This window comes from Schistocerca nitens, chromosome 6, assembly GCF_023898315.1.
Source record: "Schistocerca nitens isolate TAMUIC-IGC-003100 chromosome 6, iqSchNite1.1, whole genome shotgun sequence".
NCBI lineage: Eukaryota > Metazoa > Arthropoda > Insecta > Orthoptera > Acrididae > Schistocerca > Schistocerca nitens.
Window position 1 is genome coordinate 385,958,688 of NC_064619.1, and position 72,089 is coordinate 386,030,776.

The window sequence follows — 72,089 nt, forward strand, 5'->3', positions numbered from 1 at the left end:
TTCAGTATGGTGTTGGCCCACCCTTAGCCTTGATTACAGCTTCCACTCTCACAGGCATACGTTCAATCAGGTGCTGGAAGGTTACTTGGTGAATGGCAGCCTTTTCTTCACGGAGTGCTGCACTGCCCAGAGGAGAGGTATCGATGTCGGTCGGTGAGGCCTGGCACGTAGTCTGCGTTCCCAAACACCCCAAAGGTGGTCTGTAGGATTCAGGTCAGGACTATGTGCAGGCCAGTCCTTTACAGCGATGTTATTATCGTGTAACCACTCTGCCACAGGGCGTGCATTACGAACTGGTGCTCGATCGTGTTGAAAGGTGCAATCGCCATTCCCGAATTGTTCTTCAACAGTGGGAAGCAAGAAGGTGCTTTAAAACATCAATGTAGGCCTGTCCTGTGCCACGCAAAACAACAAGGAGTGCAAGCCCCCTCCATGAAAAACACGACCACACCGTAACACCAACGCCTCCGAATTTTACTGTTGGCACTACACACGCTGGCAGATGGCGTTCACTGGGCATTCGCCATACCCACACCCTGCCATCGGATCGTCACATTGTGTACCGTGATTCGTCATACCACACAACGTTTTTGCACTGTTCAATCGTCCAATGTTTACGATCCTTACACCAAGCGAGGCGTTGTGTGGCATTTACTGGTGTGATGTGTGGCTTATGAGCAGACGCTCGACCATGATATCCAAGTTTTCTCACGTCTTGCCTGAATGTCATAGTACTTGCAGTGGATCGTGATGCAGTTCGTAATTCCTGTGTGATGGTCTGCCTATTACACATTGCAACCCTCTTCAACAGTCGGCCGTCTCTGTCAGTCAAGAGACGAGGTCGGCATGTACGCTTTTGTGCTGTACGCGCCCCTCCACGTTTCCACTTCACTACCACATCAGAAACAGTGAAACAGGGATATTTAGAATGTGGAAGACTCGTGTACAGACGTATGACACAAGCGACACACAATCAGCTGACCATGTTCGAAGTCTGTGAGCGCCGTGGAGTGCTCCATTCGGCTCTTTCACGATGTCTAATGATTACTGAGGTCGCTAATATGGAGTACCTGGCAGTAGGTGGCAGCAAAATGTACCTAATATGAAAAACGTATGTTTTTGGGGGTGTCCGGATACTTTTCATCACATAGTGTATGTCCAAGGAAAGCTACAGAACTGTTGTACGACATAAAAATATGAATGTTCCACAATGATACTCTGTTTAGTTAACCCCTTTTTGGGCTTACAAGGTCATCAGCAGAATTGTCATGTTTGTCTCAACAGCTAAAGAATTTACAAACGAAGATATTTCTGTACCTGCCTTTATTGGAAAGCTGTTTAAAAAGGGAAGGTGAAAGAATTAGTTGCTACTTTATATATTTTTGCTGTAGAAGTCCATTTGGCGGATCAAATAACCGATTGAATGGTCTTTACGATAAGACACTAATGGATTCAGAATAAATTTAGGAGCTCTTACCTGCCTGTCGAAACGCATTAAACTTTTATTTTCTTCCGGAAGGGCTATGAAGGCTATCAGATTGACGTAGGATACGGTGTGGAATGGGTAGTGACAATACTCAAGACAGATAATCGCATATGACGTCAATTATTACAATGGACAAATGAATCCTCTCGATGCCATAGTTACGTAGTAATTTCATTGAGCGATCATGCGGATCATTGTACTCAAGGATAAACTCTTAAATCTCACCGAATGCATAACTTATTAATCGCTGAATTTATAATGATTGAGTTAACGCTCAGTTATTACCGTGCATGTATTCGCAAAAATGTTATGCAACAGACTCAGAAAACAAACAACAAGGAAACACGTGTATGTAACAGGGTCTCTGACTTCAATCACACGCTTCAACTATAAGGGGCAAATGCCTTTAGCATTAGAAATTAATTAATGGCGTTTTCGACGAATCTTAAATTGTTAGCGACTGTGTGGAAACAAATAACACCATTTCAAGATCATTTCTGAAAAATGAAATTTTATACACAGTTCAGCAACTGCAAAAAAAGAAAAGAAAAAGCATACATTTAGTTCAACGAACCACAGGAAATGAATGACGTAATTTTGGAAGGTAGCAAACAGAAGGTCACAAAATTCATTGGAAACTTATCTGCGTCTGCAGGTCATCTCGTTGCTATAGCTCTAACGACAAGGGTGGTCGGACATCACTGCACTACGCTCCACTACGTTACCAGCATTTTCAGCAGATGATGCCAGTGTGTGACTGACTACCTCTGGGAACAGCCGACTGATGCATGTTAACTGCAATCCTACTCACATCACGTGCCACGAATACTTTACAGCCCACGTCCGAGGTTCATGTTACTTGCAATACTATGATCAAAATAAACAAAATGACATTAGGATTGTTACGAACTGTTGAGAGCCACAGGCACTCTGCCAACAAGGACATCTGGTCGTCGAGCAGACGTCAGTCAGGAGATAACGGCACATGAGTCGGCAGCTGCACACCCATCCCATGGCATTCGCATGTCGGGCCTGCCAAGTACTCAGAGGTTGGAGAGACTCTCACCAAGAAGTCCACTGGTCAAGTCGAGGGCAAACATACATCAGACTGAATCTTCTCATGCAACAGATACGTCGGCTTCTGTCGCTGCGCAGTCAGCATACTGGTCACTTCGACAGTCATCCAGAGAGCGCTGCCGCTGTGACCCATAACAGACCGAGCTTATCTGTGGCTTCAGGTTGACCAAAGCCTGATGCTCACTTGGGCCCACTCACGCCGTCGGCAGTGGCGCACTGTTACACAAGCATGTACACCTTGGACGTATTGTTCTAACGGCAATTTCAAACTGATACAAACACTTCTCCACTTTACCCGAAATGAAACAAGGACTTTGTTGACCATATACTTTGAATTTCTCACGAGAAATGTAGATTCATTCGAAAACAGAAGAAATCGGGGCATACACGCTTTTTCAAATCCCTAAAGTATCGTTACTGATTGTGAAAATCCTGTAACGGTATGGCATAGCCCATATTTCCTCTATGCATTGTCTCATCAGGTAAAACAGTCTGTTTGAACCAGCTTAATATTTATTATATCCGGCATCGCTGGACTAGAATATTAAACTCAAATTCAGAAGCATAACACCAATAATTTATTATAATAGGTGATGGTCTATGAATATCGCCCTCTACATCTCCTGATCTCTTTGATTGAATTCCTGTGATCGCTACATTAGAAATACAACAGTTAAATGATGCCAGAGACTTCACTGACAGCACAGTCTCCCTCACTCCCTCTCTCTCTCTCCCTCTCTGTCTATCTCCTCGCTATTTTTGTAACATCCAACGGAGTAAAACTACGAACTATAATAACTTCACTAATGTCACCTGGTAAAGAAATCGATTAGGTATTACCGTGTCTGTCTCTTCTGATATATCGAAAACAGATACTGTCTGCATGTTGACAGAAAAAGAGCAAAGTTCCTCTAGTGTTGACAGGCTGTACTACATTTACATCTCCATTTTAGAATATGTGGCGAGAAGTGATGTCATGAGCAGATGAATAGAAGAGACATAAACTCAGTAAACGTACAAAGTTGACGGCAAATACGCATAAACTGAGGGAAAAACGGTGAGGAATTGAAGGAGAGTGAGGGACTACTTATGTGTCTCCCTAGTGTACGAAAATTCGCGTACATGGGAACGGGTATGTGACAGCTAGAGGAATATGACTTGATATGAAAGCATCGTGCACCATGGAAACATTCATTCTTCGTGGGCAGCGACAAGATGGTTGGAATAGATTGTTTAACATGTATGACCATCAAGCATAGAGTAATAAATTTGTATGTGATGGATCACAAGCCTAGGTAAGACCCCAAAGTTACTGGCAACCAACTTATACATTTTTATAAAACTTCCTTCGCTAAAGAGCATTTTATTACCAGCTTGGGGGCTAGGAGTGGAATAGACAGCTACAGAATGGATCGTATGTTTGACCCTGTGAAAAACTATATACGTGATTTAAGCCCTAACAAACAGTATTTACAATATGCTTCTCTGTATTCTCTACCAATCACAAGCATGTGGTGTCAGGTAACAGATATCTTATAGAACAGTGCTGCATGATTTTTAACAACATTGTGCCGTACGTCTATTGAGGTAGTAACGATACATACAAGATGACTGCTGCTTTTAATGCTTTCCTAGAAAAGAGAACCATCTGCCTCAAAATTGACATGGATCTGTGTTAAATGATGATAGAAAGTAGATGGAGTAATCGGTTGAGAAAGGCTGTAACTAAGTATTTTTTAATGGTAGAGTGATGATGCATTCTAGAGGTCGTTTATCACAAATTTAAACCAACTTTTTCACATTGATGTCTCGGCGTCTGTCAGTTGTTTGGTATATCATGCATTCGACTCACATACTGTTGCATGTTCTATGTCTGACTTAGAGCACTGTCTACCTGCGATCGTTAGTTGCAAACCTCTCCATACCACAGTAAGGAGAGAACTTCCAATGCATGTGTGATGAATCATGTCTAACAACTGATGGAAAGTCTATGTGAAGTACTTTGTTCCCTGCCGCATTTTGGACATAAATCGAGTATTTGTTTCATAACTGCAGTGATTGCAATTAGTGACTGGGGTCTGTGTTCAGTTCATGGAGCTAGAGCAGCTTGGGGCATAATTTCACATGTGAAACACCATTGCTATGCATTTGTCTATCTCCTCATAAAATGTCGTTTCGAGGATTTTATTTTGCATAGCGCAATTTCTGAACCATAACTGGATGCAAACAGGTGGCGCTTTATACCTCTGGAAAGCTATATAGTGCATGGATCACAAAGAATTTTATTTCTTTCCATTCGTGTAGAAGGCAGTATTTTTATCATCCTAAAGTTTCTCACCATAGTGTGCGGGATAGAAAACTTGCCAGGTGAATGTATGTCATGTGCTGCAAGTACATTTTCTGTTTTGGTGTATTAACAATGTTTCATTCCATGTGACTAACATATCAGAGACCACACTGCTTTAACATTACAACAACATGCTTAAGTGCAGAACTGCGTAGCCTTAAAGGAGTGTGTTTATGTTCTATGATCATTTGTCTCTTTGCAGTACCTTCTTGGTATGGAATCTAAACACTATAACACTTCTGCAGAACCGATGTCACAAGAGATTTACATAAGGTGTTTCAAACTCCTATCTGGAGCTCCACTGAGCATGAATCATACTTATGTTCTTCTTAATCGTCTGTTACATCGGCACAATACTCACAAACTTATCACACTCATATCTACTATACACCAATAAGGAACGCTAAACTCCTCAGTATTGAAACACCTAGAGAGATTGTTTAATTGGATGGGTGATGTAAGATTGGTATGGAACAGTCTTCACAGAACGGTACGTACAGTACTGGAATGGGAATACTGGCCTATATCACTAATGTCAGTCAGTACAAGTTTGGAACATGTTTTATATTCCTTGCAAAAGCAAACTGTGGCCGTGTATTAATTACGTGGAAGACATTTCGTTTTGTTCCTTCAAGAGATATCGAACGTAGTGGGTATAGTACCCTCCTACTTATGGTGAGTTCCAAATTAAATCAGAGACAATATTGTGGGGAGGGTTGGTTAGAGAAAGAGTTACGAGATGCCTAGAGAGAGCCATCTAGAATTTTGGTTAGGGCCCTTATCTGATACATTCAGTGAAGGGGTAGCTCCTTTTGAAATACAGGACTGCATCTCCTACTTTATCGTATTAATGTGGGAATAGTATGTGACTCCTATTTACACAGAGGGAGACGCAAATTGTAATAAAATCATACTGAATTTACAAAGTGTTTTGAATAAGGAACAGAGTTATGGTAACTTCTCTCTGCTGATGGCTATATCCTACACTAAGAAACAGTACTTGTGTCAGGTGATGCAGGCAGTGTAAAAGGGTTTGCAATATGTATATGACCCTCACAAAGTATTGGAGGGAGTGGAATAGCAATGACACAGAAACTGGGAACCACGCTGCATTGTCAATGGCTGATACACTCATGAGATTGACACGATGAGATGTTTTGTTGAAGTGATGGGAAATATGAAACTTGAAAATAATATGAGAAAAATGTGAATGGATGATGGTACTTACATGCTCGCCTGCAAGTATGAAAATTATTCCATTTCTCCACCGGTGGAATTGACAACTGATGTATACTATTCATACTCAATGGGTTTAAGTCCTGCAGAATACTCCCTTGTTCCACAAGTGGTTATGCACTGCAAGTCAAAAACATGAAAGTAGCGGTGTCCAAAGATTTGTGGTCAGGATGATTACCACCTAGGACAATGAAACAGCGACCACATATCTGGGTGCAATATGCACCACCAATATGAGATATCAATACTCTGGGTCTCTTTGAAAAGAGAACACCAAGCCCTCAGCTATCCTGTCACTGTGGAAGGTAAGATTATGGTAAAGGTAGAGGTCATCACCTTTGGATAGATGTTTGGAAGTGCTCAATACTACTGCACCCTCTTCCAGTTTCCATGCATGGAGATGTCTTCCACATTGTTGTCAGTAAGAAACACTATCCTGTGTCCTTTTTTTTTTCAACCATCCCATGTGTTGTGGGAGCAGCATAGTTTACACCATATGATGTCATGTTTTCTGTGAGCGCAGATGGATCAAAACATAATAAGGTCAGTTCACCAGTTCACTCAGACCTCAGAGTCGTGGTATAAAAACTAAACTCATGGCACTGAACAAAGCTGTACTCATACACTGCTTGGATTTGTTGCAGCAGAAAAACAATGTATCAAACTGATTGTGAAAGAACAACACAGGAATATTATCATTCCTTTACACAGGTCTGTGTAAGCGCTTTCAGTCACAGGCCACCTGCTCGAATGGACTGACAATTGTATATTTAACATGCTCGAGCTGCAGGAGATATCTGTTTTTCGATATATCCAAAGAGAGAGACACAATAATATCTTTTCGAGTTCTCTACCAGCTGACGCTGCCCAAGTTTCTATAGTTCGTAGTTTCACTTCATTCGCTGTTATAAAAATAACAAGGACAGAGAAATAGAGACACTATGCTGTGAACAAAGCCTCTAGCACCGTTACACTGTCGTATTTCTAATGTATTAGTCATAGGAATATGATAAAGGAGATCATGACATGTAGAGACTGATATTTATAAGCCATCATATGATACAGATTAATTGTAAATGTTATGCTTCTAAATTTCTTTAAGCAGTCAGTGTATACTGTGCACAGTTGGGAAATTCCTCTTATGTGTTAGCGTGCATTTTCCTCTTTGTGTTAGCCCTCTAACTAGTCAGTGACTGGTTGAGGACTAGATAGCCTTCTAACTCATGTCACAACCTCATGGGCCGGCGGGTGTGGCCGAGCGATTCTAGGCGCTTCAGTCTGGAACCGCGGGACCGCTACGGTCGCAGGTTCGAAACTTGCCTCGGGCATGGATGTATGTGATGTCCTTAGATTAGCTAGGTTTAAGTAGTTCTAAGTTCTAGGGGACTGATGACCTCAGATGTTAAGTCCCATAGTGCTCAGAGCCATTTTTCTTAACCTCATGGGACTTAACAGAATTAGCAGAGCTCTGTGATGTGCTGGGGGTGGGACCTGTCATGCTCGTGGTAGTCATGTGGATTTAAATGCGACATATCAAAAACTGGAAGATTCGTGAGAATATAGAAGCTAAGCAATACTCTGCTGAAAGGGGAGTTGAGAGGTTGTCGGCAAACATATTACAACCTCTCACATTCATCTCACAAAGCGACTGCATTGAGAAAACTAGGAGGTAATACGAAGAATTTTAGCAAGATACATACATTCAGTAGCAGAAGTACGATCTATTGTTTTCTTGATAAATAAGAGGCAGCATTCTCCCATGATTTTTATGCACCTATAAATAGATCGATTGAATCTTAACAGGAAGACTATATTTACATTTAAAGTATATACATACAGGGCAAGCCATCATGTGGTTTGTGGGAGAGGGTATTTTGTACCACTACTAGTCATTTTCTTTCCTGTTTCACTCACAAATAGATCATGGGAAGAAGACTGCCTACATGCTTCCTCATGATTGCTAATTTCTTGTATCTTATATCGATGGTCCTTACAGAAAATGTGTGTTGCAGTCAGTTTCAAATGTCAGGTCTCAATAGCGTTCCTTGGAATGAACAACATCTTCTCTGCAGGGATTTGCATTTGAGCTACCTAGCGAGTGTATTCCAACAGCTGGAAAAAAAATTACCCGCTAATAAAAGGTCAATTTAAATAATTAGGCTATCAATTTTATGTTAACGATGTGCCGCCATGTGGGTGGAAGCAAGGGTTATAGTACTACAGATGTGATTTGGAAGTAGCAGCAGTAATCAGGCGTTATTCCATTGCCATGACATGTTTTAACGAAATTTCAATCTCCGATCTACACAAGGAGAAATGGCTATCGTAACAAAATCTTCAATATTGGAGAATTTATGAAGTGATATGTAGTGTAATCCTGATATTTACAGCTTCTTCGTGCTGTTACTTTAAGAAACTTCATATGTGACAAGGCATGTGGTTATTTTACGAGAGTTCAAAAGTGAGAAAGCACCCTGTGAGAGAGGTAGAGTATGCTCTTCACACTCTGTCATGAGTCAAAAATGACTTTATCATTCTAGTTCTGTAACGGTGGATGTAACTGATACTAAGCTGATTAGAACACGTTGTTTTACCTCATGAGAAATGTATGCTATGCAATTTTGTTACAGAACATCCACAACAAGTAACGACAATTTAGCGATTTGAAAACGGTTTATGCCCCCATTTCTTCTGTCTTCGAAAATAACTCGTATAAAAAAAAGGAATCTGCATTTATTGTAAGTGAATTTTTTAACTTCTGGAAGTGTGACAAGATTCAGTATGACAGGTATTTGCCCCGGACGATTATTGCATGTGCGGTTCTTTTCTCACCAGCGCCTGCATAACGACGTGACGTCCTGTTTGCCATCGGAGTCGCAGCTCTCGGTAGTCAGCAGATAGTGGACTGTATACAGTTATGAGTGTGTATGATTGGTAGTATTGTTTTGCCAGGTATATCTAGTGGAAACGTTTTGGTGGAGGAGAATGGTTCAAATGGCTCTGAGCACTATGGGACTCAACTGCTGTGGTTATCAGTCCCCTAGAACTTAGAACTACTTAAACCTAACTAACCTAAGGACATCACACACATCCATGCCCGAGGCAGGATTCGAACCTGCGACCGTAGCAGTCGCACGGTTCCGGACTGCGCGCCTAGAACCGCGAGACCACCGCGGCCGGCAGGAGGAGAATGCTTGTGTTGTCAAGTTTAGGTGTACACAAGACCTCTGATATATTTGGGACTACGATATATTTGTGTCGTAAATTTAATTACTTGATTTGCAATATTTTTGTGTGAGATCCTCAAACAATGAAATAGGTTTTTGTTACAAAGAAGTATCATTTTAAGGTGACGGTGAGTATTTTAAGTGATCTCTCTGTAAATTGTTAAGCTATCAATTTGATAGCGTTGTGCAAGTGAACTATATCAATTTTTGATATCTAAATGGCGTCAGCCCTACCTATTTCCCCAGCATTAGCCAATAGGGACACAGTACTCCGAGGAGAAATGGAAACCTCCATCTGCGAATTTGGAGATGATGGTTCACGCACAAATATGAAGTAAACTCTTGAGAGAGACAGAGACAGGAAACGAGTCTGCCGCCACTTTTGGTTCTTTTGTCAGAGGAAGTTGATTTCCAGTCCATGTTCAGCGCTATTTAGTGTTGTGTTCTGTAATTAGTATATTGGGCTGATTTTGAACTCCGTGGCGGCGCCAGGACGACGGACACATGTAGGGGAGACCAAAAACTGTGGCTGCTATGCCGCACTTCATTCCATTAATCGGTGCTTACAGTTATTACGTCATGGAAAGCTGGAGTGAGGGTTCGAGATATGAGCTCAAGCCAAATGGGGGCTCCCTGTCTCCTGATTAAATTAAAAATCTCCACCAACATTCTCTAGTGGTGGCATTGTACACAAGCTCAGTTGATCCTTTCATGTCAAGGTGAGCACACACATGTAAATCTTCTAACAAGGTAACACCCCCAATCTGCAGTGGTGTAATTACCTAATTAGGACATGTAATTGCTGGACAGGGTAATACTAGCACCTTCCAGACCAACAGCTCTGGAGAGACTGAGCGATTTTTCCACCAATGTTTTTTTCTGTGTTGGTAGGGGGAAAGTTGGGGAGTAAAGGAGACAGCTGGGGGAATTCACGGGAGATGGAGGGATTAATTAGTTGATATATTTAGTTAATTAGTCAATTTATTTGGTATCAAAAGTTTGCTTTTATTGGGGAGGTGGAGGGGCTGGGGATTTCCCAGTGGGTTGGGTGAGGTGGATTGGGTGTGGGGGATAGTCAGAAATACAGATTATCCCCAGAGGATCATAAATCAACCTCATCGTGTCATAAATCAATTAACGGTTCAATAGGTTTAGTGGAGGGGCGAGAGTTTTATCAGTGTGGTCTGCCATCTTCAATACGTTTGGCAACAATACAGAGTGGTGCAGAACAGACATTACCCCAATAGTGCTGTGACTGGACCAGTCAGTACACAAAACATTAAAACATAAACGTAATTATTCCTATGGCTTCTTACACACAGTAACTTTGGATATTAACGCTAACACCACACGGTGACGAGATGATTACAAATACAAGCTCCAATGTCTAACTAGCTACGTGAGTAGTGGCCACTGACAAATTCACGGTGCCACCTGTGAAATCTGTATCAATAGCTTGTTTAACTTAAACGCACAGTTCGGAAACGAACTACAACTAGCAATTAGTGAATTGACCAACTGGGGAAGAGCAGTACTCGACTACAACTCAGGTCACAGAAGAAACGAACAGCTAAATTTAATATGCCTTGTACTGCCGTGGTTCTATAAGGAAACACCCGCAAGTGTGCGGGACCCATATCTGATAAAACGATCAGCAAATACTCAAAATATACAGAGAAGGAAGCAGCAATGATCCCATGTTTTTAAGATCCACTAGAGAGCTGCACAGGAATGCAGAAAAACTTGAGGTGGCTGATGCTTGAAGATAAACACAAACTATCTTGCGAAAGACTGCCTAAAATGTCTCAACTACCAGTACCAAGTGAGAAAACAAGGAATCAATTACATATCGGTCTTGCAGGGTGCGCGAAGACAAGACTGATGGGGTGGACCACTTAGAACTTTTTGACCCTCATCCTTTTACTGGCTTAAACTGTTTCTTGGATGTTCTGTTTTTAAGGTTCATTCATTTTAGGTGTGTCATAAATGTCAAAACAGATTACAGCCACGATTTATCGTATGGGTGTCTGGCGCAACGAGCGCTCTAATACAGCCAACGTAATACTAGGATAGTTACTGACGAAACAGGGGTCCTGTAAGTTTCAGGTAGTATGAAAGGGGACACTAGTATTAACTAAAATACAATTCACAACAAGATATCTCTTCTTAACACGGATCGTTTATAGTACAGTCTGAAAGCACGTCCTTGTCTTGCGTCTACTTAACTTGTCATTTCGCTTGTCCTTTATGCGAAGTAAACACTTATATGGAGAGAAAAGAATCGATAAGTAATTCAAATTGTACAAAAAATGCTTTATTTGTAAGCAGAAGTCGGTTAATTGATACCATTTCATCAAAGATGGAGTATTTCGGTGTCGGCGAGAAATAGGTCAACTGTGTATTGCCGATTAAAGGTTTCTACAGTTTCAATATTAAAATGAACATGTTGAAATTTAAAACGCTTGTTTTTGGAAATAAAAAACCATTTTTCCGATTGGTGGTAGCTATAACTTATGAAATATATACGCCACTACAGTATAAGTTTTGGAACTTGTGAGTAAACGTTCCCTCTACTGTAGTAGGTAAGATTTTTCCGATATAATTCAATTTTAATTTCGATTTGTTTCCGAGTGCCGCCATTTTGTTGAAAACCATTTTGAAAAATATCCCTACATACACCTATAGACAGTATCATCAGTTTCAGAACATTTTTTGTTGCGGTGTTGTTTTAGATTTAAAATTGTGGCGTTCATCGCTCCCAACACCGGTCCTTGCTTCCGTGACGGCCTTTCGTCGATGACTTGTAGTGCCCCCCCCCCACCCCACCCTCCCAAACGCAAATCTTTTACTTAAAAAATACGTAACAACGTCTTAAGAGTGTACAATAAAGGTCCAAAGTCAGTTCATTTGTTTGTTATTTTACTGAAAGTGTAATCACGAATATAGGTTCCAAAATCGAGCGTCACCGAGGTCTACCTCCTGAAATATTTTACAACTTATACAGGAGCATCTAAGTAGTTAATTTTTACGTGTTCCGTATGTTAATGGAACGGGATGAAATCTTAATAAGTGATAAAATGGGAGGTACCTTCCGCCGTGCTCTTCACAGTGGTTTCCGGCGTGCGGGTGTAGATGGAGATGTAGTTGTATGGTTAACAAGAAACCGCCTAAATGAGGACCTGTTGACTAAACAATGGCGCTGCAGGAGAGACGTTGAAACTGCCAATAACGACTCGGGCTTCAGCATGAGCGGCGATGTCCGCAGCTGTATACAGAAACTACTTTGACATTCCCACCTGGCGAGCCTCGCAGCAAACAAAAGTGCGAGCTGTAAAACTGCAGGCAACGGTCAGTGGCTGGATTCGTCTTGGACAGGCCTTGCTGTCGAAGTGCGAGCAGCAAACTAGCAGTTTAAGACGCCCCTTTAGGCTGTCTAAAGGGACTCATACCATCTTCCTTCCTTCTCCTCCTTCTTCTTCAGCCTCTAGATATCAACTGCTGGACATAGGCTTCTTCCAAAGATTCAAATGTCCGTCTCGCTGGGCTGTCTGAATCCAGTTGTTTACCACAACGTTGAATGTGATGTCTTCATCTTTCCAGAGGACGTCCGATACATCTCTTTGACTTCTTTGGAAGTCACTACAGCATAGTTTTAATCCACCTGAATTTTTTCCTGGATATGTGTCCTGCCCATCGGCGCTTACAAGGGAACATTCTCAAATGATTTTGATAGGACGTTGCGGAAATGCAAACGGAGAAAAACAATGCGATACGTATTTTTATTTTTGTGCTCAGTTTCACTTTTAAAGGGTAAAAAAAAAAACGAAAGTTAATTTGAAGAAAATTTAATCGAAATGATTATTTATAAAAAGTATTTCTCATATAAAAGTTACTTGTAATTAATGTTCTTGAAAACTGTATAATCGAATTAGGTAATAATTCTGGATTTTGCAAAATACCCCATCATTCTGAATTAATTTTCAAAAATGAAAAATTTTGCTACAATATAAAGCTACCAATTTTTCAAACTTCATATACATGTATGTATTAAAGCTGGTTTTTGTTATACCATTTTCGGAAAATAAACCGTACACAATTTGATGTAAGGCTATTTTCAACATAGTAACCTCCAATGTAGTTACTTACTTTAATAGTACTTGTTTTACGTTTTAAATGGCTACACTACTGGCCATTAAATTTGCTACACCAAAAAGAAATGAAGATGATAAAGGGGTATTCATTTGACAAATATATTATGCTAGGACTGACATGTGATTACGTTTTCAAGCAATTTGGGTGCATAGATCCTGAGAAATCGGTACCCTGAACAACCACCTCTGGCCGTAATAACGGCCTTGATACGCCTGGGCATTCAGTTCAAATGGTTCAAATGGCTCTGAGCACTATTGTACTTAGCTGCTGAGATCGTCAGTCCACTTGAACTTAGAACTACTTAAACCTAACTAACCTAAGGACGTCACACACATCCATGCCCGAGGCAGGATTCGAACCTGTGACCGTAGCGCCTAGAACCACAAGGCCACTCCGGCAGTCAAACAGAGCTTGGATGGCGTGGCATGTACAGGTACAGCTGCCCATGACGCTTCAACACTATATCACAGTTCATCAAGAGTAGTGACCGGCGTATTGTGGCGAGCCAGATGCTCGGCCACCATTGACCAGACGTTTTCAGTTGGTGAGAGATCTGGGGAATGTGCTGGCCAGGGCAGCAGTCGAACATTTTCTGTATCCAGAATGGCCCGTACAGGACCTGCAACATGCCGTCGTCCATTATCCTGCTGAAATGTAGGGTTTCGCAGGGATCAAATGAAGGGTAGAGCCACAGGTCGTAACACATTTGAAATGTAACGTCCACTGTTCAGAGTGCCGTCATTGCGAACAAGAGGTGACCGAGACGTGTAACCAATGGCACACCATTCCATGGGGGCGGGTGATACGCCAGTATGGTGATGACGAATACACGCTTCCAATGTGCGTTCACCGACATGTCGCCAAACACGGATGCGACCATCATGATGCAGTAAACAGAACCTGGACTCATCCGAAAAAATGACGTTTTGCCATTAGTGCACACAGGTTCGTTGCTGAGTACACCATCGCAGGCGTTCCTGTCTGTGATGCAGCGTCAAGGGTAACCGCAGCCATGGTCTTCGAGCTGATAGTCCATGCTGCTGCAAACGTCGTCGAACTGTTCATGCAGATGGTTGTTGTCTTGCAAACGTCCCCACCTGTTGACTCACAATCGAGACGTGGCTGCACGATCCGTTACAGCCATGCGGATAAGATGCCTGTCATCTCGACTGCTAATGATACGAGGGCGTTGGGATCCAGACGGCGTTCCGTATTACCGTTCTCAACCCACCGATTCCATATTCTGCTAACAGTCATTGGATCTCGACCAACGCGAGCACCAATGTCGAGATACGATAAATCACTATCGCGATAGGCTACAATCCGACCGTCAGCAAATTCGGGAACGTGATGATACGCATTTTTCCTCCTTACACGAGGCATCACAACAACGTTTCACCGGGCAACGCCGGTCAACTGCTGTTTTTGTGTGAGAAATCGGTTGGAAACTTTCCTCATGTCAGCACGTTGTAGGTGTCGCCACTGGCGCCAGCCTTGTGTGAATGCTCTGAAAAGCTAATCATTTGCATATCACAGGATCTCCTTCCTGTCGGTAAAATTTCGGGTCTGTAGCACGTCATCTTCGTTGTGTAGCAATTTTAATGGCAAGTAGTGTATTTTACGTTTTGCATTCATCTTCGTTGTTGGTTATTTTTTATTTTTTATTTTTGTGAACTAATTCCCTGTTTCCCATAAATATGTTTTGTTACTTGAAAATAATCAGTAACTCATTATTGTTATACAATATGATTACAGTAATGATAATCTGCATGTTGTTGTTGTTGTGGTCGTCAGTCTAAAGACTCCTTTGATGCAGCTGTCCACACAACTCTGTCTCTACAGCAGAGCTGCATGCCCTCGGGAAAAATAACGACTGTGGTTTTCCCTTGCTTTCAGCCGTTTGCAGTACCAACGCAGGAAGGTCGTTTTGGTTGATGTCACAAGGCCAGTTAATCATCCACACTGTTGCCCCTGCAACTACTGAAAACGCTGCTGCCACTCTTCAGGATCCGCACGTTTGTCTGGCCTCTCACCAGACACCCCTCCGTTGTGGTTGCACCTACGGCACGGCTATCTGTATCGCTGAGGCACACAAGACTCCCCATCAAACGGCAAGATCGGTGGTTCATGCGGGAGGAATTTGTACGCAAATGCTTGAAAAGTAACGTTTCCTTGCACCATGTGCATAAAATGAAAGAAATTTCTGCACATCATATACATGATAGAGGATTCAAGTAGATAGGAAATGTATGTTCTACCCCAATTACCAAAATCAGCTATTTAAACCCTATTTTATGCTATTTTTAGACCATTTTACATCGAAATCAGCTATTGTTCATATTTTTACAATGATACAACCACAAAATTAGGGAAATGCATAAAGTGTCTCTTTTAGATAATACTATATAAATTATAGATGGTGTTGAATAATCTAAATATATACATATATATAATTACAAATAATTATGTTTACATAATATATACAATGAATGATGATGAAACAATAATCTAAATATATAGAATACATACATTAATAAATATAATATATACAACATATATACATACATACAATTATAGATGGTGTTGGTTATTCTAATTATTTACTTATATACAATTACTAATAATGATGTTTATATAATATATACATATATACAATGAATGATGATGAAACAATAATATACAATATATTTTCATATATAAAACATAGACAACAAATAGTGGACAACAAATACTTACATTTTTTTATATAATAAATGGACAACATATCAAAGAAGTGTACCAAATGTGATGTGGTAAAAGATATATCTGCATATGGACTTAAATTAGGTAAACCAAGGTCAATATGTAAGAAATGTATAAATCAAGATAGAAAAAACAGATATCAGCCAAAGAAAACCAGTAACATTCAAAATGAAACAGTACAAAAATGTACTAAATGTGAGATGATAAAAGATATATCAGAATATGGAATGAAATTAGGTAAACCAAGATCTATATCTAAGAAATGTATAAATCAAGATAGAAAAAATAGATATTATTCAAAGAACACTAGTAACATTCAAAATGAAATACAAAATGATGATAGTAGACTAGTTCAACAATTCGAAAAAGCAGTTCAAATTGATATACCTGATGATATACATTATCCATCTGAATATTATGCACCTGAATATTGTCAAAATTGTTCACAATGGAATATTGTTGGTACAAGATGTTATATCTGTAATCCTGATAAAGTAAGTGTTCATAATAATAAAAAATATAGATTTAAATATTTTAATAAACATTTAATGAACTTACGTGTAACTATAGAAAATGGTGCAATAGTGGACATGTTTACTGGTAATGAAAAGGATCGTATTATAGAATTATTTGAGATGTTTAATCACTTTTACAAAGGTAAGGCATTACCATACAAATATATAATTGCAAAAATAGCTGAACTATTAAATATTGAACATCAAATAAAAATACAAAACACAAAACGTAATATTAGTATATGGGAACAATTTTTAAATGAGAAAAAGAAACATGAAGAAAATGAGTATAAGAAACAAGAAGATGAAGATGAAGATATTGATATATGGGATTAAAAGTTCTCTGTCAGTATTCTGTGTTGTGCATCATAAGTGAGATTTTTCTTTCCATACATGACTATGTAGGCTAGTGTATTATCAGGTATTTTATCCTTAAAAGTAGCACATAACTTCATAGTTGTTTTTTGTGTAACAACTGTATTTTTTCTATGTGCCATATTGATTACATAAATAGGATAATTTGTTATATAATTATATGGATTAACATCAACATTTCCATCTCCATTTTGTTTTAACCTTTTAAAATCACGAAATGAATCATAAGCTTTCAAATAATCGTATGGTGGATCTAAATTCCACATTTCTTGAGGAAATAATTCATTTCTCCCATTTTTCAGATATAGGTTTTGTAACATAACATGATCATATAATGATGAATCAAGCAATTGATTATTTTTACGATTAGTTTGAAATACAACAAATATAAAGTAAGGCATATCAAATTCCATTGAGTTATAATAATTTGTGATGTCTAATTCGAATTTTTCCTTACCATTTAATCCAGCTACTTCTACAGTTTGTAATTCATAAAATGATATTGGTATTTTTGGATTTTTAAGTATATTTTCTCGTAGTTCAAGTTCATAATTAGGTTCAAATTTAACAACGGGTACACGAATTTCCATATTCTCAACTATGATTTTACCTTCACTTGGAAGTGTATCTTTAATTTCAACTCCAGCATTATTATAATCAGCCCATCTCAAAATACAATCATTTGCACTTGATGACCATGTGAAACATACAGTAAGATCACCTTCAAACATCATTTCTTGGTAATCATTAAAAAATCCACCTAACATTTCCAATGGATATAATACTTCATTTTTCTTCTTTCTTAATTTTCCATTGTTAACTATATGTCCTTCCATACTTATTTTATCAGTAACACATGATGTTAAATGTAACAAAACTGATGATGAAATAAATGGATGTTCAATTCTAGATAAAACATGATTACCCTTTCTTATGGTTATAAAGTCAAATAGTTTTGCTACATAGTTATCAATTAGCATCTTATTGGATTTTCCATCATATGTTGGATAATTAGTTCCATCAGTTTTAATAATACTAAAATTCATGTACAATTGAGCCATATTAGGATGCAACCATGCATCACCAACATGTATATTAATTTCTGTATCCTTATTGGGAATATTTAGGTTATTTTTTGTTTTTTCATTCACTGGAAATGATTGAAATTGATAGCTTTCAATCTTCTTCATTTATTAAGAAGAAAAATGTGTCATTTCATTTCCAATATAACTGTTATTTGTGCCCCATTGAAATCAATTAAATTATCATTGTCATCAGTTATAGTTACTTCTAAATCATATATTTTATCATGAATAGGAACAAATAATGGATGAGATGGTTCATATATTATTGGTGCACCAAATTCAACATTTGGTTTAAAAGAAGCAATAATATTAGTTTCTCTATGAAAATGATCATTATGCTTTATATACATACCATCAGCTAAATTAAAATTAATATTAATTAATTCAAATGGTATAATTTTAGGTACATTATTAGCAACAGTTCTTTGTTTTGGATTAATTGTTTGATTACTAAAACCTAACAGAGGTCCTATATTATCTTCTTTTTGTATATCCATATATATTTTTTTATCACTCTCAATAACAACCCTATTTAAAATTTCATCTGCTTTAATATTTATATTAGGGGTTTTTGTATGAATAAATTTTTCTATATTTTTTAAATTATATTGACCAACAGGAAATACAATTGTTTCACCATCACAATATAATTTATTATTTTTAGATGTTATATTAGGAGTTAAAAATGTAGTATAAAATCCAACTAATGCTACACTATTAAAGTTATCTCTAATAGGCACATTTAATCTTTTTTTAAGTACTGATGAATTACCACTCAATTGAAATAATCTACTCATTTATTATTAATTAAATGAACAAAATTGATTGGGAACCAAAAATTAGAATACCAGAGAAAAAGGTAAAAAATAAGCATGGGAAACTGTTACCTAATTCAATTAGATGTGCAATTATAGGACCAAGTGGATGTGGTAAAACAACATTAATGATTGATAACTATTTATTAGCACCAGGTTGGTTAAATTGGGATAAAATAAACCATGTATATATTTATTCGAAAAGCTTAGATCAATCAAAATATCAACAACTAATTAAAAAATGTAATAAAATTGAAGATATAACAGGTGATTCATTAGCATCATTTATAGTAGCAATGATGACATTGTACCATTAGATGATTGTGATGATAATTCAATTGTAATATTTGATGATTTTATCCTAGAAAATCAAGATATAGTAAGAGAATATTTTACTAGAGGTAGACATAAAGGAATTGAATGTTTTTATTTAGCTCAAACATACTCAAAAATACCTAAACAGTTAGTCAGAGATAATCTGAATTTCTTAAATATATTTAGACAGGATGATACAAATCTACATCATGTTTATAATGAATTTGTTGGTGGTGATTTAAAATTTAACGAATTTAAAGAAATATGTAGTAAATGTTGGAATGATGAATTTGGTTTTATAACAATAGATATTACAAGGAAATGTAATGATGGAAAATATAGAAATAAAATACAACATTTCATAAGAACATAAACGTAAACATAAACATAAACATAAATGTTAACATAAACATAAATGTTAAACATAAACATAAACGTTAACATAAACGTTAAACGTCAACTCAAACATCAACATAAACACATTTTCATTCTAAATAAATGTTTACAAAATATGATTCAGCTATAGTTAAACAAGCTAAACGTAATAGAAAAAAAGTAGAAAAATTAAAAGAACAATTTAAAACATGGAAAAAACAACCAAGAACAGAATATGAAAAATATAAAAAAGAGGATCAACCTGTTATTGATGCTATAGAACAATTAAAACAAGGGTTTGAAGAAATAGGTGATAATGTTCTGAAAGCTATTGAAGAAAATAGAGAGGTAGAAAAACAAATAATTCCATATCATCACCATCATGACATAGCACCAATTAATGATTTTACATTAAGTGTATCTGAAATACGAGATGTTTTAACTCAATATGATGAAGAAATAAAAAATAAAAAAATGCTTAATAAAAATGATGATAGCAAAGGTAAAATTATAAATATAAGTGAAAGAATGTTAAAATATATCAATAACAGTGAGGATCCAGTTTTTGGATTAAGACCTGTTGGAATGTTTAAGTACATTGGTAAATTACCTGTAGAATTCAAAGGGGATAAACTAATCATTGGTGGACATGAATATGATGGTACAGATGGATTAATGAACCTTTTAACTAAAAAACATATTTCTATGGATGATTTGAATGATGAATTTTATCCTGTCGATCTATCAAATTATGCGGATATATTATACAAATCAGATGCGTTATATTCTGATAAAAATCCAAATAAAATAAAATCAAGTAAAAGTGTTAAATACAATAATTTGATAAAAGAAATTGTTGATATTTATTTCCCCCAAAAAAGAAAACAAACTATAGATTCATCAGATTATTCAGATGTGTCCCCAACCAAATCAGGTACAGGATTTGTTAAAAAATATAGTGAATATATATGGATGAATGATGTTAGACAACTAATTGATAGATTAATGGTAATTCATGGTGAGGAAATGGCTGGTAATAATAATTATTACAATGAAAAGGTAGGAATAACTAAAATGTTAACAAATAAATTTAATGACTTTATAATTAATGATCCAAAAGGTATTCCATATTTAATTAGGTTCTTGAATAATATACCACATACATTTTGGAAGAATGAAAAATATGGTAAAGGCTTGATAAATACATTAATTAATAAATTACCATTTGAAATGCATCTACCTGGTTATAATTATTGTGGACCAGGTACAAAATTAGATGAAAGGTTATCTAGAGGTGATAAAGGTATAAATCCATTAGATGAAGCATGTAAACAGCATGATATTGCATATAGGGATAATAAAGATATAGAAAAAAGACATATAGCTGATAAAATATTACAAAATGTAGCAAAAGAGAGAATGTATAGTTCAGATGCATCATTAGGTAAAAAATTAGCTTCTACTGCTGTTAGAGGTATAATGTATACTAAAAGAAAATTAGGAATGGGACTATATCTTGATGAGATAGATGGGATTTTTAATCTATATAAATGAATACATTCAGTATTGACTATACTTTACTACCTAGTGGAAAAATTAAACCAAAAGCACTTAAAATTAAAGCCAATAATGATCAACTAAATAGTATTGATCAGTTTTTAACTAATGCTCAAAAAAGAAAAAGAGATAAAAAAATTGGTGGTAATTTACTTATTACACTAGGTATTCCAGTTGTGAAAAAGATTATTGAATATTTACAGAAAAAGAAAGAAGGTAGTGGATTAACACAACATGAAGGTGGTTTTCTACCTTTACTATTTGCAGCATTAGGAGCATTGGGATCTTTAGCGGGTGGTGCTGCAGCTGTTGCTAGTTCAGTTATGAATAAAAAGAAAAATGATGCTAAATTAGCTGAATTAAAGAGGCATAATATGGAAATGGAGAAAAAAGGTACAGGGTTAAAAAAACGATGCAAAAAATAATGAAAATGTATCCACAAGCATTGAGTAATTTTGATTTAGAAAATATAGCTAAAAAACTAAAAATTAAACATTTTAAAGGTGTTTTTATGATAGATGAGTTATCTAATAAACCTAAAAATAATGAATGTGGAATAGTAAATTTAGACACATCTGATCATGTTGGTACACATTGGATATGTTATTATAAGAATAATGATGGTAAATTTGTGTTTGATTCATTTGGTGGCAATATACCATATCAACTAGTTAAATATTTAGGTGAAAATGAATTATACTATAATGCAATGAGAATACAAAATTATGATATGTGGACATTTATGTATATTTGTGTTAAAGCTATTATCAGATGGTTATAAATTCAGTGATATTTTGAATCTAATAAATGGACATTTTTGGAAATAAAATAAAATCAGAAAATATAAAAAACAAACAAATTAATAAACTAAACTCAATATTGGATTCAAAAATTCAAAATGTAATTAATGAATTTGAAAAAGAACTGATTGAGATTTTTGAGGTTACCAAAAAATATATTAGTTTTAAAGGTAAACGGTTAGTAAATATAAATGACCCAGTTAATGACTATGATGCTGTTACAAAAGGATACTTAGAAAAAGAATATGTTACCAAACCTGAATACATGTCTATTTTAACACAATTTAATAACTATGTTACCAATACAAAATTTAATGAAAAAATTAATCAGATTCATCAAGATAACTACAACACTTTTAAGAATTTCTTCACAAAAAAGGAGATTGCAAAGGCTTTTTCAGATTATTTCTCAAAGTCAGATTTATCACCATACATAAATAAAATAAATAATCTTGAAAATAAAATCTGTGATAAACAAACAATTGAATTTACCTTTCTGACTGGAAATGAACAAAAAATGCACAACTTTGAATATGATTTCAGACTTAAAAGAATTGTTGTTGTTGGTAAGAATATAAACAAAGATTTGAAATTTGATGACTTTGATATTGCAGTAAGTGTAGCTGATAAATTATATGAAGTAAATAATGGTAATCAATCAATAATTGTACACAAATCAAATTTTCTAACTGTTACATTAAATGATGCAGTTAAAACTGTTCCAGTTGATGTTAAGTTAATTATATTTGGTGAATTAATAGATGAAGAAGAATTTTAAGCCTTATAAATGAATGATAAAATATATTGTTTGAAGTGTAAAACATTTACAGATACACATGATCTACATAGATCAATAACTAAAAATGGACGTAATAGAATTGAAGGCATATGTTCAGTATTTAAAACAAAAAAGAGTAAGTTTTTAAAAAAAATTTAATTGTAAGTAGAGAAAATATAATAAATGAACTACATAAACCAATGAGTAAAAATTATAATAGAAGAAAAGTAGAATCATTTGGAATAGATGATTTATGGCAGGCTGATTTAGTTGAAATGGATTCAGGTAATTTAAAAGGTATATCAAAAATTAATAAAGGATATAAATATATGTTAACTATTATTGATGTATATTCTAAATATGCATGGGCTATTCCAATTAAGGATAAATCAGGTGAAAATGTAGCAAATGCATTTGATAATATATTTAAAAGTAGATCACCAAAACATTTACAAACAGATAATGGAAAAGAATTTTATAATAAATATTTTAATAAACTAATGAAAATATATAATGTTAATCACTATTCTACATTTACTGAAATTAAAGCATCAGTTGTAGAACGATTTAATAGAACACTAAAAGAGAAATTGTGGAAACAATTTGATATTCAAGGTAACTATAAATGGGTTGATATATTACAAAAACTAGTAAATGACTATAATAATACTAAACATAGTACAATAAATATGAAACCAATAGATGTTAATGATAAAAATTATAAACCAAATGCTACTGTAATATATCCATATAAAGCTAAATATTCTATTGGTGATCAAGTTAGAATAAGTAAATTAAAAGGAATATTTGAAAAAGGATATACAGCTAATTGGTCAACAGAATTATTTGAAATTGAAGATGTTATTTATTCAGATCCAATTACATATAAATTAAAAGATATTAAAGGTAATTTCAATGAACATGAGTTACAGAAAACAAAATATCCAGATGTATATCTTATTGAAAAGGTGTTAAGAACAAAAGGTGATAAAGTATATGTTAAATGGTTAGGATTTGATAATTCACATAATAGTTGGGTTAGTAAGGACAACATAATTATGTGAATAATTTTTATATATATAAATGAAGAAGTTTGCACTTCTGTTTTTTCTATCTGTCTGTTATCCTGATGATGATGTATCTATATTCATTAATCAGTTAAATGACGAATCTTTGAATTATGTATATGATCTGAATGGTGAGGAAATATGTGTTGTTTATGAATATTTTAAGAAACAAATTGTTTATTTTTTATATAATAAATGAGGCTGATAGAAGTCATATCTAAACTTGAACAATTCAACATTGATTTTTATTTACATAATAATCTTAGAATTGGTTATATTAAATATGAAAAAATGTTGTATACGACTTATAGAATTATTATTCATAATTATGATGAAAAGGTATTTCTAAATTTTAAAGAATCAATTACATCATCTGATTGGGAATTTTCTTCAACTATAGATAACCATATTATTGATTTATATTTTAGTGATAAGAATGAGAATATTAAGTCTGTATAAATGAAAACAATAATACTCTTATTGTTGTTTAAAATTATATATGCCAATGATAAGAGTAAAGCAATAAAGTATTTAAGTGATTATGGATATTTAGATATTACAAATGTTAATGATAATACTCATGTTAGTGATGATACATTTAGAGAAGCATTAATGTTATTTCAGTTAACATATAATCTTGAAATAAGTGGTGAATTAAGTGATGATACTTTAAATTTTATGAACATGCCTAGATGTGGTGTAAAAGATGAATTTGGTAGCTATAGAACTAGTTTGTATAAATGGAATAAGCAACATATCAAATGGCATTATAAAGGTGCTACTAAGAAAGTATTACAATTAACTGATGCAGCATTTAAAATATGGCAAGATAAAATAGATATTCAGTTTAAACAAGATAGCAATAATCCTGATATCTTAATTACAAATAAAAGACGTAAACATAAATTTGAAATTGATAAAAGTATACATTGTTCAAAGGATTTAGATGGTAAAGGTAATGTTTTAGGTCATGCATTTTTTCCAGATATGAATAATAATCCTGTAGAAATACATATGGATGATGATGAAATATGGTATTTAGAGATGAATACTAATACACCAAAAGGACAAACAAATCTATTTGAAGTATTAATACATGAGATTGGTCATTCATTAGGTCTACGACATTCAGATGATTATGGTTCAATAATGTATGCATACTATAATGGATCGCATTTAGAATTATCTCAAGATGATATTGATGCTATTCAAAGTTTATATGGTAAACAATCAACACAACCAACACAAGTACCAATTAAACCAATTTCACCACCTATACAATCAGAACCTATATCATTATGTCAAACTAAACATATTCATCACATATTATTTATGAATGGGATTTTATATGTTTTTTATCAGAAATGGGTGTGGATAATTCAAAATACAATACCACAATCACAATTAATAACTGATTGGTTAACATTTTTACCAAATGATGTAAACCGTATAGATGGTATATATCAGAGACCTAGTGGTGAACTTGTTATATTTTCCAATAATATGGTATATATGATACATTTACATACATTACAATTGATATCAGGATATCCAAAACCACTATCTAGTACAGGTTTACGCAATAATTTCAAATTAAATGGCATAGTGAACACTTATTCTGGTAGAACATTTATTTTCTTTAATGACTTTTTCTATGCTGAAATAGATGAATGTAATTTAAAATATAAAGTACGTGGTATTATAAGTAGAGAATATTCTGAATTACCAACTGGTATAAATTCAGTATTTAGGTACATTAATGGTATGTTGTACTTTTTTAGAGATGATGCCTTTTATGAATATAATGAATTCACCAAAAAAGTAGTAAAGTATGGTATATTTGATTTATCACTATTTGGTATAGATTGTATTAAATCATCTTCGTTAATATCAGAACTAATAATTGTACTAAACAATACAATCCAACAATTAAAACATTTTTCTTCTATATAAATGGAACTATTAACTAGACTTAATAGTGTTAATAAAAATACACCATTGGTGAAATTATGTGACATTGAAGTGGATAAAGTGTATCATATTACAAATGTAGAAATCAAAAATACTAAATTAGGTTTTAAAACATTTATTGAACTTAATAATGAATTTAATATAATACTACCAGATAGATATGCAAAAATGATTGGTTGGGATGATTGTACAGCTATAATTGGTTGTAATATTGTATATAAAGGAATGATGGATAGATCAGATAAAAAGGTACATGTATTAGAATTTAGACAACAATAAATTAGAGTTTTTAAGTGTAATAAATGGATACAACTAAGAAATGTTGTAGATGTAAAGAAGATAAAAATATTAATGAATTTCATTTTGATAAATTTGTAAAAGATGGACACCGTAGAGTATGTAACCAGTGTGCATGTTATTATACTAAAAGATATTATGAAGCAAACAAAGATAAATTATTTGAAAAGGTAGCATGTGAATGTGGTAGAATTGTAGCTAGATGTAAACTTAAACAGCATGAAAAATCATTAATTCATTCTGATCTTATAAAAGAAAAAGAATCTATAAATATCTACTAATTCTTATAATATATTTTTTATCAAATTATATAACCATATGTTGTATAGAGTATAATATTCTGAATAATTATTATGTAAGTAAATAGATACATCTAACTGTATCTAGTTATCAAAATAAGGCTAATAAATATCAGTTATGTAATATAAAAAAACACAAAAGAGACAACACATACAGACAACAATTAGTTTACTTTTTATCCCTAATAAATAGATATATCTGTATCTATTTGTAAAAATACAGTTACCAAATATTCTGAATAATAATTACATAAGTAAATAGACAACAAATACAGACAACAAAAATAATAGTTTTCTTCCTTAATAAATAGAGCTATCATAATGGAGATGACGATGAATGAACTTAGAGCAATAGCTAAAAGCATAAAGATTAAAGGTTACTCTAAAATGCGTAAAAGTGAATTAATGGATTTATTATTTCCACATACAATTGATATTGCTAAGGAATCTAATAAAAGAAAAAGAACACCTAAAAATGAATCTATTGCTAATATAGAAGATAAAGATCCATCAAAAATGAATGTTAATGAACTTAAAACATTAGCTAAACATTTAAATCTTAGTGGATATTCTAAATTATGTAAAAGTGATTTGTTACAGTTGATTCAAGATACTCAAACACTATTTCCATTTGCTACAGATATATTTGAACATCCTAATGAACGAAAAATTCATGTTTATCATTCAATTGAAAAAGCATTTCAAAATAGATTACAAACATACAATATTGAAAACAACTTAAAAATTAAAGATCCACAACACATTATGACATCAGCAAAACCTATTGTATGTCAGTTAATAAAAGATAATCTTAAAATATACAATGGATTAAAAGTTAATCTAATATTGTACTGTGAATTCAAATTGAATACTACTAATGAAATAAAAGAATTTAGATTCTCAACATACAACTATACAATCACAAATGAAAAAGATCTAAATAAATTTTATACAAAAGGTAAACAACAAATATTAACACACATGCAAAATTTTCAAGATAGAGGATCAGGCTGGATGTTAAATAGTGTAATTGGTTTACAATTAGGAATTAACAAATATACACCACTTAATGGTTCATCATATATTGAACTACCAAAAACAATAAAAGATAAAAAAGCATGTATAAATGTTAAGAATAATGACGAAAAATGTTTCTTGTGGTCAATAGCATCAGCATTAAATCCAGTTGACCCTACAAAATGTAAAAACCCATACAGAACTAGTAACTATATAGAATGTGTCAAACAATTAGAAACTAAAATTGGTCAAATTGAATATCCAGTTAAAATTGATAATATACCTAAATATGAATGTAAACTTAATATATCGATTAATGTGTATGCATATGATGAGAAATATGAAATATATCCATTAAAGATAACTAAAGATGAAAAATCAACACATATTGATTTATTATACATGAAAAATAATAATAATTCACATTATTGTTGGATTAAAAATCTATCTCGATTAATTAGATCTCAGTGTACAAAACATACTGAAAATATTCATGTATGTAAAATGTGTCTACAACACTTTAATTCAGAAAGTAAACTAAATGTACATAAAGAAGATTGTTCTAAAAATGAATCAGTTAAAATTAGAGTACCAAATGAAGGTGAATACATAACATTTAAGAATTATAAACATACAATGCCTGTTCCATTTGTTATATATGCTGATTTTGAAAGCTTATTATTGAAAATGGACACATGTGAACCAAATCCAAATGAATCGTACACAATGAAATATCAAAAACATGAACCATCTGGATTTTGTTACTATGTGAAATACATTCATAATCGTTATAAAGATCCTGTTGTTTATAGAGGACCAAATGCTAAAACTAAATTTATTGAGATGATTAAAAATGAAGTTGAACAAATAGGACATATATATTCACAAATAGAACCAATGAAACAGTTAACACATGAACAAATAAAAATACATAACCAATCTAAAAGATGTACATTATGTGAATCACCATATACACCAAATATATAAAAAAGTACATCATCATGATCATTTAACTGGTAATTATATAGCACCATTATGTAATGAATGTAATCTTAAACTTCAACAACCAACATTTGTGCCTATATTCTTACACAATCTAACTGGTTATGATTCACATTTGTTTATTAAAGAACTTGGTTATGATGAAAAAGAAATTGAATTGATTCCAAATAATGAAGAAAAATATATAAGTTTTGGTAAGCAAACAAATAACTTAAAAATGAGATTTATTGATACATTTAGATTCATGGCATCATCATTAGATAAACTATCATCTAATTTATCAAAAGATAAAATGAAAAATATTGAATTATTCTTTCAAAAAGATAAAGTTGATCTAGTTATTAGAAAAGGTGTGTACCCATATGATTATATGGATAATTGGAATAGATTTAATGAAACACAATTACCACCTAAAAATGAATTCTATAGTAAGATCAATGAATGTAATTTAAGTGATGATGATTATGAGCATGCACAATTAGTATGGAATAAATTTAATATAAAAAATATGGGTGAATACCATGATTTATATTTGAAAACAGATGTGTTATTATTAGCTGATGTATTTGAGAACTTTAGAGACACATGTATGAAGTCATATGATTTAGATCCAGCATGGTATTATACAGCACCTGGTTTATCTTGGGATGCAATGTTAAAAATGACTAAACAACCACTTGAATTATTACATGATTATGATATGATATTAATGGTTGAAAAAGGCATTAGAGGTGGTATAGCACAATGTTGTAAAAGATATGTTAAAGCAAATAATAAATACATGAAAGATTACAATAAAAATAAAGAATCAAATTATTTAATGTATTTAGATGCTAATAATTTATATGGATATGCAATGTCACAATATTTACCATATGGTGGATTTGAATGGGAAAATAATTTAAATATTGATGTAATGAACATTCCAGATAAATCTGAATATGGATATATATTAGAAGTTGATTTACAATATCCAATTGAATTACATGATAAACATAAAGATTTACCATTAGCACCAGAAAATGGACATAAATATTAACAACATTAAACAATAAATATAAATATGTTGTACATTATAGAAACCTAAAACAATGTATAAAATTAGGATTGAAATTAACAAAAATACATCGTGCACTAAAATTCAGACAAAGTGATTGGTTGAAAAAGTACATTGACTTAAATACAGAAATGAGAACAAAAGCTAAAAATGATTTTGAAAAAGATTTCTTTAAACTGATGAATAATAGTGTGTTTGGAAAAACAATGGAAAATATAAGAAACAGAGTTAATATAAAATTAGTATCAGATGGTAAAAAATGTGATAAATTAATAGCTAAACCAAATTTCAAACATAGAACAATATTTAATGAAAATCTGGTAGCTATTCATATGAATAAAACTGAAATTAAATTTAATAAACCAATTTATGTTGGAATGAGTATATTAGATTTATCAAAAGAATTAATGTATAGTTTTCATTATGATGTAATGAAACCTAAATATGGTACAAATATTGAGTTATGTTATCAAGATACCGATAGTTATATATACAATATAAAAACAGATGACTTTTATAAAGATATGAAAAATATGATTGAACATTTTGATACAAGTGATTATGCAACAAATAATGTGTACAATATACCACAAATGAACAAAAAGGTATTAGGTAAAATGAAAGATGAATGTAATGGTAAAATAATGACTGAATTTGTTGGTTTGAGAGCTAATATGTATGCATATTGTGTTGGTGAAAAAGAAAATAAAAAATCTAAAGGTGTTAAGAAATCAGTAGTAATGAATAAAATATCAATGGATGACTATAAAGACTGCTTATTCAATAATAGTGAATTATATAGATCAATGAATTTAATTAGAAGCTATAAACATGAAATATATACAGTAAAATTAAATAAAATAGCACTAAGTGCAAATGATGATAAAAGACACATTCTGAATGATGGAATAAATACATTACCACTTGGACATTATAGTTTATTGTAAATATTGTATATATTATGTATATATTATGTAAACATATTTATTTGTAATTGTATATATGTATATATTTAGAATAACCAACACCATCTATAATCGTATATATTTTTCTTATTCAACACCATCTATAATTTATATAGTACTATCTAAAAGAGACACTTTATGCATTTCCCTAATTTTGTGGTTGTATCATTGTAAAAATATGAACAATAGCTGATTTCGATGTAAAATGGTCTAAAAATAGCATAAAATAGGGTTTAAATAGCTGATTTTGGTAATTGGGGTAGAACATACATTTCCTATCTACTGATTCAAAACTGTCGCCGGTGACCCTCTACACATTCTGAACTGTATAAGGCATATTTCAGAAGCCTTGAAATTGATTTTATATTAGTGACTGCAGCTTAATTATACAGTTTCTGAAGTGGAGTTGACATCACATTTATTCAACACAACTACATATGAAAATCTTCTCACAAAGTTCTTCCAGCCGTGAAAGCCGTATACCGTACATCTCACGACCGTACGTGTGCCTTCGAGCCCTTTGTGATAATTAGATGAACAAGCTTCTTCCCCTCAGGTATGTGGTCCAAAAAAGATTTTTCACACTGACAACCCCCTTTTCATAATTTTAAAGTAAACCAATGGTAACTTTGGATCTAAAATTCGAGAATATCTTTCTCAAAAGGCAATTGTCCTTGTTACAGCGTCGAAATGTTGTAAACAAACGCCCCACCAGGTCAGGATGTATTTGAAAGACGTTTTCTTTCCCAGTGAGGGAGAAAGGTTTATATTATTGTTAGGTTCTTGAGGTGTCAGTAAGCTCTGTGTATTGCCTTTTGGCAGACACGGTGTCTATTTGCGCTGCTTATTGTAAGTGTCATTATTTCGAGCGCTTATTTTTTTAGTAGCGTGATAGATGTATCATTAACCTCCCTCTTTTAAATTATTTATATATGAGGTTTGTAGAGAATGAAACAAAGCTTCAAAAAAGCCATCCAAGTGAGATATATTCACCGGCTTATCTCTGCTGTCTCTTTATCTTTTCCAAAGCTGTGTTTTATGCCGTAGGTGACTGTATATTTACGTTGTGTATTGCTTCCCCACACAATGGTAAGGTTCAAATGGCTCTGAGCACTATGGGACTTAACATCTGAGGTCATCAGTCGCCTAGAACTTAGAACTACTTAAATCTAACATAAGGACATCACACACATCCATGCCCGAGGCTGGATTCGAACCTGCGACCGTAGCGGTCGCTCGGTTTCAGACTGTAGCGCCTAGAACCGCACGGCCACTCCGGCCGGCTCAACGGTAAGAAGAAGTCGGCTACAGAGTGGTGCAGCGGTTGTTGTAAGGAAGCTGTAGAGGAGCAAAAATTATTGTCGACCACGTAAATACAGTAAAGTTATACTTAACTGTGCCGTGTGGCTGCCGCCGGTCATGGCACAGAGGGCGCTCGTAGCCAGAGCCACTGAATGAGTGGCTCAGCTGCGTCGCGTCATTGAATTCGCTGGCACCTTGCGCGTTCGCTTTCAGCGTCTGACGGCAATGCGAATTTACGTTGCCAACTGTGAGACGCTGGCGAGGGTAGCATCGATCTGTGATACCACAAATTACTACTTGCAGAGCACGGCTTTCGTTGGAGGCCGAAATATTGACCGGTGTCATGGCTTTGCTCTTTTGAAGACTGATTTTGAGGCATACACCTCGGGAAGCATCACTGACCTCATTTCGTTTCTGTCACTCCTGTACACCACGATACCGTCTGCAAGGCAATAACTTTTTGTCGCTAGGGTAGACACTTGAGCAGAACATCCAACTTCAGTGTGAAAAACAGGCGAGATTATGTTTCCTTGTGTGACTCCTCGCAGGAACCTTACCAAAGAGTATCCTGGATGAACATGATTGCTCAATGCTACGCCCAAAGCGGTAAGTTACGCTGCCGCTGAATTTCCCGCCTCGTCGGATGAGCTCGGATCGCGCAACCCGCTGCTGGCATCAGCGGCGCTGCGCGACAAATGAAGTCGCCGCGTGAGACACGGCCAGAGGCACACGTCGGTCCCCCGCCCCCGGCCTGCTGTGCCGCTGTCTGGGCCGCCTGATCGATCCCAGAGGGCGGCCGCCGCTGCACGGCCAACTTTGGTGTCCACTTCCTTCCCGCGAGATGGCCAAGTTCCGGCGGACAGTCGTGAACCGGTCGTTACCGCAGCCTCCGTCCACCGTCACCCCGCTGAATCCCCGGACGGCGACAAGTCCGACGCAGTTTCTGGAAATGTTACAGAACACTTATGATGTCACTACTTCATCTAGTGAACTGCACCACACACAACGTGCAAACAGTAGCTGTTTCCAGAACATAGATTACTCAGTATTTATTTAAATTAATGGAGTGAAATCACAATGCAATCTGTTGTCATTAGAAGTGCCTGCCTTTACAGTTAATTTTTCTTTTTAGAGCTACATGGAATCAGTCTGCAAATATACATTGCATTCGGAAATACCCGTTGCAAACTTTTAGTCTTATAGAGATGAGTGATTACACAATATTCTACATCAACATCTACATCCATACTCCGCAAGCCAACTGACGGTGTGTGGCGGAGGGTACCTTGAGTACCTCTATCGGTTCTCCCTTCTATTACAGTCTCGTATTGTTCCTGGAAAGAAGGATTGTCGGTATGCTTCTGTGTGGGCTCTAATCTCTCTGATTTTATCCTCATGGTCTCTTCGCAAGATATACCCTGGTAGGAGGGACCAATATACTGCTTGACTCCTCGGTGAAGGTATGTTCTCGAAACTTCTACAAAAGCCCGTACCGAGCTACTGAGCGTCTCTCCTGCAGAGTCTTCCACTGGAGTTTATCTATCATCTCCGTAACGCTTTCGCGATTACTAAATGATCCTGTAACGAAGCGCGCTGCTCTCCGTTGGATCTTCTCTACCTCTTCTATCAAGCTAATCCGGTTCGGATCCCACACTGCTGAGCAGTATTCAAGCAGTGGGCGAACAAGGGTACTGTAACCTACTTCCTTTGTTTTCGGATTGCATTTCCTTAGGATTCTTCCAATGAATCTCAGTGTGGCATTTGCTTTACCGACGATCAAGTTTATATGATCATTCCATTTTGAACCACTCTAAATGCGTACTCCCAGATAATTTATGGAATTAACTCCTTCCGGTTGCTGACCTGCTATTTTGTAGCTAAATGATAAGGGATCTTTCTTACTATGTATTCGCAGCACATTACGCTTGTCTACATTGAGATTCAATTGCCATTCCCTGCACCATGCGTCAATTCGCTGCAGATCCTCCTGCATTTCAGTACAATTTTCCATTGTTACGACCTCTCGATATACCACAGCATCATCCGCAAAAAGCCTCAGTGAACTTCCGATGTCATCCACAAAGTCGTTTATGTATATTGTGAGTAGCAACGGTCCTACGGCACTCCCCTGCGGCACACCTGAAATCAGTCTTCCTTCGGGAGACTTTTCTCCATTGAGAACGTCATGCTGCGTTCTGTTATCTAGGAACTCTTCAATTCAATCACACAATTGGTCTGATAGTCCATATGCCCCTACTTTGTTCATTAAACGATTGTGGGTAACTGTATCGAACGCCTTGCAGAAGTCAAGAAACACGGCATCTACCTGGGAACCCGTGTCTATGGCCCTCTGATTCTCTTGGACGAATAGCGCGAGCTGGGTTTCACACATTCGTCTTTTTCGAAACCCATGCTGATTCCTACAGAGTAGATTTCTAGTTTCCATAATAGTCATTATACTCGAACATAATACGTGTTCCAAAATCCTACAACTGATCGACATTATAGATATATGTCTATAGTTCTGCACATCTGTTCGACGTCCCTTCTTGAAAACGGTGATGACCAGTGCTCTTTTCCAATCCTTTGGAACGATACGCTCTTCTAGAGACCTACGGTACACCGCTGCAAGTAGGGGGGCAAGTTCCTTCGCGTACCCTGTGTAAAATCGAATTGGTATCCCCTCAGGTCCAGCGGCCTTTCCTCTTTTGAGCGATTTTAATTGTTTCTCTATCCCTCTGTCGTCTATTTCGACATCTACCATTTTGTCATCTGTCATTCTGAGTAGGAACAAACGTCCGGAAGCTTTCATTCTATGACGGTTTCAGTTCAGATGGGTAAGGCGTCCACGAATGTTGAGGGAAACAGAAAAGTCTCAGAGCTTGTCCTGATATACGCAGGGTGCACAAGATGACGTGTACTGCGTCAGACGGTCACTTGATGTCACTTGACGTATGCAAAGTTATTTACATGACTCTTGTAGAGTCAAAGGAAAATCTTCTGCCACGAGTTCTGGCTTCTGCACTAGTAACTGAAGAGACAGCAGGTGCAATGTAGAATGTGTATCAGAACATACTTCTTAGGTACAGTGTGTGTAACCACAATTGTGGTCGCCACATCGAGCTGCTGTTGTATTGCAGGAGTACTGTTCTGTACGTACAGTACGCTGGGTTCCTTTTTTGTTATGAATAATGTAAACACGTAATGTTTAATGCTAATACAAACAAATCTGTTTGAGTGCTAAAGCGATGTTTCATTTTGTTCGCTTTAGAACTGTTACGTAATAATTGTACCGTGTCATGCCTAAATCACTTCCTCTGGCAGAAGTGCATGAGTTTAACATATGTATTGAAACCGCCGTAGGGCGGTGCACCCCGGAACATGGGTTCCAATTCAAAACACTCTTCACTCATTCCCCTCTACAAGCCCTAGAAGTTTGTAACGCGACTTTCGGAACACCCTAGTATTTTACCGAAAGAATTACAGAATTTCTTCTTCAGTACAATATTACTTCTAACGCATTCCTTGTATTTTCTGAAGTATATCATTGTTATCTCTCTGTTTCATAGCGGTTACCCCGTCGTACAGGATCCGCTGTTCCCGTTACCCGACAATTTAATTTTTACTTCGTGGCTGGACATCCTTCCTTATGTCACATCTGTGCCCTGTGTCATCGTGTAAACTTTGTTCTAAGGAAATACGTAGGTCTCTGCAGGAGGTGTCAAACTTATTAAAATTGTTGTAATTGTGCAGCCACGTCATCTTACAAAATATTTATATACTACAAAACGAAAACCTACGTTTCGGCTGTGTTGCAGCGGTCTTTCGCATGGTACAGACAAACTAATTGTGTTGTGGGTGCTTCAACAAGCCGCTATTCCAACGGTGTCACCACGCCACGGACTTCGGCCACAAAATAAAATATTGGTTGATATTAGGAGAGAGGGTGAGGCGTGTGGCAGTCCTCTGCTGGTTTACAAGACCTACTGGCCATTGCCACTCTAATACAAATTAGCTACACGTTCTGGGACAGTTTCTTCCTACTGTTGATTGCGGCGGAACGACAACAGCTGTGCATGCGCTGTATGAAGCAACATCTCTGTGGCTAATTAGTCTTTGCCTTAAGGAAGGCCGCTACAACATGGCCGAAGCGTTTTTTATTTTGGTATTTTGAATATTCCATATGATGATGAAGCAGAAAATCCATTAGAATTTCAGTGAGTTTGTTCTGTTATCGAGTTTTAAACATTAGTGTACTATATTTTCTGAAACAGAGGTTGTGGACTCGTCTCCAGGTATGTGGCAATTTACCTAAATACAATGGTTGGCCAGTGTATCGGACCGTTGGTAGTTAATCCCATGCGTGTCTGAATGACCACCGGTGAGGATATGAGATCTGTCTGCATATTACTAAGGACCGTTCGCTGCTGAGCAGCAAGCAGTCACCTGCGTTCTACCGTTGTCAAACATTTAAATTATTGAAACTGTGTTCTATGACGACATATTACTTAATTTACAGATTTGTGTTCCGGATGATTAAGGAGACCAGTAACCAGAGTTTCATGCTCTCTTGCGAGCAATGGGCCGCGAATTGTTACTTTTTCAACGATGTTTAACTGAAATTCATTTCCGCTGTAGATTAAAATAGTTATCCTCAAAAATTGTACGAGTTTTTAACTACAAATTATATTCATGGAGAGTAGGAATACCAAGTTCGTTCGTGCTACAAACTGACCTTTGAGCTGCCCATACGTCAGAAGCAATAGTATGAAGTCGTCCCTTGCCGTTGATTTCAACCTCATGCTAGACCTTGAACGTCATCATACTCTCTTCCCCTACACTCGCCTCCCAGCAGTCGCCACCATTCAGTACCTAACATTTTACCTGCCATCAGACGAATCACAGTCTAGTATTTTAGCAGCCACTACAATGAAACAGACAATCAGAATCTACCCCAGAGCAGCAATTATCGTTGTGCTCAGAAGTATCAGAATTATATGAAGGGTTTTTTGCATTATGAGCAAAATTATTCAAGCAAATAAAATTACAGACACGGTTTAGCTTGTTGTGGGTGCACATCTAAGACACGTCAGCAGAACACAGACACACACACAGACACACACACTTACACAAACACTCATCTGTTCGTTTTTGTACGTAAAATAATATACTCGTTAAACATGTGCTGCTAGTTGCGGATGGCTTAGAGAGAGAGACCTAGGGGTTAGTGTGTGTGAAGCAGCTAACAAAAATGTGTGTGACTTCCTAAGGGACCAAATTGCAAAGGTCATCGGTCCCTAGACTTACACACTACTTAAACTAACTTACGCTAAGGACAACACACACACCCGTGCCCAAGGGAGGACTCGAACCTTCAGCGGGAGGGGTCACGCAATTCGTGACATGGCGCCTCTAACCGCGCGGTCGCTCCGCGCGGCCAGCAGCTAAGAGAGACGACACATATTTGCTTCACTGACGTTATGTCGATTTCTCTCTCTATGTCTTTCTCTCTTTGTAATTTTTACTGGCATGAAACACTAAGTAAATATTAGGTAGGGAATGGAAGGAAAAATATTGTAGAGTATTATCTAGCACAAATATTTTGAAGTTTTCATACAACAAGTCACAAGCGTTTAAGCTGTACAATATTTTTACAATCAATGTGTTTACGTGTTTCATATTCAAAGTTCCTACATTTCCAGCCAATAAACTGCAATAAGTTAATTTGTAAAAAGCTTTTATGTTTCTTAAATTCTTAAATATTCTGTCTGTCTGTCTCTCTCTCTCTCTCTGTGTGTGTGTGTGTGTGTGTGTGTGTGTGTGTGTGTGAGAGAGAGAGAGAGAGAGAGAGAGAAATTGAGAGAGGGAGGGGGATTAAATATTTTACGTTACAAGATAATTACTTTCTCTAGGGTTTCCCATTCCTTAAAATGCTAATCAGTCATCTTCATACTCATTCTTCAGTTGGCAGTGACCCTGAGCTAATGTATCCACCTTATCTGGGACTCGGAAATGCTTATCAGCTATAGGCAAAAGTACTAATTTGAGTAGTTTTAAAGTCGAGCCTATATCCATCTTCGAATGAATTATATACTTCACTGTCGGTATTATTCAACACACATTCCCAACAATCAACAGTGCTGAGTTCTTTTGTTGATGAATATTTCATAACTTCCACTCTTGGCACTATGCACTGAGCCTTAGTTTTAAGAGTATACATCAATGCTCCCAGTCCTATGAATTCTGTAAGAATGTCTCCTTACATTCCTTCCGTAATTAAATGCATTTTCTTCATATTTACTCACGGGATGTAATAATATTTATTTTGTCAGAGAAAGACACAATGAGAAACCATTTATGCGCATTTCTTTCAATAACTTCTTAAACACTGGGGTTGGACAAAATCATGAAAACACCACATGAGATGCATATTTGGAACTAAATGCAAGAGGTAACTAAGCCAGTATGTCCTACTGAAGCATGAAGAGAAAATGTGGGATGTAAGCAATGCGTCGCAAGTGTCAGTCGTCGTCAGAATAGTGTTCTCTGTAGGTGTGAGAGCATTATGCAGGAGCTCAGTGAACCCGAAGATGGGCACACTGTGCCTATATAGTAACATATCTATTAATGAAACCACTAACTAATATTCGTGCTTATCGGCTCCTTAGTAATAACGGTTAGTGTTATTTCTGTTAAAAAATTTGCAAAGTTATGGTAACAGCGGTGAGTGTTTTAAAGAACTGTTCCTTTTAACAGTATTATGTTGGAAACAAAGAGGCCGTGGGATCGAAATCTCGACGGACCTTGGCTTTTTCAATATGCACTTTAACCCAAACTTCGCATCTCACGGATTTTAAGAGCTGCCAACAATGACACATGGTTCGAATTCCACGTTAAACTGTAGGCCTCCTTTCCACGCTTGCATAACACGAGTAGGTTAGGGGTATACATGTCGCCGAAGGGGTGTTCAGTTGAAAGACGTGCACGAGACTAGTGAGTCACACGAAATTATTTTTATTGTTTAACTGTATCGCAGGAAGGTTAAGTATTTTGAAAATTAACATCTGTATACCCATATATGATGGTAATTTGTGTACTGCGAAGCTGTAGTTACTTGATCTGTAAAACAAGCGATGTTACATTGTTTCCATTCTCCTTTTCTGCTAGCTGAACGATATAGATGTAAGAGAATCCGTTTTAATATTTTGGCAATAATAATTGGATCATTATATTTTAAACTTTGTTTATTTTTTAGGCTAACCAACACCCAGTTCCCACTATTTAATTACATAAGTATTTTCTGTCCATTTACATTAGATTGGAAGCGAAATGTTTGATGTCGCAGCAATCGTGAGCCATGAGTACTCTATCGTTAGTTACTTCAGTTTTAGTAAGCCGAACAAGTATCTTAGTTGGAAGTCAGATTAACTTTTCACAAAATAATTTACTTTGTATTAACATTAACTATGAACCACCATGCTCAAAAGATTCCTAAGGCCTTAATTACGTTTCGCCTGATTTGAAAGCAACCCATATAACGTATCTATATCGTAGGTCCTCTACTTTCTTTTTGGCACTGTCTTTTGGCTATACAGAATGGTTACTGCAAGAGGCTGCTAGAGATATCGACTCTGTATGGCTGTCAATCCACATCAAAATTAATATTACGATAACGCAAATATCAGAAAAGACGTTATTAGAGATGACAGAGCCATTATGATTGTAAAATCAAATTTATTACAGTAAATGACATTTTAAAAAGCAAATTTCTACTTGAAATTACATTACAAACAATTTGGTACTGGAGTGGAACCTGGCATTACAATCCAGCAACTACTGTACGTATTAAGTAACAACGAAAGATCTTAAATATGGTTTCAATCAAATAGAGAAGTATGCGCTGATTTAAACATGGACTGACACATCATAAAATTTTCTGTCGGACGGGAATTCGAACCCAGCACCTAATCCGATTATTAACATAGCAAATCAAATATTAGCTATCAAAAGTTTGCAACGATATGAATGAAATTGAAATTTGGAGACCAAAACTTCTGCCTTACCGGGATTTAAACATCCCCCTGTTGTCGTTATTTCTAGCTACAAAAAGGGTCAAAAATCGGTTTATTTCAACAGTAGTTAATTATGCACGTGGTTACGCTGGAAATAACGCGAAGAACATCTCTCTGCTGGCTGAGAGGTGAACCATGCCACATCGTCGTTGTTGACTACACAAGAAAATGCATTAACTATCGAGTTCTTTTTACCGGTACCTAACTGTGGCATGTTCAAAATGATTTTAGAAAATGTCTGTATCTGACTGGGACTCAAAACCAGCAGCAAACGTAACTGTTCGAAAGCACAGAGAGACGTTGAAAATCATAACCGGGTCTCACCTGTAGTTCAGAGTGCGTGTGTCGCAACTTGAAATGCCGTTATGGAAACTTCAGTACCAGACAAGTTTTCGAACCGAGATATGCCCCTTTTTTGCAGGCCTTAGGGAATCTGCAATCTTGTGAAGGGAATGAAATGATAAAACTGTATCATCTGAAAAGAGTCAAACCTTGCGAAACAAGAGATATGTGTTCGATTCCCAGTCCTGCACCGATATTTTCAACACCTTGGTTCAAACACAATAAGAAATAAGTGCCCTGTGACCTTAGATGACTCGTGGCTCATTAGCAGGAAATGTCCTCGAGAAGGAAGCTTTCTAGTGACAGAGTCTCATCCTGGCGTGACTTCCGCCTCTGTCAACCTACACCGAGTCTCCTCCAATATGAAGCGAACGAAAGTCAAGTACAATGTGGATATGATATGGGACTACATGTAAACCTACACTGTTCTACCATGTTACCAGATGTAGAGAGGATCTGTATCTGCTTATTGAAAATAGATGTTAGATGTGTGAATCGGAACCCAACCTTAAGTATATGTTCCTAAAATTATTCCAAAAGACCACCAACTTATACAGAGCATTAGTTCGCGATCGTGTCGTGAAGAAGGATGCCCCAAGTGAACATAGATCTGAGTATTTAACATAAATTTAAGCTTCATACCACCACCTGCTATTGAGAGCTTCATAAACAGTACGACTGTACGAGAACACCAGTCTACAAGCTGCTCATTTCACAAAAGAAGCTATCCAGGAGCATCGCTGGAAGTAAATACGTTTCGCGTTTCTTCTTCTTACCAAGAGCCCTCAGATGTTTATCTTTATTGCTCCCTGTCGAACAACCATCAACAAAATTTCTTGAACATTCAAGTCAGACTTGGATTGACAACATCTTTGTCTCCAAAATAGTAGCTTTCTACAGGCGTGGTATCCTAAAACTGCCTGATCACAATAAGACGGTTTTATTTAACGGAGAGGGGATTTATCGTTGATAATGAAGTTCGCTCTTACGATTTTAATTGTATTCAATAAACCAACAAGAAATGCTATAAAATGTGTTCTGTTCTGAGACAAATGAACTATAATTTACCAGGAAATCCCAATACAAATTCTCTAGTTTAATAAAACAAAACTGAAACTTCCTGTCAGGTTAAGAGTCTGAACTGAACTTACAAAAATCACCCCACTTTGCAAGATATAAAGGACTTTTGCGTCTCATGTGGCCTGTGTCTAATGAAGTCCCGTATCCTACCGAAGACACATTTCGGAATTACAACGAAACTATATGAACCTCGCAATGAGCGTGGACCCAAAATCAGTTAACAAATTATTTATTCATTGACACACATCATCTACTGACTTGTGTATTAACAAAAAAAAAACAAAAAAAAAAAAAACTAGTATGTCTGTCGGTATAAGTTATAACGTAGATACAAGGTCACAATATCTTACTTTTTTACCTTACGACTTAGGGGGTACTAAATCGAAATTGCAATGAGATTGAGGCTATGATCTTACCAGTTTACATCTGACAGCTTACAGCTCGGCATCGGCAGAGATCCTTGAAATAGATAAAATGTTTAGGATTCTAGACGGGCTAGCACCTAAAGCTAATGCTGCGTTCCAAGCCCAAAGTGGACACGTTTTACTTAGCTAGCGAGCCATTAATGCTACGATAAGCTGTAACTGTGGTAACGTTTGTTAACAATTAGTACTGTTAAATTTGAGATTAAATACAGAGTTTGAGTGTAATAACCTTCCTGTCATTAAATAAGGAATTAGACATAGCAGTGTTACACGTTAAGTGAGAATCATTCAGGTTATTTAATGGAAACAAAATACCAAGTGAATTTAGCAGGACATTTCTGATCCACACTAGGAAGTAAATCGAGAGTCACGTAGTTGCCAAAGGTATTCTGCAATGTTGCGAGTTCTCCATTAATCTGGTGACAGCAAGAATATGCTTGGTAAACCAGCGTACTAAGCTGCCTCGCAGTTGGAAAGCTCGCCTTTCCAAAACGGCTGCTCCGGCATTGACTGACAACCGAAATACCTGAAGTATATCGAATTTTTTTTGCAATTTTTAACCATGATTTTCATCAAATCGTGGTTGCAAATAATATCCAGACTCGAAGAATCAAGTTTGTCAAAACCATTCGCAAGTCTTTTTGTTACTTCTACCAGTTTCGACATACTAGTATCTGCGATGTCATCACCCGATCTTGTAAAATTATTAGACGCACATGCTTTTTGCAACACTGAACGTCACTTATCGAATTTACTGCAAATTGTAATAAAAAGTGCTGTGGATGATCAGCATGTCACAAGTAAAGTACCACTCAATTAAAACATAAATCATCTTGTTCTGATGTTCCAGCACACCCGAATCCCTTGACACCACGATGGTAATAGTAATTTAAACAATTACTAGCAATGTTGGCAAAGTAGCTTTCAGACCGTCCCCAACGAGTGACGAAATCTCCAACATACATAACTACCAGGCACATCGATTCTAACTCAGGCATCATAAATAAAGTGCTGGAGCAATTATTTCGACGACGCTACACTCCAGCAGCTGTCATAGCTATTTTTGTTATTTATGTCTTACGTGTACTGCAAACATGAATCTCATTCACCGGAAGTGATTTACTTTCTCAGCGTCATCTCACATCAGTAGCATTATGAGTGCATAAAATTCTTTCTGGATGTAATACTCTTTAAGAAAGCTTTCATTGGCGCCACCTTTAACATATAATAATGCAAATGAGAAGACAACATAATAAAGATTACAAAACACGAACATACACGAAGACATTTCATAAGCTGCGAATAAAACACAGTTTGAAATAAGAAAAGCAAGAAAGTCTTTCGCAGTGACCAAAAAGCAGGACTCAGAAAAGCAGTGTATGTGCACTGAGAACAGACGCATAACGAAATACAGTTAACAAATTATTCATTGTCCCAATCAAGTCACTGCAACTGTTTCTTCACAAAAAAGCTGAACATTACCTCCGCAAAAGCAGAAAAAGCAGCAATAACAAGTGTGCAAATAGGTAAGTTTTCACTTTTAGATCTACTGTGTACTGAATTAAAGTAGCAAGAAAACTTACGAGGGAAATGTTTCCTAAAGATTTCTTTAGTGATTCTCCATCTGCTTAAATACAGCTCTTTGTCACAGAGGAAGTAAAAATTTTGTTTCCAGCAGGATTTGAACTGACAGCTGTCACAGTCTTCCATATGAAGGGTGAACACAATGCCATGAAACTAGCTGACAACTGTAACTTGGACCTTTGTCTTTGCCTCACGTATGGCCAAGACGGATGGTTTGAAATGTAGATGATAATAGTGGTTGTAGTTTCAGCTTGTAACGAGCTTTCTGTACTCAAAAACTAAAATTTTCTAACACTGTGTCTTTCAATAAGTAAGAACTATTCTGAATATTTAATCAAAATAACAGGAAAATATCTAATAGATATAACAGGATTATTCTCTGTCTCTCTTTTAAGTAAGCCGAAGGTCACAGTGTTGCCAAATATATTCTGGGATGTCGACAAGTCTCTAGCTTTTGGCAAGAAAAATGTTTCTTCAGCTAAGCTGTTTGTAGTGCGTCTCCTAGTCTATTCTGCAAGATATGGTAGACACAGCCAAATGAATTGAGCAGTGAACTTTATTTACATTTCTATAACCAGGCATTGAAGCTGATTGTAGTTACGAGTAGTTTTCAGATTCACTGACTGCAGCCTAAGCACTATGAATTAGGAGGCTGGGGATTCTTTTGTCGATTCAGCTCTTTAGTAATACTGGCAATTTTTTTATTCTATCATATGTGCACTGCAAACTAAAAATCTTATTTGCTGCGCAGTGTTCAACAACAGCTGTTTGTTGCGTCATTATAACTCATGCTTAATCTTACACAGGGAAGAAGATGCTAAGCTACATGTTAACTGCTTCAACACACCATGCCCCCACACACTACACAGCACCCGAACTTGGTTGGTAACAAATTATTGACACTATCTGTTGTTCGTTTATCTAAATTCCCCGCTAGAACTAAATCATTTTGCTAAAAAGTTAATGCAGCAAGGCTCTATGCTGACCGCAGCAATAATGATAGAAAAACAAACACATGAGATGCGAACCTAATTGACGGAGCACTGAATTGCATAATTCGAAACAAGACATTTGGAGTTGATGGTATTCCCTCTAAATTGAATCCTCTGGAGAAAATACCACGCCAAAAGTATTCCATCAAGTATCAAAGATATATGATGTAAGAAAATTGGCCTGCGACTTCAAGAAGAACGTAATAATTCCTGTGCGAAGGGTGGCAGATATTGACAGATGACACTATTGTCGGTCTATTAGTCTAATAATTCATGATTGCAAAAATTTGACAAATTATTTACAGAAGTATCGAAGAAAAGAGCTAGTGGAAGTTAGGCTCAGGGAAGATCAGTTTGGATTCTGGAGAAACGTAAAAACACGTGAGGCAATAACGATAGTATGTTAGAAAGTAAGTTGAAAAATGGTACTAACACTCACCAGTTTTGAGAATGCATTTGAAAATATTGACTGGAAGACGCATTGACATTCTGAAGGTATCTGTATAAAAACCAGTCTGTGATTGAAGGACATAAAAGGTAGCAGTTTTTGAGAAGGCAGTGACAGAGTGCTGAAGTCTGTTCCTGATATTACTCAATCCGTGCACAGAGCAACCGCTCAAGGATACCGAGGAAAATATCGTAAAGGGTTTGAAATTTCAGAGAAAAAAAAAAAGAAAATTTAGGATTTTGCCGATAACGCTGTAGTTCTGTCAGTAATGGAAAAGATTTAGAGGAGAAGTTCAAAGGACTCCAGAGTAGAGTGTGTTGAATAGAGGTGATATAATAAATATAAACAAAAATAGTAGGAACATAATTACATTTATCGGAATCAAAGCAGATGGTGTTGAGGGAATTAGATTAGGAACTAGGACAGTAAACGTAGTAAAATGGTTTTGTTATTTAGATAGCTAAGTAATTGCAGATGGCCGAAAAATAGAGGATAGAAGAAGCTGGGTACAATATCAAAAATAACGATTCTGTTCATTAGAAACCACTTTATATTCGCTATAAATTTAAAAGTAGGAAAGTCTTTTTGGATGGTATTTGTCTGGTGTGGAATTGAAACATAGAAGCTTTTGAAATGCGGTGTTGTTGTTTAGAAGGGTAAATTGGACAGTGGGGAGTTACTGAATCAATTGTGGAAAGATATTTATTTCACAACTTGACTAAAAGTACGGAGTATTCCACAGGACACGTTCACACGTTCTGAGGCATCAAGTTATCGTGGTTTAGTAATGGATGGAGGTGTGTGTAGAGAAATGGAGGAGGTTGGTGAAGAATGGTAGAGGAAGACCGAGTTTTAATGTTGTAAGCAGGTCACAGTGGCAGCAGATTGCAGTAGTTATGTAGAGATAATGCACTTTGTGGATTAGTGTAGATAATTGCATCAGACCCCTCTTCAGACTGAACACCACAACTGCATCTACAGGAACCTATTCATAATTCTATAATTATTTTTCCCTCCAGTCCTCTGAGTTATTGATGCAGCTCGTCACAACTTCCACTCCAGTGCCAAAGTCTCCACTTTCAGTTATATGAGGAATGCATTTCAATATCAGTCTTGCCCTAAAGCTTTTGCCCTCTATGGCTCACTCTTTAGCATGGGTGTCTCCTTTTGCTGTCTTAACACGTGTTCTGTCACCCAGGCTTAATTAATATTTTACAGGTATTCATTTCCTTGTCCTTTCTGAAGCGAAGCTCTTTATTTCTTATGTTGTCAGACGCTTAATTTTCTTCATTTTTCTGTAAAATCGCACCTCAAATGAATCGATTCTCTTCTTCTCCGGTTTTCAAATACAAATATATTTGTATAAGGAGGTTGCTTGTTTTTTTGCCCCTGATGATAATTTAAACAAAATATTTGTCAGGATTCGTAAGCAGTGGGTCCTTGAGGTACAGAATACGCGAACACCGAGAAGTAAGTTTGAACAGTTTATTAACAAAAGACTGATTATAAAACACACACGCTACACGCACCCATCACGTCTCACATCCTAACGCTGGCAAATTACGGTCGTATCGAAAGGCTCCATGGTGAGCTAAGGAAGGAGCTATATTCGGGACCGATGCCGCACTAGTTATACGGCGCGCTGCGGACGCCGGCCAGTCGCTTACTCCCTGTGGCTCACTGTGGTCGGACGCACGTCTACTCACCAAGCAAATTGTCAGCATTCCCAGATAGGTCAGCTGCCGAGCACTTGTTACGTACTGTACGGCTAAGGTGCAAACCCATAGACCCTTTCATCTGTGTCAGAAATGCTGTCAAGAGGGAATGATCCTGTCTAACATTTTTATAATGAGTCTTTCTAATAGAACACATCAGGCATTTGTCTAGTATTACAAAACATATCTCGGCTTTCGACAATTCTGTGGAGCTTCTGCAAAGAGTTGCTAACATGTGAGATCAAGGTAGTGCATCGAAAATGAGGTGTAGACCGGAATGAGTCTACAGAAATGTATTATACTCTTGGGAACTTTAGCACAGGGCATGCTAAGGTGCAGTAAAATTATGAACATTGGAAGGTACGTGGCAGTTAACTAATTATTTGTCATGGGTTTCATGCAAGCTGGATTAATTGCAGGACAGCAATTTGTGTTAACCATTTCGATAATGCAACAGCCACAGTTGTAAGATTCACTGTTTATTTAATTGATGATTAGTTTCGTGTTATCTGAATCCAAACATAAAGACAGACCAAACTTTTTTTCGAAATAGCTTATAAACCATGTCAACATTATAATTATCGTATAACATAGTCAAGTTGAACGATGAGCCGTGACAGGACTTGATCAGGGTGTTCGGTAAATGTATGTATAAGGGGTACTGTGATGGAATAGGATAAATGCATCAATTTGTGGTAAGAGCACTTGTTTCGGAAACGATCGAGTCGAAAACTATAAGCAAAAACCATTCTGATACCTCTGCCACTGGAACGCATGTACCGATACTGTTGTTGCTAAGATTGTAGGATATGCCACTTTTAGAAGTGATGGAATGGAAAAAAGTAAGAAAGAAATGTCTATTAAACGTGGGCTTTGAAATGCATACCTGAGAAGCAATGGACACTTGTTCATCTTCGCTAGTGTGAAACTCATCACCTCTATTCCACAAGTGCTCAGAGCTGTTACGATATTCATTTTAGAACCAATTTTTTCTTGTTTTTGTCCTTATTACCACCTTTGACAGTTGCCTAGCCTACAATCTTAGTAAACAATAGTAGCGGTACACGTATTCCACTGTCGTGGGTATCAGAACGGCTTTCGCTTATACCTTTCGACTCGTTCATTTCTGGTCCACGGACCCTTACCTCTAACGCACATATATCCTTCTCCATCATCCATGAAAGTCTGTAGTGAAAAGTGAAACTTGCTGCTTTGGCTGTTTCTGTATTCCTCTCTCTTGTGTACCAGACAATAAGATATGTTACGTAAATTATATATATGGTGTTACCAGGGATGATTTTAGGCTTGGGGTGCCAAACTGACATTGGCGCCAGGGATGTAGCCACTTAGGATTTATATGCAGGACTCATCACAATCAAAAGAGCCGCTTGCCGGGTCCCTCGTCAGCACCTCCTAAAACAACAAAGCCTGTGACGTCATCGTGCGTAGTCAGAGCCTTTTACAATGCTATCTATTCACTGAAGGGATCTAGAGGTCAAAAGTTAGCGAAGGAATCGATTTGAACTGTCTGATGGTTTATGGAGTGGCAACATTTCCTCTTTGAAACAACGTGTTTTATTTGATATTAATTGTTAATTACTTTGAAGTGATTTTGATCAAAATGATGTACTCACTTTCCATTACACGCGAATGACTGTGCTCCACGACTGTGATGTTCTTCAGGACAGAAAGAATGTCGTAATGTAACCAGTATTTTTTACTGCAATGCAGATCTAGATTTCAACTGACGATGCAGCTATCATTAATGCTATAAATACAAATAATACAAGACTCAGACACACAAACAGCGCAATAACCAAACGCTAAGCTACAGTGGTACATAATCACAACTGCACAGTTACATACAGTTATAAGTATTCATGTAGACTGAACGTAATGAGAGCGACACGTATTCCAGCTTAGCTGAGACATGTAAAATTATTAGTCAAACTGAGGCCGTTGTTTACAAATTCATAAAGCTAACCTGGGCTTACGTCACGATGGATAGCTAAAGCCCTCTGTTTGTTGCGCATATGTAAAGGAATGGGTTACATTAAATTTTTATACTACAAAATACAGACAATCAAATAGTAATTATAATAAAATACAATTTGGTCTGGGGGCACACAATTCAAAATAATCGTTATGACAAGCGTAATATTATGTCATACTGCATTGCCAACGCTCTCTACTTTTATTGCCCATGTATTAAAGAATGGGTCAGGCTAAGGTTTCTTTACATAAAAAATAGAGGTAATTCAAATAATAATTATGATAAAATAAAATTTTGTCTTGATGTACGTAATTCAAAAAATCATTTTGATGTCGGTAAATGTGAAAGACTGCTTGCAGACGTAGTAGACAGTATAAATGAAAACCTCAACGAAGCTGGTGGCATAGTTACGACGTCAGATAAAGGTCTTTATAGGGAAATATGAATATATAAACATAACTAATAGGTTTTTGAGGAAAACAACGTAACAACGTCGAAAGAATTGATAGGAATCCACTGCGAAGCCACAGAAAAAGCGTAAAGACAAACTAAAAAATGTAATTAAATACATTCACAAAAAGAGATACAGCAGCTTAGGTTACTGTAGGCATATCCATCCAAGCTTATGGCATGACTTAAGGTTCACAGGAAAGAAACCCCAGTGACACCTGTTATTGATGGGTGCTGTGGGCCTTTTAGCAAAGTCGCTAATTATGTCTTGATTTGAAACAAAACACAGTGAAAATGACATTATCAATATAATAATCAGTATTCACGCAAAAACAGTTACGCAAAGGTTAATAACATTCGTGATGTACATATAACAGAAACGCAATATGTATCATTGGATACAGTTAACTGATACACAAATATACCTGTTCAGGCTAACGCTGTAATTATTATGATAAGTTTAGTAACACAAAATATATATTCAATGGACTAGATTGACAGATTTATTGGCCTGCTGCCCCTAATCCAAAAAATCTTTATTTGGTATTCAATGATGAAGTATACGTCCAAAAAGATGAAATAAGTACAAGAAGCTTATTTTCTGGCTTATTAGCAGACATTTTTATTAACTACTCGGAAAAAAGATTTTTTTCATGACAATCCCGACTTGACACTTAGAACTGTTTATTAATACAGGTATGCAGCTGATACACTTTTAACAATAAAAGGCCGTGAACATGATATTAACAAAACTGTTATGGAGTTTAATAATTTTCAGGAGAAAATGAAGTTCACAGATGAAATAGATAACAAGTTTATGAAGTTTCTAGCTTTAAAGATTTGGAATAAAAGAGAGGAAAAATGCCGCTGGTATTTTCGGGAAAGATAGCTGTGCAGATGGTGTTTTACATGTTTACTCAAACCACCCAAGCAAACGTAGGAAGGCACTTTTTTAGTTTTTACCCCTATTAGAAACCAAACAGAGATCAGATTTAGATATTATCAGCTACATTGGAGAAACCATGGGCATAATTATGTAGGTACAGTAGCACCTGAAAACACCTTCTTGGCACAGGGCATGATGAAGACACAGGAGAGACATATTCAATCTTTTCCTTTATTGAATTTCAGTTCCCCATCTGGGACAGGCTGGCAGCAGCATAGGTACTGCTCTTCAATCAACAGATAGTACAAGTATGTAACAGGAAGACATTTAAAAGTAAACATAAATGAGAAAATATGGCGGAACATAGATATAAAAAGGGGGAACATAATGGAAGAGAGCATACAAAAGGGGGTGTCTGTAAAATTCGAGATAGAATCCTAAAAAGAATTTTACACCAAAAACCACATACTGTAAGAATTAAAAGACACAAGGCAACGTACAGCCAGAGCATATAAAGTTTTAAAATGGTAAAACAGCCATGTAATGTGCGGCATAGATCAGAATGACCATGGACAGCAGTACTATATACGATTTCAACACATGATTAAAGTCACAGCACTTGACATCACTGTAGAACAGCACCGGAGACAATCTACATCTACATCTAAGTGATTACTCTGCTAGTCACAATAAATTGCCTAGCAGGGGTTTCAATAAACCACCTTCATGGTGTCTCTCTACCGTTCCACTCTCGAATGGCACGCGGGAAAAACGAGCACTTAAAGTTTTCCGTGCGAGCCCTGATTTCTCTTATTTTATCATGATGATCATTTCTCCCTATGTAGTTGGATGTTAATAGAATGTTTTCGCAATGGGAGGAGAAAACTGGTGATTAAAATTTCATAAGATGATCCCGTCGCAACGAAAAAAGCCTTTGTTTTAATGATTACCACACCAATTCACGTATCATGTCTGTGTCACTATCTCCCCTATTTCGCAATAATACAAACCGAGCTGCCCTTCTTTGAACTTTTCCGATGTAATACGTCAGTCCCACCTGATGTGGATCCCACACCGCACAGCAGTAATCCCGAATAGGGCGGACAAGCGTGGTGTAAGCAGTGTATTTCGTAGACCTGTTGCACCTTCTAAGTGTTCTGCCAACGAATCGCAGTCTTTGGTTTGCTCTACCCACAATATTATCTATGTGATCGTTCCAGTTTAGGTTATTTATAATTGTAATACCTAAGTATGTATGGAAGTGAAACATGGACGATAACCAGTTTGGACAAGAAGAGAATAGAAGCTTTCGAAATGTGGTGCTACAGAAGAATGCTGAAGATAAGGTGGGTAGATCACGTAACTAATGAGGAGGTATTGAATAGGATTGGGGAGAAGAGAAGTTTGTGGCACAACTTGACTAGAAGAAGGGATCGGTTGGTAGGACATGTTTTGAGGCATCAAGGGATCACAAATTTAGCATTGGAGGGCAGCGTGGAGGGTAAAAATCGTAGAGGGAGACCAAGAGATCAATACACTATGCAGATTCAGAAGGATGTAGGTTGCAGTAGGTACTGGGAGATGAAGAAGCTTGCACAGGATAGAGTAGCATGGAGAGCTGCATCAAACCAGTCTCAGGACTGAAGACCACAACAACAACAACAAGTATTTAGTTGAATTTACAGCCCTCAGATTTTTTTGACTTACCGCGTAATCGATATTTTCGTTCCAATTTAGGTTATTTGTAATTGTAATCCCTAAGTATTTTGTTGAATTTACAGCCCTCAGATTTTTGTGATTTACCGCGTAATCGATATTTTCGTTCCAATTTAGGTTATTTGTAATTGTAATCCCTAAGTATTTTGTTGAATTTACAGCCCTCAGATTTTTGTGACTTATCGCGTAATCGAAATTTAGCTGATTTCTTTTAGTACTCATGTGAATAACTTCGAACTTTTGTTTATTCAGGGTCAATTGCCACTTTTCGCACCGAACAGATATGTTATCTAAATCATTTTGCAAGTCGTTTTGATCATCTGATGACTTTACAAGACGGTAAATGACATCATCACCTGCAAAAAATCTAAGACGGCTACTCAGATTGTCTCCTATGTCGTTAATATAGATCAGGAACAATAGAGGGCCTATAACACTTCCTTGGGGAACGCCGGATATTACTTCTGTTTTACTCGATGACTTTCCGTCTATTACTACGAACTGTGACCTTTCTGATAGGAAATCACGAATCCAGTCGCACAACTAAGGCGATACTCCATAGGCACGCAGTTTGATTAGAAGACGCTTGTGAGGAACGGTGTCAAAATCCTTCTGGAAATCCAAAAATATGGAATCAATTTGACATCCCCTGTCGATAGCACTTATTACTTCATGAGTATAAAGAACTAGTTGTGTTTCACAAGAACGATATTTTCTTAATCCGTGCTCACTATATGTCAATAAATCGTTTTCTTCGAGGTACTTCATAGTGTTCGAATACAGTATATGTTCTAAAACTACTGCAAATCGACGTTAGTGATATAGGCCTATAATTCAGCGGATTACTCCTACTTCCCTTTTTGGGTATTGGTGTGACTTCAGCAATTTTCCAGTCTTTAGATACGTATCTCTCTGTGAGCAAGTCATTGTATAGAATTGCTAAATATGGAGCTACTTTATCAGCATACTCTGAGAGGAACGTGGCTGGTATACAACCTGGACCAGAGGCCTTGCCTTTATTGAATGATTTAAGCTGCTTTGTTACACCGAGGATATCTACTTGTATATTTCTCATCTTGGCAGTTGTTCCTCATTGGAATTCAGAAATATTTACCTCGTCTTCTTTGGTGAAGGAGTTTCGCAAAACCGTGTTTAATAACTCTGCTTTAGTGGCACAGTCATCACTGACTTCACCGTTGTTATCGCGCAGTGATGTAGCACACTGATGACAAAGGATAAACTGTGAGGATCTGCCAGGGTTAAGCATATGGGGGAGAATGGAAGGAAGGGGGAATGGGCAGTGCTAAAGCGGGTAGGAGGGAAGGGAAAACTGGGTGGGGGCATGACAAATTGGGTCAGGGAGGGAAGGACGGGAGAGGGAAAAGGCTGAGGAGGGAGTGCAGAGACTCAGCAGAGGGGGTAAAGAGGAAGAACCGCTATCAGAAGGAGGAGAGAGGAAAAAATGGTGACCCTGAGGAGATGGGTGGGCAAGGCCAGCTACAGTCGGTAGGAAGAGTGAATGTCACGGCAAAGTTCATCGTCTGGGAGGGGGAGGTGCTGGAAGTTGCCCTGATGAAGGGGATGAAGGGTGTGGAGGTGAAGAGAGGGACGGATACAGTGATAGAGGTGTGGCAGCATGCAGAGGGGGGAGAGGAAGGAGGACAACAGGGGGTGGGGGAGAATCAAGCCTATTGGCAGTGTAAGGGATTCAAATATGTTGGAGGGGAGGAGGAGGTGGGGTAAGAGGATGAGGTCATACAGGAGTTGTGTGGGGGACAGATACAGAAGGCAAGGCAGAGAGTGTGTGGCGTTCTAGGATTTGGAGGGCCTTCTAAAGGAGGGGACGGTGGAAATCCAGGCATCGCTGGCATAACAGAGGATAGGATGCATTAGGGATTTGCAGGTTTGGAGAATGGCAGAAGGATGATATCACCATGCCCATCCGGATACGAGTTTCAGGAGGCAGAAGCGGGTATCAGCCTCCTGCTGGTAGGTCAGGAGGTGAAGGGTCAATCTACAGTGAAGGTCGAGAGTGAGGCCAAGGTACCTCAGGGTGGGGTTGAGCTGGATGGACAACCATAAATGGTTAGGTAGAAATCATGGAGATGGAAGGAATGGGTGGTGCAGATTGTGATGAATGTCTGCGTCTTGGAGGGGTTCAAATGAAGGAACAACTGGTTGCACCAAGTGGTGAACTGGTCAAGGTGTGTTTAGAGGGTGCGTTGGGACTGTTGAAGGGTAGGATAGAGAGACAGGAAGGTGGTGTCGTCAGCATCTTGGAGGAAGTGTATAGGTGGGGGTGGCACATGGATATCAGCAGTGTACAGCAGATAGAGGAGATGGGAGAGAACAGAGTCTTGGGGGATGCCAGCAGTGGGGTAAATGATATGGGAGTTGGTATCATAGAGGATGACATAGGAAGGACGGTGTGAGAGGAAGGAGACCAGATGGACAAAATTGATAGGCAGTAAATGGGTTGGAGTTTAAAGAGGAGACAGGGATGCCACATGCGGTCATAAGCATTTTGGAGGTCGAGTGAAACAAAAATGGCGGAGTGACCAGAATTAAGTTGGAGAGAGAGAAGTTGGACAATGTTAGGAAGTTGGTCTTCAGCAGAGAAGGAGGGTCGGAAGCCACACTGGGTAAGGGGGACGAGGTGGTGTTAAGTAGCGTAGTAATGGATACAATGGGAGAAGACAGATTCAAAGACCTTTCTGAAGAGAGAGGTGAAGCAGTTTGGACGATAGGAAGAGGCGACAAAAGGGGGTTTGTTGGTTTTGTGGAATAAGAGAACGCTGAATGTCTTCCACAGATCGGGGTAGAAGCCTGTGGAGAGGATGATTTATAAAATCGGCAAAGACAGTCAGGAAGGAGAAGGGTCAGTAGGTACTCTGAGGTAAGAGTAGGTGACACTGCTGTGACCAGGCCTGTCCTGCATTTTGGCTGGAGGATAAGTTTAATGCCTTGTGCTGTGATTGGAGTGTTTATGTCAGAGGGGGTAACTGCCGCAAGTACTGGGGACTGGGAGCAAGTGGAGCGACCGAGGTATCGGTGCATTCCATGACGGTAATAGGAAATAATAAGAATGGGGGTCATCAGGGAGGAGAAGACCTTGGAAAGGTGGGAAGCAAAGTCGTTGGCGTTACTGAGGTTGTCGGGAAGTGAGGTGATGGAAGGAAAACCAGTACTAGGAGTAGTTTATAGGCAGGGTGGAATTGAGTCATGTAACAGGTCTGGCGCCAGTACCAGCATTTCTTTGCTGTAATGAGGTTCCAAACATGTCGCTGCATTTGCCAGTGGTGGTGGAGTACATCCCTGACACCAGTGCGCAGGAAGGAGAGATAGAGGCGGCGGGATTCATGGAGGAGGACCGCCCATGGAGGGAAAGTGGTACAGTGGGGGTGGATGGTTTTAGTAGGAACCTGGGTCTCCACGGTGTCAGTAATGGCGTTCTGATGGAAGGACAGAGCGTGGATGATGTCATTGGGATGGTGATAGGTAAGAGGGTGGCTTTCGACCTGGTTGTTAAAATCAGTGTGAGCCATACATGTTGATTCAAATTAGTTTATAAACAATTTATAAAAAAATTTCTGTGCGTCTCATTCGCAGTGCCTCTATTACACCTGTTTCAAACTTTCAGCACATAACATCTCTATATGTGCACCATCACCATTATGATTTACATTTAAAATATGCAGTTAGGCTAAGAATGGTAAATCATGATTTTACACCTACCTGTTGATCATTGGCCAATGATTTATGGAGACAACGTTTAACATTCCAATGTACTTCATGATCAGAGATTCAGTGTAATGTAACACTTTTCAAAAAGCTTTCTGAATTTATATACTGCTAGCCAAACATGTATTTTATTTAAATCGTTATTTGAATTTCTTACATTTTTACAAGAAATTGCATTTTAAATTCCTGTATTAATACTTCGTATTTTTGTGTATAAAAAATCATGCATTTACATATGGGTAAGAAATAGAGGGCGTTGGTTATCCAGAAGGACATAAACCAAGGTTAGATTACGGATTTTTAATCAGCGGTCGCAGTTGGACTGATACTTGTACGTACGTGAGCTGGAATGGAATATCTGTCGTTACAACCTCGTTCAGTCTAATCGATTAGTTACAATGGTATGCAGCTGTAGAATTGTAATTGTGTACAAGTGTGACATGGCGTTTGATCATTGTGGTGCTTCTATGTGTGATTCTTGTATTGTTTGTATTTATCACACTGATGATAGCTGCACTGTGAGTTCAATTCTACCTCTGCAGCTCAGTAAAAATTGCAGATGACATTACGAGCGAAGCTGAACTTCTTTTTGTAAATAAAATGATGTTCTATGTTTACTTGTGTAACCAACTTCCGCAGCAGGTGCTATGTATTAATTATAATTGTCTTTCCCCCGTCTTAAGCTTCGTGCAATTTGTTGTTATTTCCAGATTTACGTTTATTGTTTTTTCCCAACTTACGTTTATTGCAATTTAAAAGATGTTTTTCAGTAGGTGCGTTCCGCATACATTTATAAATTATCTTCTGTGCTCACTAGTGTCTTTCCCTCTCGTTTACATGTCTTAAAGTCCACTGTTTTTCCATTCGTCGTTAGCAGAGGTTGACGTGGGAGAAAAAGTCATATTTTCACAAGCGCTGAGCTGAAACTACAGTCGATTTCTACGAATGCTTTTGTGATGTTGACAAAAGTGAAGTACTGAGCAAAAGTTCACAAATGCTACGAAAGAAACAGGAGTTTGTAAACCAATAAATTAGAAATTGTAAAAAGTAAAGGTGCAGCCACATTTTTCTCGACTTCAACCTCCGGTGACAACGAAGGAAAAAGCAGTGGACTTTAAAACATGTACAAAAGAGGGAGTGATACCAATGAACACACAAGATATTTTGTAAATACTACTGAAACTGGAAGACTGTCCGAAAAACTGCTGCGCTCTTCTTATCAAAACAGGAACTGCAATACTGTATTTATCCGCCGATACCAGGCAGAGACTTTCAATTACAATGTCCTTCCCGTACAGGTATTACGTAATGTGCATAGGAGTATAGGCTGCGACCGAGGAACGACGGTGTGTGGAACTTTGGATCTGGCCGTCAGTTGTGCGTGGATAGCGAAAGCAGTTAAGAAGACCGCTCGTGCAAAACGGGAAATCAAGTTTCCAGTTCCGTCCAGCATAAATTTTTGCTGTCGTCCTTAACTTATACAGCTGATGGTTGTCCAGATTCGCAACTGCGAATACGTTTCATGTATTTCATAATGACTGCGGTTGCCAAAGGCCATTCCATAGTTTTTCTGTACAACAAAGGCACTGCAAAATCATATCCAAATTAATTATCTACGTATCAGTTTGTACCGACTATTCAGATGAAATGATTTGAAATACGACACGTTTCACTGCTGCAGAACTGAGGCCAAGGCGTCACCACAGCCCTTTTCAGTAGACATATTGCACTGTAACGAAGCTTTTAATTGTTCATTTTCGCTTAACTTTTCATCCTGTAGCCATTCACGTCTGCCCTTTTCCTTTGAGAAAGGAACTACACCTGGGTGCAAACGTTGTTTTCGAAGGGGTGCTCTTCATATTGATATTTTATGTCAAATTTGTGTTTTCCAAAGAACGTCTGTCTTCTCAGAATAAATGCGGTGCACCTGTAAACAAAAATGAATACATAATGGGAATTGTGCATCCAGATAATTTAAACAAGGAGTTTGTATTTCTTAGCAAACTTTATCTGAGAACTGCAAGAGATGGCCATGAACGATCAGGAGGTGATTTTCTGGTACTGGCTGTATTAAGACTGCGTAACTGCTCTGCATATATGAAGTTACAGTCGCGCTGTAAGAACACAACAAGACTCACGTCTCAAAGACAGAGAGCTCTGCAAATCTAAAACATGGGGAAGGGCTCCCCCCGACATACACACAGCCACACTCATAGTGACACACAACAACAATAACCAAATCCTGACAGTAGATATATGGAGACATGTTCCATTGAAGCTATTGTGGAAGAAATAAACATAATTACTGCAAGTAGTGCCTTTATGTATACATAAAAAAATTTTGTATGCTGTTAAACTATGAACTACTTTAATTTATAGTGTTTTCATGGAAAATCTGTGTGGTCCTTTCGTATTTATGTGTTTTAACTGTTATTTCAAAGCTAAATTCCTAATTCAGTCACAGAAACTGACAGAGTGAAGATAGCTAAACCACTGCCACTTGTATGCTGCACAATAGTAGAAACTCATGCAGACAGTAATTTTCAAGCAATTTAACGATGTACTTAGGAATGAAGTGTATGCCAGTTAATCGTACCGGAAATTCAGACCCAGAAATTGGGACAGTTTGCACAGCCAAACTAATAAGATATACGTTTAATATTTTACACATGTGTTCACATAATTTTTATATTTGTATCTGCTGAAGGACAATCCTTGAAACTAAAAGAAAAAATAATTCCTATCTTTCCATTTGATACATTCACCTACTCACGGACTTTTCCATTTGGTGGACTCTATCGATAATTTGCATGAAAAATAGTTAGCCTACTTGTGCAATGTAAGATCAGAAGCATTTTTCGTTCAGAACGTTGTGCACTGGATTATTCACATGAGTTTTAAACATCAAGTTGCTACAGATAGCCTAATGTATGGGAAATGTGTTGATATGGTAGCTACTCTTCATTTAGTTTTTGTTTACTGGGTAGACCTGTAGTAAATTTCTTGTCGGTTTTCAACGAGATGCTTACTGAAAGCTTCGCAGCAGAAAACAATACTGGATACTAAAGCCAAACCGATTTATGTTACTAGCAACAAATACTAAGAAGGGAATGTAGTGCCATGTGAATGTAAGGAAGCTATCGTTTTCGAAGAGGCCTCTGGATAACATTCACTTACAATGACGATAAACTGTACTTCTCGTCATTATAATTAACATCTTTTTAGATCTTAAAAAAAACCACCCTTGAACTTGAATGAGCATAAAAGTTCTCTTTGTGACTCCTTGATAACCATTGATTCCTCATTGTTTATATCTCCTGAAATTTAAATACAGTATTTTTTGACCCTGTCGTAGTTTATTCTCTAAGTCAGCACAGAATCTCTGAATGGCATTTTAGTAGTAAAAAGAAGATCGTAAGTTGATCGAACAGACACAGATCGTTCAGTGTAGCGCACACAAAGTAAAGAAAAACCGTTCACATTCGGTGGCATAGTGACTACACTCACGAACAAACTCCTTTACGATAAATAGCGTGTAATGTGAATTTTGCTGTGTTGCTTACGCACGACACCATTTTTTGACGTCACACACTACCTAGATGGGTTTTCTTTTTTTAGAAGGTGTTGCTTTGACGCCCAAACGCAGGATTTGTATACTGTGCTTAGGGTAATTGGTAGCGAAATTTGACGCAGGTGAGAATGTACGAGGGAAAAGCGGAGAGCAACCGGCCCTGGTAATTAACACAAAAACTGTAGCAAGTAACAAATTATTACAGTGAGCTACAAGAAGCTAAGAAGAGATAATCCTGGATAACAATGAAGAGCTTGCCGCATGCCTGCAACCAGTTCTGACCGTCAGTCGATGAATCATGGTCTTTGAGATTTCACAAGGCAGGAAGTACTACTTTCAGAGCAGTTCTGACACATTCCGCATGTCATCAGAAAACGGAATAAAATTAAAATTAGGGTAACTGACTGAACCATATTCACACGCACGTACAGTAACATTTAACACAGTAGTCAGTTTTAACAATTACGCTACGTAAGCATCAGGAGAAACAACACTTACGTTCTAAAAATGGGAGTGTGGAATGTTAGATCACTGACTCGGGCAGGTACATCATACAATTTAAAAAGGGTAGTGGACAGACTAAATCTAGATGTAGTGGGAATTAATGGAGTTCGGTATCAGAGGGAACAGGACACCTGATCAGGTGAATACATGGCTATACATACAAAATCAAATAGGGATAATGCAGGAGTAGCCTTAATAATGCAGCCGGTCGTTGTGGCCAAGCGGTTCTAAGCGCTTCAGTCTGGAGCCGCGCGACCGCTACTGTCGCGGGTTCTAATCCTGCCTCGGTCATGGATGTGTGAGGTGTCCTTAGGTTAGTTAGGTTTAAGTAGTTCTAAGTTCTAGGGGACTTATAATCTCAGATGTTAAGTCCCATAGTGCTCAGAGCCATTTCAACCATTTTCTTTAATAATGAATAACAAAATAGGAGTGCGGGTACACAACTATGAAAGCACAGTGAACGCATTATCGTAGCCAAGAGAGACAGGAAGCCTATGCGTATCATAGTTGTACAAGTTTATATTCCAACTAGCTCCGCAGATGATGAGGATATTAAAGAAATGTATGATGAGATAAAAGAAGTTATTCAGACAGTTATGAGAGGTGAAAATTTAATTTTGATGTTGGAGAGGAATTCGATGAAATGGAAGAGAAAGAAAGATGGTGGGAGAATATGGTCTGGGGAAGAAAATGAGAAAGGAAGCCGTCTAGCAAAATTTTGCGCACAGGATAGTTTAATGCCGGTCGGGGTGGCCGAGCGGTTCTAGGCGCTCCAGTCTGGAACCGCGCGACCGCTACGGTCGCCGGTTCGAATCCTGCCTCGGGCATGGATGTGTGTGATGTCCTTAGGTTACTTAGGTTTAATTAGTTCTAAGTTCTAGGGGACTGATGACATTAGAAGTTAAGTCCCATAGTGCTCAAAGCCATTTGAACCATTTTTTTGATAATTTAATCATCGCTAGCGCTTGGTTTAAGAATCATGAAAGAACGTTTTATACACGGAAGAGATTCGGACACATCGGAAGGTTTCAGATTGACTACATACTCTAAGACAGAAATTTAGTAATCACATTTTAAATTGTAAGACATTTTCAGGGGCAGATGTGGACTCTGACCCCAATTAACAGCGGATTGTAACTAAAGAAATTGCAAAAAGGTGAGACATTAAGGAGATGGGACCTGGAGAGGTTGAAAGAAGCAGAGGTTGTTGAGGGTTTCAGAGGGATCATTGGAAAACGTTTGACTAGAGCAGGGGAAAGGAATGCAGTTAAAGACGAACAGGTAGATTTAAGAGATGAAACAGTGAAGGCAGCCGATGATGAAATAGGTAAAAGACAAAGGGTGGTATAAACCCTTGGATAACGTTGGAAATATTGAATTTAACGGGTGAAAAAGAGAAAATATAAAAATGCAGCAAACAGCGGTGGAAAATATGACTGATAAGAAGTACAAAATGACTATACCAGAGTGGCTAGAGGACAAATGTATGGACTTAGAACCATATTTCATTGTAGGAAACACAGACGCCGCCTACAGGAAACTTATAGATGCCTTTGTACGGAAGAGAAGGATCAAGAGCTTAGATGGGAAACCAGTGCTAAGCAAAGAAGAGAAAGCTGAAAGGTGGAAGGAGTATGTAGTGGGCCAATTCAAGAGACATGAAATGGAAGGTAGTGTTATAGAAATGGAAGAGGAAGTAGATGAAGATGAGATAAGAGATATGATACTGAGAGAAGAAATCGACAAGGCACTGCAAGAACTATGTTGAAACAAGTCCCCAGGACTAGATAATATTCCGTCAGAACTACTGACAGCCTTGGGAGAGCCAGCCACGACCAAACTCTTCCATCTGGTGTGTAAGACGTATAAGACTGGTGAAATACCCTCAGTCTTCAAGAAATATGTAATAATTCCCGCTCCAAGAAAAGCAGTTGCTGACAGGTATGAAAATTACCTAACCCTGAGTTTAATAAATCATGACTGCAAAATACTAACATGAAATATTTACAGAATCGTGGAAAAAATGGCAGAAGCCGACCTCGGGGAAAATCAGTGTGGATTACAGAGAAATGTAAGAAAAAGCGAGGCAATACAGACTCTAACTCATCTTATAAAACTGATTAGGAAATGGCAACATGAGTTTACAGCATTTCTAGACTAGAGAAAGCTTTTGATAGTGTTGACTGGAATACTCTTTTTGAAATTCTGAAGGTAGCTGGGGCAAAAGACAGAGAGCAAAATGCTATTTAGAACTTACACAAAACCAAATGGCAATCATAGGAGTCGAGGGGCCTGAAACGGAAGCAGTGGTTGAGAAGAGAGTGAGTAAAGTTCGTAGCCTGTCCCTGATGGTTTTCAGTCTGTATATTGAACAAGCAGTAAAGGAAACCAAAGAAAAGAAATTGAGTGTTAATTATAGCTTAAGGAGATGAAACAAAAACTTTAAAGTCCGCCGATGACATTGTATTTCTGCCAGAGACACCAAAGGACTTGCCAGAGCAGTTGCATGGAATGAACAGTGACTTGAAGGAGGATATAAGGTGAACATCAACTAAAGTAAAACGATGGTAACGGAATGTAATTGATTAATTCAGGCGATGCTGAGGAAATAAGATTAGGAAATGAGGAACTTAAAGTAATAGACGAATTTTTGTTACTCGGGCAGCAAAGTAACGGATTATGGCCGAAATAGTAGGTGTTATGAACTTTTCTGGAGGTATTTGTATGGAGTGTAACCGTATATAGAATTGGAAAGGTTTGGACAAGAAGAGAACAGAAGCTACAGAAGATGTATGGATCACTGACGAGGAGGTACTGAACAGAATTTGGGAAACAAGAAAATTGTGGCATAACTTGACGAAAGGAAGAGATCGCTTGACAGGACACATTCTGAGACATCAAGGTATCAGCAGTTTAACATTGGAGTGAAATGTGCAAGGTAAAATCGTAGAGGGGGAACAAGAAATCAGTGCAGTAAACAGATTCGAAAGAATGTTGTTTGCAGTAGTTATTCGGAAATGAAGTAGCTTGCACATCTTAGAATAGCATGGAGAGTTGCATCAAACCAGTCTTCGTACTGAATACCACAACAATAAAAACTCTCATATGAAGTTTCAGATACCGTAGAAGCTTCGCTAGTATGGAGAATCAGGAAGTAATTGTAAAATAAACATCAGATTGATGGACCCCTTACCGATATTTTGGTTTCCCCCTGTCTTAAGTGTACTGCATGTTGGAACAGTTATTCATCACACACATTTCGCTTTCACTGACAAAGGAATGCCATATATTGTATTGTAATCACTAAAAGTATGTGATACCATTCGGTACTTTGATTACTGCAGACAGAATGGCTGTTTCTTATAATGAAGACTTATTTCAGAAAGTACAGAAAATATTTTCAGCGTTTAGTCTTCCTTTTTTTAGTTGTGCCAACGACAGCTGCTTCTCTCTTCATGTTAGCAGAAGTTCCAGTCGCATTTGCTCTGCACACACTCACCGGATCCATTCCCTTTCGAATTTTTTTAGTTTACTTCATATCCTTAATTTGAAACCTTCTATCATACCTATGAAACTGGTCCTTTGAAGCTACTGTTTATAAAGTCATAGTGGTCAAAAGAATAGACAAATGTCAACTGCTCGTAATGATTACAGAATAACCGTGGGTGACGCTGTAAAATAACAAAAAGGGAATCGTATCTGAAAAATTAGTTTCTCAGTTTTACGAAAAAAAGAATTACCATGGTTATTGAAGGTGTTTGGTTGCCATTGCTGAAGATTTTTTTTCTTCCTACATAAGAAGCCACCCTCATACAGCCAACGGCCTTGTCAAAATAGTCGTTGGAGCGGACAGACATTCAAGACACTCGCTAACCGTCAGGGTATAATGGAGAACTGACAACATCGTATAATATGTTTCGCAACTACGTGACCATAAATTACGTCCTGGTATGGTTCGGAACTATCCCACCAAACTGACGTGATACATTCTTGCCATTTCTGATAAATAATCTGAATGATTCTCATTTAGGTTTTTAACGCTGAGTTGTGAAATTAATTGTTTGATTCCAGGCCTGTCATATCATACAGAATATACAACCAATCTAACATTTAACATTAATAATTATCTCTGTCAATAATCCTAGCAGGACCAGCCCGCTGTCTAGGTGGTAAAGTGGCCACTTTTGTGGAGAGAACGTTGGCTCTACGCTCTAGTGTTGCTAGAACACTAAAATTTTGTATGCTTTATATGGGTTCTCGTACCAAGCTGTAAGTTGCCACATGGAAAATCATTAAGGAAATCTTAATTTTTCATCATCGTACTATCGTAATTTGGAATTAGTATCCTCCACATCTAAGGGTGACATATATAAGAAAATGTGACCTTCTTTACTTGTTATAACGAAAATTTGTTTACTTATACTGACAAACACCTTAGTTTTTTATGAATACACAATTCAGTTGAGTGTCTGTTAACTGATTTTCTTTTTAGGTCTGCTCTCATTTAAAGGTATACATATTTGCATTGTTATAACAAAATGCTTCTTGGGTAGGATACAGGCCTTCACTAAGCACAGACTGTATCGGCTCAAAAATGAGTAATGACTTGCAAATGGGCGATGAACTGTATATGCTCGTGCTCAGATAATGTTTGCTTTGTTAAATTACAATTTTATTTTAAGGTTGGTTGGGTGGTTGTTTTGGGGAAGGAGACCAGACAGCGAGGTGATAGGTCTCATCGGATTAGGGAAGGAAGGGGAAGGAAGTCGACCGTGCCCTTTGAAAGGAACCATCCCGGCATTTGCCTGGAGCGATTTAGGGAAATCACGGAAAACCTAAATCTGGATGGCCGGACGCGGGATTGAACCGTCGTCCTCCCGAATGCGAGTCCAGTGTCTAACCACTGCGCCACCTCGCTCGGTTTATTTTAACGGCATCATGGTAAATGGTAAATGATTTGTATTAGAACAGAGCATTTTTACACAGCATTTCTTGTCGCTTTATTGAATATGACTCAAAAACATAAGAGACAAAATAATCATCAGCAATATATTCTCTCTCACCCCCCCCCCCCCCCCTTTACATTAACTACAAGCCTGCGATGGTCAGGCAGTTTTTAGTTTCCAGGCCTGTAGGTATGGATACCATAAATCCATAAAGAAATTTTAGTAATGGTGGTTTGACAGCAAATGAGAATGATTAACGTCTGAGAACACTAGATTACAAACAAAAATGCTTTGCAGATTGATGTCCAGTCAAGCTCAAGGAAAGGTTATTTTGAGAAATGAGCTGAGTGTGGACGAGCGTTCACGTATAGTAGCAACACTAGCTGCAGTTTACTTGCTCACTTTTCGTATGTTGCGAGCACAAAGCACACTAGTTATTGCCACCAATGGCAACTGTAATAGTCTCACCCCTGGGACGCACTTCTTATCTTCTTTGTGCCACTAGATGCATAACGTTACGTTTTGAGCACTCACACTGGTCTATGAACTTCTTCCAAATAAAGAAACAGAATCAAACATTATTTTCTGTTTATGGAGTTTCGAAGAATTGGTGGACGCGTTAGGTTGTGATTTGTGACCAATTCTAAGATCTATGGTCACTTCGCGGTGTAAATAATTTAAGTTTCTAAGTCAATGCTGTCAAAAGATATGTCCAAGTATGTCACATATTTTGATATTTGGGAATTCGCTTATCAAATGCTATAGATCAACAATCTGTGTGCACGTAGGTCACAGCGCTCCAGCGGCGCCAGCACGGTAGCACACTTCCTTTGGTCAGAGAACTGCCCTCTGTAATAGGAAACAACTGAATGAAGAAATCAGTGATCAATTTGAAGGGATGTGATGTGACGTCGGGACGACCCAACGGTCGAGAACGACGACGAACAAAATGAAGAGAAAAAAGGCGTCCAGGTGCGCTCATAGCCATCGAGAAGCGGCGGAATCGATTCTCGATTGTTTCACCGATTTTTCAGTCTTCGTTTTAACCTAGCCTTTGCCAGAAACAACACGTGGTTCGGATTCATTGTTAAACTGTAGGTCCCCTTCTCCCTCCCCTGGGGTGGGTTAGGGACACACAAGTCTTCGAAGTAGCGTCCAACTGAAAGACTTGCACCGGGCCATTAAGCCACACGAAATTATTATTATTGTCATTATTATTATTTTTGTTATGGCTATTACTTTAAATAAAAACGTAAATGTTCGTTTGTTCGAAATCCTTTACATCCGCGAGTTCTTCAACGACTGCCTTGATAATTTGACACAACGTTGCATTATGGGACATACGTGTGTTTAGATAACTTTTTCTTTCATACAATATGTATGTTTTAATAACGTTGGCCTATTATTAAACTTACATAAATTTATGTATTATATAGATTTAAAAAGGAGGCAAATAATATCAGATATGTATACGAGGTGAATTCTGTGTCAAAATTGCAGAGCAATAGGTGAGATACTCTCGAAGATTTGCGTTTAGGAACATCTGCATTTTCTGTGTAAGTACAAACATAGACGTTCGTTTACTCGAAATCTTACATCTACGAAAGTTATTTATTGGTTGATATGAAATTTTGATGCAACGTTCCTTTCGAATACATAGGTGTTTTTTTATACACCATCTGCTGCTTTTGTAATAAAAGAGGCAACATTATAAAAATGTAAATGTTGGTTTGTTCAAAATCGTTAATCTCCGAATGTTCTTGACTGACTGCTTAGAGATTTTAACACAAAGTAGAATTTCAATACGGTCGTGTTTTTACGTACCTAATTGTTTAATATATGTGTATTTTAACACCCACCCACCCACATACACACACACGTACACTCACACACACACAAATTTTTATATATATATATATATATATATATATATATATATATATATATATATATATAATAACACCTTACTATAAGAAACATTTAGACACATATAGGCTGTATAATCTTTAATATAAAAATATGTATACACAATAATACTGAAACGTTCTAGGCAAACAGCGATGTTGTATTTATGACCTTTGGTTTTTGATTCGAATTTTGCTACCGAATGTGAATGTGCAATAAAAATAAACAAAGCTCTGAACCAGTGGGGGGGAGGGGAGAGACAAAATGGACAGAGGGCCGGGAGCAAATGGACTTAGAAAACGGGAAATAGGAGATGGAGAGAAAGAGTGGGCAGGAGGACATGGAGAGAGAAAGAGAGAGAGAGAGAGAGTGGGGAGGAGGAGATAGACAGAGATAGGGGTGACAAGCTGATGGACTGAGACAGGGGAAATAGAGAGTCAGGACGAGATGCAGAGAGAGAGGAGGCGAGTAGACGATGGACAGAGAAGAGGAGGAGGTTATTGTGTACGAAGGAGGAGGAGGTGGTTTAGAAGAGGGGGCAGATGGATATAAAATGGCGAGAAAAGGAGATTAGGACGTATACCAGATTTCTGTATGCATGAGAAACGTGTGATTCCTCTTTCCTATCTTTTCTATTTTAGCAGACAGAACCACGGCAAACCTTACCCGGTTACAGCTCGGTAACTATGATGAAGTTTGTACGGAATCCTCAGAGCGAGGGTCCTACTCGCGTATGTCCGTTATTTCAAGTAAATTTTAATAAGGAGTGGTTCCAAGATGGCCGCCGAGTAAGTGACGCCAGAAACCATTTCCAGAAAGATAAGTGATTTAGACAGTAATATAATTTAGTTTAACGCCGACAACAAATTAAATACGTGCATTAGTGTATCGTTTAGTCTTGCCATTAAAGGTTTCACTTTTCTTTGCGTATTTTTTCAGAAAACACAAAAAGATCGTAACTTCGCGAAGTCGCGCTTAGGCTTAAATTTTGTAAACGTGTTTGTTTCTTGTTTCACGGTAATTTAACTAGTTTCTCGGTAACAAATAAGTAAACTACCGCAAATAGCGTATAACTTCATTGTTTTAATACAGATTTCAGAAAAACAGCGTAACTTTATATCAGAAACTTGCCTATATACATTTGTTTATAGGCCTAATTCTCGTAACGTTTTTGGAGAATCAAAGTTAAAGTATCTCGTTTAATTGTCCTTTTTTTCATTCCATCGAGTGAAATATATAATAAATAGCGTATACCTTCATTGTTTTAATACAGATCTCAGAAAAACAGCGGAATTTTAAATCAGAAACTTGCTTATATACATTTGTGAATAGGCTTAATTCTTGTAACGTCTTTTTTGATTTTCGGTAATTTAATTGATTTATTCTAGCTAAAGTATTATTTTTGCCATGAGTGAGAAGTGCCTGACTTGCCGTAGAATTGTTAGTTCCGGGGTTTGGTGTGATGGATGTAGTAGTTTTTTTCACTGGGGGGACTGCAGTGGCGTGGGTGTTGGGAAAGTGGATCAGGCTCATCAGTGGTTATGTAGGATTTGCAGCAGAGATAGGAAGATAGTGGAACAGGAGGGGAAAATTGCTGCCCTTCAGGCTGAGCTAGATCAGGCTAGGGAAGATCTGGACAGGTTAAGGAGGGAGAAGGGCAAAGAGAGGTGGGAAGTGGCAACAGGTAGCAGAAGGAACAGGCCTAGAACTAAGTCTGACAGTTTTGTGGTGAATGTCAAAAATAAGTTTGACCTGTTGCTTCAGTTAGAAACTGATGAGCCTCAAGCAGAGGTAGGTGTAGACAGGACACAACAAACTTTCAATAGGAAATTGAAAAAGAATGTAGGAAAGTTATCGAAAAGGAAGAAAGTTTTGTTGTTAGGCAGTTCTCATGCCAGAGGTGTAGGCCAACTTCTGCAGGAGGAATTAGGACCAGAATACCAGGTCACAAATTTTTTCAAACCAAGTGCTAGTCTGGATCAGGTGACAGAGGATTTAGGTTCACTCTGTAAAGGATTTACCAGGGAAGACACCGTGGTTATTGTGGGAGGGCCAGGGAACAGCATTGACAGAGATCCTGGGTACAGTATAGAGTGTGACCTGGTAAAGATTGCGTCGGCATCGAGACACACCAATGTTGAATTTGTATCTGTCCTGAGACGTCATGACCGGCCTCATTTGGACTCTTCTGTTGGGAGAGTTAATTTGGAGTTGGAACGGCTGCTTGGGTCAGGTGCGGGGGCTCATATTGGTGTGGTTCCTGTTGATTATCTCAGTAGGTGGGACTATACCAGGCACGGCCTACATCTCAACAGGAAAGGGAAGGGGAAACTGGCTGGGGTAATAGCAGGAAATTTAAGGGGGGGAGGCACTGCCATGAATGGTAAAATACCAGTGGTTACAGGTGTTGGAGCAGCACCTTTTTTAGGATAGGTAAGACAGAAAGATGTCAAGTTCTATGAGAGGTCAGGATTGAAACAAATCTTCAGTTTAGGAAAGAAATTAAACAGCACAATTCTAGCACATTGGATCACCAATCACAGCTATCAATTATAAATTTTCACCAATCACCAGAAATTTTATTTCCACCAAGTTGTAGCTCAGTCCTAGGTAATTGCATTGATGAATTAAAGTCACCCAACCCAGTTGACATAATCTGCCTCTCTGAACACCGTGTGACCACTGGTATAGGAACTAGGCCTAAGCACAATGAGAAACTCAGACAGGAGAGTACTGCAAATGTTAGAATAAGGAAAGGTTCTCATAAAGGTATAATTAAAAATAATGTAAGTATATTTCATCAAAATATTGGGAGTTTAAAGAATAAAGTAGATGAGCTTCTGGTTTGTTTAGAAGATTTAGAAGCTGAGAATGAAATAGATATACTATGCCTGTCTGAGCATCACATTGTTACTGATGTGGATAAGGTAAATGTAAGTGGATATAAGCTCTCTGCACATGTAATGAGAGAAAATATGGAGAAAGGAGGAGTTGCCATATATGTCAAAAGTTATCATTGTGCAAAAAGTATAGAAACAAAAAAGTTTTGTGTAGAGAAACATATAGAAGCATGTGCCTGTGAGCTTAAATTAAATAAAGGCACATTTATAATTGTAACTGTATATAGGTCCCCATCAGGAAATTTTCATCTATTTCTGAAAAATTTGGACTCCTTGTTGTGCTATCTGTCAGACAGGGGGAAGCAAATTATTATTTGTGGGGACTTCAATGTAGATTCTCTGAAAGAGGGTAATAGGAAAAATGACCTTGAAGTATTACTCGGTTCTTTCAATTTGACACCCGTTATTGATTTTCCTACTCGGGTGGTAAAGGATAGCAGCTCACTGATAGATAACTTCTTTATAGACCAAGATAAGTTTAACCAGATAAATGCTCAGCCTGTTGAGAATGGTCTTTCTGATCATGGTGCACAGCTAGTTACAATATATGACATAGCTCCATTCAGCAATACTAAACAGTCCTCCAAAGTGGTACGTTCAGTCAACGATTTAACAATTGCAAATTTCAGGGAAAGCCTACAGCAGTTAGACTGGGATGAGGTGTACCGTGAACCTGATGCCAATTTAAAATATAATTTATTTCATGACATTTTTGTAAATGCATTTGAAAACTGCTTCCCCAAGAAAATAGTTAAATATACTCGTAAGAAACCTTGTAAGAAACCATGGCTTACTAAGGGTATAAAAATATCTTGTAACCGCAAAAGGGAAATGTATCTGACAGCAAGAAAGAGTAGTGACCCAGAAACTATCAAAAATTATAAAAACTACTGTGTTATATTAAGAAAAGTTATTAAAAAATCCAGGAGTATGTGTATCATGTCTGAAATCAGCAACTCTGATAATAAAATTAAAACAATTTGGAATATTATTAAAAGAGAAACAGGTCAACCAAGAGCAGAGGAAGACAGTATTACCATCAAATTGAATGAAAACTTTACGAACAAAAAGTCAGAAGTTGAAAATATTTTTAATAATCATTTTCTAAATGTTGTGGATATAGTAGGATCCAGGTGTTCATTAGAAGATGCTAGGCTGTTAATGGAAGAGGCCATACCTATGCAATTTGATACAATTGAAATCTCACCCACTTCTCCCTTTGAAATTAGGAAAATAATAAACTTGCTTAAAAGCAAAAGCTCACATGGAATTGATGGCATTTCCAGCAAAATACTAAAAGCTTGTTCTCAACAGATAAGTAAGATTCTCAGCCACCTGTGTAATAGCTCTCTGGAACAGGGCATTTTCCCTGATAGACTGAAATATGCTATTGTTATACCTTTGCATAAAAAGGGGGATAGATCTGATGTCAACAATTACCGTCCAATCTCCCTTCTAACAGCTTTATCCAAAATTTTTGAGAAAGTAATGTATTCAAGAGTAGCTTCACATATCTGTAAAAATGAAGTACTAACAAAATGTCAGTTTGGTTTTCAGAAAGGTTTTTCAACAGAAAATGCCATATATGCTTTCACCAGTAAAATTTTGAATGATCTGAATAACCGAACACCACCCATTGGGATTTTTTGTGATCTCTCAAAGGCTTTTGATTGTGTAAATCATGAAATTCTGCTAGACAAGCTCAAGTATTGTGGCATGAGTGGGACAGTGCACAAATGGTTTAATTCGTACCTAACTGGAAGAGTGCAGAGAGTTGAAATAAGTAGTTCTCGTAACATGCAAAGATCAGCACAATCCTCAAACTGGGGAACTATCAAGAATGGGGTTCCACAAGGGTCAGTCTTGGGTCCTTTGTTGTTCTTATTATATATTAATGACTTGCCATTCTATATTCATGAAGAGGCAAAGTTAGTTCTCTTTGCTGATGATACAAGTATAGTAATCACACCTGACAAACAAGAATTAACTGATGAAATTGTCAATACTGTCTTTCAGAAAATTACTAAGTGGTTCCTTGTAAACGGACTCTCACTGAATTTTGATAAGACACAGTACATACAGTTCCGTACAGTGAATGGTATGACGCCATTAATAAATATAGACCTTAATCAGAAGCATATAGCTAAGGTAGAATATTCCAAATTTTTAGGTGTGTCCATTGATGAGAGATTAAATTGGAAGAAACACATTGATGATCTGCTGAAACGTTTGAGTTCAGCTACTTATGCAATAAGGGTCATTGCAAATTTTGGTGATAAACATCTTAGTAAATTAGCTTACTACGCCTATTTTCACTCATTGCTTTCATATGGCATCATATTTTGGGGTAATTCATCACTGAGGAATAAAGTATTTATTGCACAAAAGCGTGTAATCAGAATAATAGCTGGAGTCCACCCAAGATCATCCTGCAGACATTTATTTAAGGATCTAGGGATATTCACAGTAGCTTCTCAGTATATATACTCTCTTATGAAATTTGTTATTAACAACCAAATCCAATTCAAAAGTAATAGCAGTGTGCATAACTACAATACTAGGAGAAAGGATGATCTTCACTATTCAAGATTAAATCTAACTTTGGCACAGAAAGGGGTGAATTATACTGGCACTAAAGTCTTTGGTCACTTACCAAATAGTATCAAAAGTCTGACAGATAACCAACAAGTATTTAAGAAGAAATTAAAAGAATTTCTGAATGACAACTCCTTCTACTCCATAGAGGAATTTTTAGATATAAATTAAGAAAAAAAAAGAGAAAAATATTAAAAAAATAAAAATAAAAAATAAAGATAAACAAAAAACACAAAAAAATAAAGTTGTTATATTAACTTAAGTATGTTGTTAAATTAACCTAATTATGTCATGTATTGGAAAATTCGACTCGTTCCACATCATTACGAAATATCGTATTCATGATCCATGGAACTAGTATTAAT

At 37.1% G+C, this 72,089-nt stretch overlaps 1 protein-coding gene across 1 annotated transcript; it reads left to right on the forward strand.

The window, feature by feature from the left end:
* The first annotated feature begins 24,408 nt into the window (after window positions 1–24,408).
* Window positions 24,409–26,199, forward strand: LOC126263372 (collagenase 3-like). Its single transcript, XM_049960463.1, has 2 exons — window positions 24,409–25,711; window positions 26,075–26,199. The coding sequence occupies exons 1-2, from the start codon at window positions 24,409–24,411 to the stop codon at window positions 26,197–26,199; spliced, it is 1,428 nt and encodes a 475-aa protein (XP_049816420.1).
* The last annotated feature ends 45,890 nt before the right edge of the window (window positions 26,200–72,089 follow it).

Coding starts and splice junctions, on each gene's coding strand:
- LOC126263372 (XM_049960463.1), top strand. CDS start 24,409: ATGAAAACAATAATACTCTTATTGTTGTTTAAAATTATATATGCCAAT. Junction 25,712..26,074: donor AGTATTTAGGTACATTAATG/GTATGTTGTACT, acceptor TAATACTACCAG/ATAGATATGCAAAAATGATT.